The sequence below is a fragment of the Nuphar pumila genome, chromosome 15, assembly GCF_984573655.1.
Source record: "Nuphar pumila chromosome 15, dmNupPumi1.hap1.1, whole genome shotgun sequence".
NCBI classification, from domain to species: domain Eukaryota; kingdom Viridiplantae; phylum Streptophyta; class Magnoliopsida; order Nymphaeales; family Nymphaeaceae; genus Nuphar; species Nuphar pumila.
Window position 1 is genome coordinate 89,454,509 of NC_143263.1, and position 57,137 is coordinate 89,511,645.

The 57,137-nt window shown below is 36.0% G+C and overlaps 1 protein-coding gene across 2 annotated transcripts; it reads right to left on the bottom strand.

Annotated features, from left to right (window-relative positions):
- Positions 1–265: 265 nt before the first annotated feature.
- On the bottom strand, positions 266–25,232 carry LOC149815950 (autophagy-related protein 8C-like). Of its 2 annotated transcripts, none has more exons than XM_089989118.1 (6): positions 25,214–25,232; positions 24,492–24,560; positions 20,867–20,922; positions 20,728–20,780; positions 612–730; positions 266–537 (listed from the first exon to the last, which is right to left on the bottom strand). In XM_089989118.1, exons 2-6 carry the CDS (start codon positions 24,526–24,528, stop codon positions 443–445), a joined length of 360 nt encoding a protein of 119 aa, XP_089845244.1. In that variant the 5' UTR covers positions 24,529–24,560; positions 25,214–25,232; the 3' UTR covers positions 266–442. The 2 variants fall into 2 exon arrangements, with proteins under 2 accessions (XP_089845244.1, XP_089845243.1); XM_089989117.1 differs by having other exon boundaries at positions 25,109–25,230.
- Positions 25,233–57,137: the final 31,905 nt, after the last annotated feature.

The following is a 57,137-nucleotide window of genomic DNA, read 5'->3' on the forward strand; positions in this document are numbered from 1 at the left end:
TGGATATGATCGGATATCTGATCCCAGCCCATGTTATTTTCAGGTTTCATCATAGAATCCGAATGTGCATTTGGATCTGTTCGACTGGATTACTTTTGAATTCGGGTCCGATTAAGATCAGCACTGTAAGTCTGATCTAGAATTGATCTGAATAAAAATCTGACTCCATTGGGTTTTTTACATGTAAATAGCTTGTTTTTGTTATATTTTATCCTGGTCCAGTATTACCACTGGATGAAACATTTAATCCACGAAACATGCAGCATAAGGAAAAATAACTATATCCAATATCATTTCAGATCATTCAACTAAGAAAAGAAAATATATCCATGAACAGAAAGAGGTAATTAGTGGTTTGCTTCCTCTTTCAACTGCTCACATTGGAGACTAGAGGGAGAACTGAGCATATGTACAGTTTCATCTATACGTGACTTTGTCAGGTCTAAAACGTACCAAAAGTATTCTCTCCACTGTATGTCATGTAAAGAAAGCCGTCCTCGTCCTTGTGCTCCTCATAGACTGCGGACATCATGGCACCTGCAAGCAGAAACTTTCAATGTGGCTAAAACAATAGTTTAAAACAAAAAAGAAAAAGTAGCATATTTTGTTACCAGTGGGTGGCAGGACATTCTTGACAAAGACAAAGATAGCTTTCTCTGCACTCAGCTTTATCCTCTTCCTCACAACATAAACAAACTGCCCCACAGTTAAATCGGCAGGAACTAGGTATCTGTTTGCATCAAACAAGCAATGAGAAATTTGCACAACTCATTCGCTTCAATTTGAGCCCAAAAAAAATGGTGAAATAACTAAAGCAGAGGCATTGTTGATGCATAGTTATCAAAGGCATGAAAAAAGGCAAGGCCACAAAACCATGCGACAGTAGAAAGAAGAGTTAGCTTGACCATTTTCAACAGATTTATCAGCATGACACTACCACTGGAAAAGAGTCTAGAGATACGTGGTTCAAGGACCAAATGACCAAACATGATTCACAGCATTTTGAGACACTCATGCATGTCTTCCGGAGGTATCAATTTTCCTGCAGAAACATATAAAATATCCTGACACTTTGGTATCTTGATACCACCAGGAGCGAGAAAAAAATGGGTTAAGGGATCGAAGGGGAAATTTTGGTTCTATGTTCAGTGGATCACACCTATCAAGAAAATTTATTTTGTTTCAGTACAACCCGTAGTGACATAAAATGGCCGAAGGGATAAATCTAGTACTGCTTTTCCTCGAGGATATGTCACAGGAAAAGATAATTTGCAACTCCGAGTTGTCAATTATATCGTTGTGTCAATTCTTTTTATTATTCTTTCCATCTCTTAAGCATAAACAGCTCAATTAATTCACTAGTAAACAGATCACGTGCATCAAAAAGGGAGGAGACAACAAGAATATGCTATTGGCCAATTTGGAATTAGGATCTGACCAATGATGAAATAACTAACATAAGGGTTGAAACAGCCCAAAGACTTCATGGAGCAAAAACTTCATTTCTAGGGATGATTGAAGAGCAAAGAATATAATGTCTAACAACAGCAAGTTGGCAAACGGTGTCCATATGATGTTGGCTGCCATGGAACATAGCAGATTGATCCAGTGTTTAGTATAGAGGAAAACAAGGACTTATTTTACTAATATCCAGAAGCATAACATTAGAAAGGGTTACTCAGAGCCGTCCATACCCATGAAAGAATGGTAGAACGAGTGAACTAATCTATTATTCATTGTTTCCACATCTGCGTGAGGAGACAAGGCCAGTAAAAAAGCCCAAGAACTACATATTTCTATAGCCGCCTATATGCTTATTATTTGAAAATGTAGTAGGTACACATGACCATTTTGCAAATATCAGAGGCTAGAATGCTAGAGAAATGGATCACAAAAATGTTCTTCATTCATATGAAAACATTCCCACATTTCGAACATCCATGAACTCCAGAAACACTAGATCACTAAGCTGCCAGCATTTGCTAGGATCTTTTTCTCAGTGACAAAAGAGTTGAACAAATCCATCCAGAGCATTCTCAATAAAGTGAATATAAATAGGATAAGAAGACCACTGACAACAGAAAACATCCCTAAGAGGGTTTCTCTGGGTTCTCCCGGTGTTTTTTTCGGTTGAGGGCAAGGATATCTAACAAGATGTAAATGCATTACTTCTGCATATGCTCTTGATTCACTCTTCCAGGTCAAAACTATATCATAACATATTCAATTACCTTGACATAAGGGAGAAAAAGAGGAGAAAAATTAAAAGATTATAGCATAAAATGTAGCTACAAAAAATGAAGACACAAAGAAATGACGGAATATCCCACTTTCCATCATATGGTTTGGTAAAGACAGAAGATTAAAAAGTCCCATGATAGAACCACGTCAAATTATCCAAGCAAAAAAAGTTAAAAGTTAATGCTTATTCACATTCATACAAATAATGATGAATTAAAAATTAATCACATTCATACAAATAGGTAAATAATAAAAATTTCAAATTATATTTTGAGGTGCTTTTAGGCCCTGTTTGGAATATGGGAACTGGGATAGGAGTTAATGCATTTGGCAAAAAGTTGGTCAAACTATCATCTGGTGGCTGTTTGGAAACTGGTAGCTGGGATGGGAGTTAATGCATTTGGGATGGGAAGTGACTTTGTATTTACACTAAAGCATGGAATTGACAGCTACGTGGAAGCTGCAAAATCCAGGATTTGGCAGCTGCCACTTCTTGAAATGCCACTTCCCATCCCAGCTACTAGTTTCCAAACAGGGCCTTAATGTGGTGTCAGCAAGAACCAATACTGAAGAGAATCTCTAACTACTTGCTTCTTTCAAAACAATAATGTTTCTTCCTTTGTGGTCACCATAATTAACCAGATTCATGCATCATATAGGCGGTTTCCTAATCCAAAGCATTGATCAGTGATTTGAGGTCCCCATCAAGGTTGTAAGTATCGCATCGTTACCTATATTGGTCGGGCTCAAATTAAGACCGTATTGTATCATGTCGTAAAACATCATAAATATTTAATAAAAAAATCAAAAAATCAAGAAAAATCAGAAAAAAAATTAGAAAAAAATCTAAAAAGATCATATCAAATGAATCAATGATGAGTTGCACAAAATACAATCATAAAATCACATATGAAGCATTTATGTCTATATGAGCTGCATAAGATATCATCAAACATCAACTAATATAGAATCATAGATAATATTGCATGCATATCTCACAAGAACAATACAAAATTTTAAATATCTTGCAATTAAGAACATGCCACAGAACTCATACTTTCATATTACATAAACAAAAATATTATGGCAATAGTTGCACTCGGTTTCCACTCATTGTCATGTCGAATCATCAGTTATATACCATCTTGACAATGTGTACTTGTCAAGATTCTCAAATTTACAGGGAAATTCTACAAAAAAACTATAATTATCTATGGAAAAGTGAAAATAATGAGGAAATGCAATAAATAATTGGAAATAACTAGAAATTAACTTGAAACTTAAAATTGAAAACTAAATAACAAAATTCTCAATTCTTAAAACTCTGCCTAGCCCTATAGATCTTTTACCTATTTATAGATGGGGAGAGTCTAATCCTGTCAAGCTAAGTTTCCTATTTTGACGAACACAAATTAAAAAAACAATCTAATATAATAAATTACCAAATTCAGGTTTGGATCCATTACATAGACCCAATAGCCGTTAGAAGACCCAAACCAAAAAACTATATCCAAACAATAAAAATGGATCTCACTGGATCTTGTAGACCCAGATATGTAGAGCACCTGCTCCTGCATCATTCTCACCGAGTTGGAGAAGGCTCGCCCTGAAGTTGGGTCTCGCTTTCGCTTCTTCCAGTTACGCTCCCACTGCAGGAAATAATGAACCGCTGGAACTTCTCAAAGGCATAGATCCGCTAGCACTGGTGAGATCCAATCCAAAGAATATACAAGCAAGTGCAGAACGAAGAATCGGTCCTCTAATAGTCGGTGCAGTGGGGGAGACAAAAGGGTCTTCATATGAGTCATGAGTCATGAGCCAAGCCAAGCATATCCAACTTAAGATGCACTTCGATGAAATTAAAAACAATTGGATCTAAGTTAACCTTAACTGGATCCAAATGGATTAGCGTAGGCCCTAGGTCAGATGGATATGATATGCTACGAATATGGGTTGGGTTTGGGATGTTCATATTTAGGTTCAAAATCAGTGGGGACTGGTTCTGGATCCAAGAACCAGTCTGAAAAGACTGGGAATCGGTCGATATGGCCTCTGAACCAGTCTGATTTTGAGTCAGCAGAAACGGAAAAAGTGAAAGAGAGACCCAACTAGAGGGCGAGCCTTCTCCAACTTGAGAAGAATGATGCAAGAGTAGGAGCTATACTTATCCGGGTCTACAAGATCCAATCAGATACATTTGTCTTTTATTTTGGGTCTTATAACAGGTATTGGATATATGTAATGGATCTAAACCTGAATTTGATAACTTATTAGATTAGATTGCTTTCTTAATTTTGGTCTATCGAAATAGGAAACCTAGGCTTTTCGGGATTAGACTCTCCTCATCTATAAATAGATGGAAGATCAATAGGGTCGAGCAAAGTTTTGAGAATTGAGAAATTTATTATTTAGTTTTCACTTTAAAGTTCTAAGTTAATTTGCAGTTATTTTTCAACTATTTCTTGGATTTTCTCATTATTTTTCATTTTTCATAAATAATCATAGTTTTTGGTAGAATTTTCCTGTAAATCCAAGACCGGGTTTACATCAATTTGGTATCATAGTTCAGTTTCAATCCTGGATTTTCGTGATGACGTGTGGTTCACAAGGTGATCCTGAAGAGAACTTGAGCCTGATCAAGTTTTTCAACATGAAGTTTAATCAATTAGAAGAGTTGCTAATATGCACAGGGTGGGTAGTGTTAACGTAAACATATAGGTTTACACATGTATTTCTGTATATATACAGTTAGGGGTATTTTTGTCCTTTCAGATATAAATATGAATCTTATGTATTTTTTATTTTTCTTTATTTTTCTTTTTTATTCCTAATAATGTAATCATTCCCAAGCCATATGGGCTTTTTGGGAATTAGATAGTCATTGGGACCCTACCCAACAACTCCCTAAGAGTCCTCTTGTGTATATAAAGGGGTTTACCCATGGTTGCCAGTTGAGGAAGCGGGAGCGGGAAGCGATACGGGAAGCGGGAGCGGGAAGCGAGGCACTTTCAAAATTTTAGGAAGCGGGGGACCACTTAGGACCGATTCGGGAAGTGTCTCGGAAGCGACCTAGGAAGCGTCTCGGAAGCGTCTCGAAAGCGAGGGGGAAGCGAAAAAAATAAAAATAAAAAATAAAAAATACAAAAAAATTGAAAAAAACAGGGGAAGTGTGGGGGAAGCGAGGGGGAAGCGTGATGGGAAGCGCGCTTCCCATTAAAGGGAAGTGTGTCCCACATTAAAGGGAAATGCGTCCCCCATTAAAGGGAAGCGCGCTTCCCAAAAAAGGGAGACGCTTCCCCCCACGCTTCGGAAGCGCGACGTTTCGCGCTTCCCCTTTTAGCTAGGCGCTTCCGGTAACCCTGGGTTTACCCCCTCTCTGATTTTATGCTTTTCTCTAAAGGTTGTTCCTTAATAAGATTCATTATTTTTATGTGTTCTCAGCCGTTAAGTTGCTCATTTTTTTGTTTTCTTGTGTTAACCCATAAGAGGTCATATTCTCTAAGTGTTCTCTTGCTATGGGCACACTAAAGCATATACATCAGTTCGTGGCATGGTATCAGAGCAAGATCGACTCCTTGGTGATATTCAACTCTTTCTCAAGCCTATTTGAAGTGGCGTGAGGATCAACCTTGCCTCGAAAAGTGTGCCTAGCAATAATTTTTTTTAAGATTGGTCATTTTATGAATGCATAGAGACGTTGGTGCTTCAAAAGGAGTTGAAAGTTGTTTCAAGTATTTATTTATCTTCCTCTTTCTTCTCTCTTGCTTTATATTCTTTGGTTCCATGGCCGACAAAGAAGTGGTGAAGGTAGTGCCAATCAAATTTGATAGAAAGAACTACAATTTATGGGCTACAGTCGTTAAAAGAATTTTTATTGGCAAAAGATTGTAGGAATATGTTGATGGTTCCGCAATTGAACCACAACTCACTCTCACAAAATCCATTAAAGAAAATGATGGAACCATCAAGGAAGAAGTTATCAAAGGAGAAGAAAAGGAAAAAGGCTTTATGGGTTATAAGAAAGCTTTTAAAGAATGAGAAATTGCATATGCCAAGGTATTTTCCCTATTCATGGAAAGCATGAACAAAGATACATGCGAGACTATTTTGGAATTTGAAAAAACCAATGAAACATGACTCTTTATTAAACAAACATATAATCAATGTGATCCTGCGTTTAGATGGGAGCTTCAAGACAAGATATACATGTGTAAACAAGGTGACGAGAGTGTTAGAGAGTACTTTGACTCTTTAAATAAGTGTGATCAAATGGCTAAGTTATAGCCCATTTGGGAAACTCCCAATGATGGTTAACTTAGAAAGAAGCAAATAAATAATAAACAATTTTTTCAATTTATGAGAGGATTGAGACCCTAGTTTGAACAAATGAGAATAATATCGTTCATAGTAGACAAGATGAGCTTCCTCTTATCCAAGAGGGGTTTTAGCTCAAGTTGGAATGGAATAGACTAGATTAAGATCTCAAAATGAAACAAGAGAAGCTAAGAACAATGTGTTGGTCGTTTCAAAACAGGGATCCAATACCCATACATACAAACCCCCACACTTTTATAAGAACAATAACTATGGGAAGAAATGTGTGTATGAAAGAAAAAATGAGGTATTTTTTATCATAATTATGGGAAATCGAGACATATTAAGACATATTGTCCGGAATTCAAGAACAAAGATGAAAAAAAGGTTGCTTTGGTTGGTACTTAACAAGTTGATCAAGACTCTTCAAGCAAGTCAATTTCAAACATCTCTTTCTCAACTCGCGGATGCATTACAACCTCTTCTCAAAAATTTGTGATCGGTGTCGCCATTGTTAAAATATATATGTAATATATATTTATATATATATATATATATATAAAAATATATTCTGCCCGATAAGGGGTATTTCTGTAACTCGTCCAATAGGGGCATTTTAGTCTTTTTCTTTTTTTCTATTTTTTCCCTTTTTCCTTTTCCATTTTTTCCATTTCTTTTTGTCTTTTTTTATTTTTATTTTTGTGCATTTAATGCACAGCCATTGGGGGCCCCAACAAAGAGTCGTTGGGCCCCCAACGGTCACAATTGTGACCGTTGGGAGCCCAACGACTCCTTGTTGGGACTCCCAATGGTCCCTCTCTCTTGCTTTTCTCTAACTCTCCCTCACTTCTCTCTTGCCTATAAATAAGTGGGGTCTCCCCCTTTGTAATGTGTGGCTTCTACAAGCCCTTTAGTGCATTTATAAGATTTTATGTTTTCTAGCCATTTTTGGTTTTTGTGTATGTCCTATTTTGGACTTGTTCTTTGATTTCTATGTGTGAATGTCCATTGTAGGACATACATTTCTTTTCCGCATATTTCATTACATGGTATCAGAGCATTGGCTGTGCTCTTGTTTCATATAGCTAGTTGTCTAGTTTTCTCTCTCTCTTTGTTTGTCCTCCATTCTTGATTATATAATGGAAGGAGAACAAAAGATTGATCTCTCCTTCAAGCTTAACGGTACGAACTACATGATGTGGGCCGCCGCCATGGAAAACAACCTCAAAGGTAAAAAGCTTTGGGGATATGTGATGGGCACCATTAAGGAACCTCAACTTCAACTTACAAAAATAGATGGTGATCAAGAAAAGGCTCTAGAAGGAAGTGCTCGCATGAAGGCTATTGAAGATCACCAATCCAAGGTAGAAGATTGGGAAAGTAAGCATGCAAAAATTCTTGCATGGTTCATGAACAACGTGGAGCTAAAGATTTGCGCCAACATTGCCAAATTCCGCTTAGCAAATGAAGCATGGTTCTTTATGAAAGGTATGTATACCCAAAAAGACCTTGCTCGTCAATTCTTTATCCAAGAAAAAATTTGTACCATTAAGCAAGGTGAAATGAGTGTAAGAGATTACTATAGCACTCTTGGACCTTTATGGGATCAGCTATCCCTTCTTGAACCCAAATGGGTATCAAGTGAAGATGTTGAAATGAGAAGAGAACAAATGGAGAAAGAACACTTTTTCCAATTTTTACATGGGCTTAGGCCTGAATATGAACAAGTAAGGTCCTCCCTTCTTCATAGATCAAAACCGCTTCCATTGGAAGATGCCATAGCCGAAATATGCCAAGAAGAAACTCATCTTGGCATGATTAAGGGAGGAGATGAAGTTCTTGCCGTGTCTAGACCCGGCAATCATATGAAAGCATATAAGCCTCCACACTTTGGGAGGCAAAATAACTATAATGGCAATTATAGGAAAGCTATTTGCCATCATTGTCAAGAACCGGGTCATATAAGACCTAATTGTCCAAAGATAAATGAGCCTCCAAAAGGTAAAGTTGCTACTATTGAAGAAATTCCCCAAAAGAAGGAGGAGCCAATGAAAGGGAAAGAGCCATTCTCCCTTGCTCAACTATCCGAAGCACTTCAAATTCTACTCAAATCGCCGTCAACTTCGGGAGCCGCCATTGCCTCTTCTTCTTCTCCAGGTACACCTTCTTGGATTCTTGACTCTGGAGCATCTTTTCATATGACCCCTATTGAAAATGGACTATCCAATGTATATAGCAACTCCAAAAATTCTTTTGTCTCCACCGCCGATGGTACCTCTTTACAAGTTAAAAGCTTTGGAACCTTAGATTTTTCAAAAGATTTTTTTGTGCCAAATGTAAGAGTAGTACCTCAACTTAATTTAAATCTCTTATCTGTCTCTCAAATATGTGATCATGGATGTGAAATCTCCTTCTCAACCAAGGATTGCTTTATACAGGATCTCCAGTCCGGGAAGCGGATTGGGCAAGGCCATAGGAGGGGAGATCTCTACTACATAACCAATTTGAAACTTCCCACCAACTCTTTTTGTAATCATGTCCAAGATAAAAATATAGAAACTTGGCATCAAAGACTTGGACATCCAAGCTTCTCAAAAATGTACTCCTTTCCTTTTGGAAAGAAATTTTGTAATGAGAAACATTTTGTTTGCAAGAGTTGTATTTTTGGAAAAATGAAATCCACCCCCTTTCCAAAAAGAACATTTGTGTCAAAAAGACCCTTTGAATTAATTCATTCGGATGTTTGGGGTCCTTCTCCGGTCATATCAAAAGGAGGATACTCATATTATGTTACTTTCATTGATGATTTCACTCGATATGTGTGGATCTATTTTCTCAATTTAAAATCCAAAGTTTTTAACTTTTTTAAAAAATTTCATATGATTGTCAAAAATCAATTTTCAACTAATATCTCCATTCTTCGATCCGATTCCGGTGGAGAATATCTATCAAATGAATTTCAAGAATATTTGGAAACCAATGGAATTTGTCATCAAAGGTCATGTCCTAGGACTCCCCAACAAAACGGTCTAGCCGAAAGAAAGCATAGACACATTTTGGAAACCACTAGGACCCTTCTCATTTCCAAAGAAATTCCTAAATGCTATTGGGCCGAAGCCTCCTTAACCTCCACTTATTTGATAAATAGAATGATATCCTCATCCCTTCAAAATATATCTTCATATGAAAAACTTTTTGAAAGAACACCCGATTTTAATAGATTAAGAATTTTTGGGTGTAAGTGTTTTGTCCTTACACATAAAAGAGATAAACTATCTCCCAAAGCTATCGAATGTGTGTTCTTAGGATACGGAGAAAATCAAAAAGGTTTTAGGTGCTTCGATCCCAAAAGCAACAAACTATATGTATCCAAAGATGTTACTTTTTTAGAAAATGAGAACGGTTTTGAGAAAAATAAGGATATTGATGAAAGCGAATATGCTTTCTTATTTGATCTTCTCTCTCAAGAAGATGTGACTCCTCATGTAGAGGATGTTCTTAATGATTTAGAGGATACTCCTCTTAGTAATAATGAAAATGGAAGTAATGATGTTGAAAATAGGTCAATTCAAACCTATACTAGGCGTGGCCAAGAAATTCCCATAAGTGCTTTAGAAAAATATTCTCAAAGTTCCAACATAGAAGAAACCTCTTTAAGGAGATCTAGTCGAATCTCCAATCCTCCTAATAGATTTGTTTCCTATGAATCCCTAACACCTAAGTATAGGGCATGTCTAATTGCATTACACTCTTATCATGAACCATCACACTATAATGAAGCCAAAAACATTCCTCAATGGGTTGAAGCCATGAAACTAGAACTTAGTGCCCTTGAAAAGGCTAAAACTTGGGAAATAACTTCATTACCCACTGGAAAGAAGTCTATTGGATGTAGATGGGTCTTCAAAATTAAAACTAAAAGTGATGGGTCATTAGAATGGTATCAAAGCTAGGTTGGTAGCTAAAGGATATGCTCAAGAGTACGGAATAGACTATGAGGAAACCTTTGCTCCCGTAGCTAGAATGACTAGTGTTAGGACTCTTATTGCGGTTGCATCCATTAAAAAATGGCCTATCTATCAATTGGATGTTAAGAACGCATTTCTTAATGGCGAACTAAGTGAAGAGGTCTATATGGATCCTCCACCAGGAGTGTCTATTGGTGAAAACAAAGTTCTTAAACTAAAAAAGGCACTATATGGGTTAAAACAAGCTCCAAAAGCTTGGCATGACAGATTTAGCAATGTAATGACTAGCTTAAATTTTCATTCATGTTATACTGACACTGCGTTATTTGTAAAAAGTGCAGGGTCCTCTGTAGTTATTTTACTACTATATGTTGATGATATGATCATCACTGGAAATGATGAGCAAGGAATCCATGATATTAAGAAAATTTTAAAAGAAAATTTTGACATGTCTGACCTTGGTTTCTTAAGATATTTTCTAGGTATTGAAGTTGCATATTCACCCCGAGGGTATATTCTCTCTCAGATGAAACTTGCTGCTGACATTTGTGCTAAGTCTGGAATTTCGGATGATAAAAAGACAGAAACCCCTGAGGTTATCAATGCAAAGCTAAGGCTGAAAGATGGGACACTTCTCGAGAATCCTACTCCCTATCGTCAACTTGTTGGGTCTCTGACATACTTATCCATCACTCGGCCAGACATAGCTCATGCAGTTCATTCCGTCAATCAATTTCAACATGCACCTACAACTGTGCACATGAGTGCAGTCTTAAGGATTGTCAGATATATTAAAAACACCATAACTAAGGGAGTTTTTCTTTCCTCTTCATCATCACTTGATTTAATTGCTTATACAGATGCTGATTGGGGAGGAAATCCCAATGATAGAGTCTCAACCACTGGTTTTTGTGTTTTCCTAGGTCACTCTATGATTTCTTGGAGATGCAAGAAGCAGCATAAAGTATCATTGTCCTCAACTGAAGCGGAATATCGTGCAATGGCCACTACAACCATGGAGCTTGTGTGGCTTAGAAGTCTCCTCTATGATATGGGCATCGTCATCTCAATTCCTTCGAAGATGTGTTGTGATAACAAGAGTGCTATCTATGTTGCAAGCAACCACACCTTCCATGAGCGTACTAAACATATTGAGATGGATTGCCACTATGTTCGAGATGAATACCTAAAAGGAACCATTACACTGCCCTACGTCACATCCGAGTACCAGTTGGCGGACTTCTTCACCAAAGCTCTTGCTGCTCCTCGTTTCATGTTTCTTCTCAACAAGCTTTTCGTTGTATCCCCGTAAAGCTTGAGGGAGGGTGTTAAAATATATATGTAATATATATTTATATATATATATCTATATATATATAAATATATTCTGCCCGATAAGGGGTATTTTTGTAACTCGCCCAATAGGGGCATTTTAGTCTTTTTCTTTTTTTTCTTTTTTTCCCTTTTTCCTTTTCCATTTTTTCCATTTCTTTTTGTCTTTTTTTATTTTTATTTTTGTGCATTTAATGCACAGCCATTGGGGGGCCCAACAAAGAGTCGTTGGGCCCCCAACGGTCACAATTGTGACCGTTGGGAGCCCAACGACTCCTTGTTGGGACTCCCAATGGTCCCTCTTTCTTGCTTTTCTCTAACTCTCCCTCACTTCTCTCTTGCCTATAAATAAGTGGGGTCTCCCCCTTTGTAATGTGTGGCTTCTACAAGCCCTTTAGTGCATTTATAAGATTTTATGCTTTCTAGCCATTTTTGGTTTTTGTGTATGTCCTATTTTGGACTTGTTCTTTGATTTCTATGTGTGAATGTCCATTGTAGGACATACATTTCTTTTTCGCATATTTCATTACAGCCATCTCTTCTTCCTCTTCTCCTCCATGTATGGCTCCTTGGCTTTTAGACTCGGGTGTCTTATCTCATATGACGTATGATGAATTTATACTTTCCATAGTAATTCTACTAGTAAAAGAAATATTTTTACTATCGATGGAACCTCTTTTAATATTAGTGGAATTAAAAATTTTGAAAAATGTCCTAGTTTTAGTATTCTTCAAATAAGATTTGTTTCAAAACTAAATTTAAATTTGATTTTTGTTTCTCAAATCACTGATCATGGATGTAAAGTCTCTTTCACTTCTAACCAATAATTAATACAGGATCTCCAATCCAGGAAGCAAATTGGGGAAAGGCATAGAGAAGAAGACTTGTACTATATGGATCGATTGAAAATTCTTATCAAGACTTTTTGCCTTAATATTAAAAAATTAGATAAAGTTTTGTGGCATCAAAGGCTAGGGCACCCTAGTATGTATAAATTATTTAATATTCCTCGTTCGAGGAATTTTTGTAATGAACAAATCTCATGTACTGATTATATTATTACTAAAATGAAATCAATTTTATATCAAGAGAAGTCTTTCTCTGCTTCTAAACCTCTTGAATTAGTTTACTCTAATGTTTGGGGTCCTGCCACTGTTACCAACAAAGGAGGATATACTTATGTTATTTTTGTGGATGATTACTCTCGTTATACTTGGATATATTTTCTCAAACATAAATAAGGAGTATTTGAGAATTTTAAAAAATTTCATAAGTTAGTGACAAGCCTTTTGAAGACCAATATATCTATTTTCATTCTGATAGAAGGGGTGAATAAATGTCTAACGACATGCAATAATATCTAAGAGAAAATGGTACATCATAAGAGGTCATGTGCTAATACACCACAGCAAAATGGTTTAGCCGAAAGAAAGCATTGGCACATAATAGAAACCACTAAAACTCTTCTCATATCTAAGAGTGTTCCTAAATATTTTTTGGTTGAAGGAGCTCTTAACTGCAGTATACCTTATAAATAGGTTGCACACTTCAAAAATTCAAAATTTTTCACCATATGAAAAAAATTATAATGTCTCGCCTGATTATCCTAGACTAAGGGTCTTTGGGTGTAGATGCTTTGTACTCACCCATAAGAATGATAAATTATCTTCTAAAGTCATCCCATGTATTATGTATATTCTTAGGATACAGAGAAAGCCAAAAGGGGTTTAAGTGTTATGCTGCTAAAAATAATAAGTTATATATTTCTAAGAATGTCATATTTTGAGTAAGAAAATGGCTTTGAAATTACCACACCAAAAGATAAAAAGGATTCCCTTCAAAACAATGTCACACAAAATGAAGACATTAATGAGATAACTTGCAATGAATGAACCCCAAGATCATCCAAATGTCATTTAATATCAAAGAAGAAAAGATAATGAACAACTAAGGGATTTAGAAAAATATTCAAACATAGAAAAACAAGAAAACAAAAGAATTAGGCACTCAAAGAGACCACATAGAGTCTCAGATAGTCTTGTGTCATATGAATCACTTGAACCTCATTATAGAGCTTGTTTATCAAAAAGTTATTCATACTTTGAACCTTCTATATATAATCAAGCAAAGGACTATCCTAAATGCAAAATGCTATGAATGAAGAAATCATAACCTTAGAGAAATCTCAAACTTGAGAATTATCTAACATACCAACCAACAAGAAATCAATAGGATGTAGGTGGGTATTTAAATTCAAAACTAAAACTGATGGATCTCTAGAAAGACATAAAGCTAGGTTAGTCGCCAAAGGATATGCTCTAGAATATAAAATTGACTATGGTAAAACATTTGCTCTTGTAGCACGAATGACTACTATTAGAATTCTCATAGACATAGCTTTTGTTAAGAAGTGACTAAATTATCAAATAGATGTTAAAAATGCATTTTTAAATGGTGATTTAAAATAAGTATACATGGATCCACCCCCTAGATATAATGTTCCTAAGGGAAAAGTTATGCGTTTTAGAAAAGCTTTATATGGTCTTAAGCAAGCTCCAAGAGCTTGGTATGATCGCTTTAGTTCTGTTATTCTTAAGTTTGGATACTTCATGTTACACTGACACTGCTTTGTTTGTTAAGAATTCGCAAGTATTGTCATTTTATTACTTTATGTTGATGTTCATAATTGGGGCAGATAAACAGGGAGTAGATAAAGTTAAATTTATTCTTAAGCAACGTTTTGAAACGACTGACCTTGCTTTTCGCAGATTTTTCTTAGAGATTGAGGTTACATATTCTCCTAGAGGGTATTTGATGTCTCAATCCAAATTTAAAGTTGAAATTACTAACAACAAAAGAGTAGATAATCATGAAGTAATAAATGCAAAGATGAAAATTGATGATGAAAAACCTCTAGAAGATCCTACTCCATATCGGTAGATGATTCGAGCATTAGCATACTTGACTATTACTAGACCAGACATAGCGCATGCAGTTCACATGACCAATCAATTTCAACACTCTCCTACCACTGTGTACATGAGTATTGTGATGCGTATTATTAGATATTTGAAAAAATCTATTTCTAAAGGAATATTTTTATCTTAATTTTCTCCTCTTAATTTAATTGTTTATTTTGACTATAATTGGGGGAAGACCCAAATGACAAACGCTCAACTATTGGTTTATGTGTTTTTGTAGAAGATTCTTTGGTATCATGAAAATGTAAGAAGCAACAAAAAGTAGCTCTCTCCTCCACAGAAGCTGAATATCGAGTCATGACAACTAGCACGACTAAAATTGTATGGTTAAGGCGTCTTCTCAAGGATATGGGAGTAATTATGACAGAGTCATCAATACTATGTTGTGATAATAAGAGTGCCATCTATATTGTTGAAAATCACACTTTTCATGAGCACATTAAACATATTGAGATGGACAATCATTATATTTGAGAAGAGTTTTTGAAAAAAACCATTTCACTACCATATATGACATCAGAATATCAGCTTGCAGACTTCTTAACAAAAGCTTTGCCTTCCTCGAATTTTCACTTCTTATTGGACAAACTTTTGGTGATCCCGCCATAAGTTAGGGGAGTGTTAACTTAAACATATAGGTTTACACATGTATTTCTGTACATATATAGTTAGAGGTATTTTTCCCTTTCACATGTAAATATGAATCTTATGTATTTTTTATTTTTCTTTATTTTTATTTCTTATTCCTAATAATGTAATGATTACCAAGCCGTATGGGCTTTTTGGGAATTAGATAGTCATTGGGACCCTACCCAACGGCTCCCTAAGAGCCCTCTTGTGTATATAAAGGGGTTTACCCCCTCTCTCATTTAATGCTTTTCTCCCAGGGTTGTTCCCTAATAAGATTCATTATTTTCATGTGTGTTCTCAACTCTTAAGTGGCTCATTCTTGTGTTTTCTTGTGTTGACCCATAAGAGGTCATATTCTCAAAGTGTTCTCTTGCCCATAAGTGGCACACTAAAGCATATACATCAGTTCGTGACAGGTAGACCCCGTGAAGTTGAGCAAATTCGGCACAAGAGGAAGTTATGGTAAGTGTAACCCAAGGAGCAACACCAAGACATGTGGACAACACAAGTTTGTCTCAAAACCAACTATTTTCGGCCAACCGATGATTTATCATTCCCCACTTTCATTTGACAAATCCAGCAAACACTCGTTGACAAAACTAAACCAACAACCTGTCTAAGGATCTCTACCGGCAAGAGGGGCGTCTTGTCACAGTGGAAGCGTGGTGCAAACCCGATCTAGAATTTACAGGGAAATTCTACCAAAAACTATGATTATCTATGGAAAAATGAGAAATCATTGGAAATAACTAGAAATTAACTTGAAAATGAAAACTGAAAACTAAATAACAAATTTCTCAATTCTCAAAACTCTCCCCTAACCCTATAGATCTTCCACCTATTTATAGATGAGGAGAGTTTATAACAAGCCTAGGTTTCCTATTTTGATATATACAAATTAAGAAAGCAACCTAATCTAATAAATTACCAAATTCAGGTTTGGATCTGATACATAGATCCAATATCCATTACAAGACCCAAAACAAAAGACAATATCCAAACAACAAAAATGGATCCCATTAGACCTTATAGACCCAGATAAGTATAGCTCTTGCTCCTGCATCATTCTCCCCAGGTTGGATAACACTCACCCTCGAGACCAGTCTTGCTTTTGCTTCTTCCAGATACGCTCCTACTGCACAACATAATGAACCGCTGAAACTTCTCGAAGGCATAGATCTGGTAGCATTTGGTGAGAAACAATCCAATGAATATCCAAGCAAGTAGAGAATGAAGAAATGATCCTCTAATAGTTGGTGCAGTAGACAGACAAAAGGGTCTTTGTATTATCCATGAGCCAAACCAAGCATATCCAATTTAAGTTGTACTTGGATCCAATTAAAAACAATTGGATCTAAAGTTAACCTTAACTGGAACCAAATGGATTAGAGTAGGTCCTGGGTCAAATGGACGTAATATGAAAAGAATTTGGGATGTTCATATTCAGGTTCAAAATCAATGGGGACCAGTTCTGGATCCAAGAACCAGCCTGAAATTTGCCGGTGTGGCCTCTGAACCAGTCTGATTTTGAGTCAGACCAGTGGCAGCCACAACAACAGGACCATACCGGTTCACCAGACCGATTTGACATGTGCTAGCAGCGAGTGGCCTCCCACCTGAGTTAGGGAACCCAGTGGGGAAGGCCTCTGATGCCTATGCTCCCTCCACACTGCCGATGATTCCGACCAGCAATTAGGGGGTTGCGGGCGCCGGCTGGGATCCCACTGGCGGCGACCCCCCCCTACTGGCCAGAACAAGCCTGGCATGGCCATGTGCCATGGTGGGTTGGGAAAACCCCACACTGGTAACTAGTGCATCCCTGGCCACCGGCTGGGTATTTTTCCGGCCTGTCACCAGCGGTGGTTGTCTCACTGTTGTCCTTATTGCTCTTGCCTTCACTCGGTTGCGAGCCGATGGTGGTGGTGGCACTCAACTTACGAGCGACAGAGCTAACTCCCTTCATAAACGCTAATTTTTAAACCAGTGAAGACAAATATCGATCCACCAAATGCAAGAAACCATTGGCAAGAAAAAGAATATGACTGATCTTTCTGACAATGATCACTGATTCCACTAGATAATTCCCGACCCTAACACACTTGGGCAACAAGTCATTAGGCGACGAATCGCCTAGATCTCGATCGCCATCAGTCCTCATCAGTTGCTGTTGTGAGGGATTGAACGCAAACGAGAGGAGGATTCCAAAATTGCATACCGCATAGACCAACGTTTCGGAGGAGGTTGTCCATATCACCATTGAACGGATGGAGTGGGAAAGAGGAAGATGAGAAGCCTGATATCTGGGAGAGCTCGACCTTCGCGAGAGCTTCCAGAATCGTCCGATCACCGGACTCGACGACCCTCACCATAGCGAGAGAGAGAGAGAGTGTGTGTGTGTGTGTTAGGGTTCACAAACACCCATCGTTCAGAAGAGGAAGAGGACAGCCCGGCGACGAGGCTCTCAATAGGGAGGTCGGTGGAGTGTGTGTGTTAAATCAAATTTTTCTTTTGGTAGGAAAGATTCCTCCACCCCCCCAGGTGGAGGAATTTTTCCTATCAAAATTGTACTTTTTAGAAAAACTCTCTTTGAAAATTCTCTCTTGTTTGGAACGGTCGAAAAAACTGTACTTTTTTCTTTCCTACCTTTTTCTCACTTCCAAACGTGCCCTAAAAGAGTTCAGCCAACCATGGAGAGATGCATGGAGGCTCGGCCATTGATGTTCCGACCAGTGGCAGACCCGCTAGTGTGTTCAACACCCTTTGGCGGTCCTTTGTGGGTACATGGCCGGCTGCAATAGACACTCCTGTCACCAATAGAGATCCTTGGACAGGCGGCTGATCTAGTTCTGTTAACGGGTGTTCACCGGCCTCGTCGGATGAAGTTGGGGACTCATAAAGCATCGACTGGCCGAAAAAAGTTGGTTTTAAGACGAACCTACTGACCTCTTGGGGTTGTCCACCTGTCTCGGTGTTGATCCCCGGGTGGCACTCACACAACTTCCCCTTGCACCAAATTTGCTCCAACTTCACGAGGTCTACCCATCAAGCTCAAGTTCTCACCCTGTGAACCACGCATCATCACGAAGACCGAGGGTTCAAACTAAGATCTAATACCAAATTGATGTAAACCCAATCTCAAATTTACAGGGAAATTCTACCAAAAACTATGATTATCTATAGGAAAGTGGGAAACAATGAGAAAAATGCAAGAAATAATTAGAAATAGCTGGAAATTAATTTGAAACTTAAAATTGGAAACTAAATAACAAATTTCTCGATTTTCAAAACTCTGGCTAACCCTATAGATTTTCTACTTATTTATGGATGAGGAGAGAAATCCTGACAAACCTAAGTTTCCTATTTAGATAGACACAAATTAAGAAAGCAATCTAATATAATAAATTACTACATTCAAGTTTGTATTTGTTACAAGACCCAAAACAAAAGACAATATCCAAACAATAAAAATGGATCCCATTGGATCTTGTAGACATGGATAAGTATAGCTCCCGATCATGCATCAATAAATAGCATCAAGAAACTACAACAACTACGCCTTCATCCCAAAACAATTGGGGTTGGCGATATGAACCAAAAAAGAAAATCATTCTGGGTCTTCCACATGAATCCTTCTCCTCTAATCATTTCTATCAAATGCCATGTCCTCGGTGAGGTTCAAAGCATTCATATCCTTTCCTATCATCTCCATCCAAGTCTTATTAGGCCTACCCCGACCTCTTTTAACTAATATATTTTTCCATTTCTCCATCCTTCTAACTGGAGCATCATTAGGCCTTCGCCGAATATGTCCAAACCACCGTAAACGATTCTCTCTCATCTTATTTTCAATGGATGCAACACCTACCTTCTTACGTATCTCCTCGTTTCGAATCTTATCTTTTATTGTATTTCCACACATCCATCTAAGCATACGCATCTCAGCTACACTCATTCTTTGAATATGATGTCTCTTGGCAGCCCAACATTCCAGAACATATAGTAAAGCGGGCTTAATTATCATCCTATAAAACTTTCCCTTCAACCGCAATGGCATTCTACGATCACACAACACTCCAGTTGCACTTTTCCATTTCATCCACCAAACCTTTATCCTATGATTTACATCTCCATCAATTTCTTCATACTTTTGAATGATAGACCCCAAATATTGTATTTCTTGCTCACCAAGCTTCACTACACTCCCATCACTACTTCGTTGCTTACTAAACCGACATTTCATATATTCTGTCTTACTCTTACTCAACTTAAAACCTCTTGCTTCAAATGTCTGTCTCCATAATTCTAACTTAGCATTAACCCCAGCTCTAGACTCATCAATCAAAACAATATCATCAGCAAACAACATATACCACGGCACATTTTCTTGAATTGATCTCGTAAGCTCATCCATCACTATAGCAAATAGGAAAGGGCTTAATGCAGATCCTTGATGTAACCCAACCGTTATAGGAAAATTGGTTGTCACCCCTCCACAAGTGCGGAAATAGCATCAAGAAACTGATGTTGTGATTACATAAAAAACTGATTTTAAAATAGCTTTTCATCCCTTTTGTGATTAGTTAGTCCATGAGTTCTTTAAGCGTGTCATATCCTCATAAAAGGGTGAAAGGTGATCAAGCAGTTTGTAAACTTATGTGGATTGCTTACATAAAAAAAAGATTATGAGTCATGCATCCAATTGAAGATAACAGGTGATGAGAGAAGACTTCTAAGATTGAACATACCATAGCTGATGTAGCTAAACATGTGAAAGGATACAATAGCCTCTATCTATCTATATATTTATATATCGTTGTGAGTGTGTGGACAAGTGTTTGTGTTGCTTCCCCAGTCCTGCTCACATCCCTAAAGACAAATTTGATATCCTTCAAGTACAATGTCTGCCATGGGAACCAAGTATACACAATGGCTTTTGAGTCAAACTCTAGGACAACTCATTGTCCATGACGTTTAGCCCCCTCCATAAAGTCTACATATGCCCATCCACAAAATGCACCTCTTTATCTATGTAACAGAATGGGATTTTGCGTTCCAGTGTGATATCCTAGTCTATGCCATTTATTGGGACCGGTGGCTGCATCCAGATACACGCTTAGGAACTGGAGATTGGAAAAGAAAACAATAAATGAATGCTAGGATTCAGATACAATAAACAGGAACAAAGTAGAAAACAAATTTTAGCAGTAATCTTGGCGATAAACAGCAACAAAGTAGAAAATAAATTTTAGCAGTAAACTGACTTTTTCTTGTCAATGTCTGGTATGTCACTCCTGTCTGCCTTTTCAACAATGACCTAACATGAAACAACGCACAAGACATGGCAAAGTCAGATATAGTACCAACAAAATATAGATCATTACATAAAAAAACAAATTTTACTGGAATCCTGTCAGGGTACTTCTCCCGAATGCGAACAGCTTCTGCCTGCCTTCTTTCTAGCATTTCAAAATAACAGAGACTCAGTTCAGTAAACAACAATCTGAACTAGAAACTCATACACAATAATCACAATGAGCTATTATAGCACCTTAAAAGCAACACCAAAAAGGAGACATGGGCATGTGCATACAAGTACACGATGCATGAGAGAGAGAGAGAGAGACGGCATGCATGGTGTACAAGACATAGGTGTGACATAACAAAAAACAGGATTTATGAAGGAAAAACCTTATGTCAATATGTCCAATAAATGCAAGTGCACCAAATCGAATACACAAGGACAAAGAAGCATTGAGTTGGAAAAGTATGTTGTCAAGAGTTTAATGGAGTGAAGAAGAATTGTAGTTTGAGGAGAGATAAAGGTTGACCACACCAATAACTGTAATGGTGAGAAGCTTCATGACTTCACCCATCAGTGAACTACCTCTGCATTGATTTGCAATGCACACTATTCAAAAAAGAATGCATGCATTCAACACAAATGTTCTTACATATGTGGCCAAAATAGCTCAGGAAACCAAGCCCACTCTTTACTACAATGTTGTAATTCCGATGGGACAAGTGATCAAATCAATTTGGGCTTTCCAGTACTCAAACATTATTGAGTACAACAGGAACATTCTAATATATGTGGTAGAATAACCTGGAAACCTGTGGAGAATAACCAGGGAAAACAAGCCTCCTTGTTATTGCAATGTTGTAAAACTTGGATTGGCGAAGGTATCGGTCAAAATCTCCCCTTTTATGATAGACAAGCTGGGGGTTAACCCCTATGGGATTCAAACCCAAGACACCCCGGACAGCGATTATAACAAATGTGAAACTCAATAACAAGCTCAACTGAATCAGATCAGCGATGTACGTTCCAAAGTAAATTAGGAAAAAATAAAATTTAAACTGAGCCAAATACTGTCATACAGACAAATACATGGTTTATAGGAACCAACACAGACACAGTTGGTATAACACAAGAGTTTTGCAAGACTAGGACATAGGGACATGATCATACAAATAAGTAAATATATATGTAATTATTTACACACACAGATATATATATATATATATATATATATATATAATGGATCTAAGTTGAAAATTGATACGCAACCTAATCAATGACAAATTCTAAAAGAAGAAGCACATAAGTAAATATCAAAAGAAGTAATCAAGATCATAAAAAGCAATAGATAAAAGTTAAGGATATGGTGTTGACTGTGTCTAACACATGATGTGTCCATGAAGTGTCATGGTGTGTCCTATGTCAGTGTGCCGTCGACAAGGGGCATGCACGCTAAGTAAAGTGACTATGTGACATAGGCCAAATATGAATCAGTTCAAACCAGATTCAATTTTGAAAATCTATTAGCCTCTCCTATATGAAATAGTTAAGGACCCTGTAACTGAATAGCTTACAAGAAAAGAACAATAGTGGATCCAAGATATCATAGCTCCTAAACACCAAATCAATGAGATCACTTTCTCTGGCTCGCATCCTAAGCTAGCTTCCGAAATGGAAACAAAAGAAACAGCCTATTGTCTCAAGCAGCTTCTTGAAGTATGGATGACATATTCCGAGAACTTTGGTGTTAATCCTTGGGGCTCAAATCTGGCTAATAATCTTGTTAGGAAACTGCAATCTGAATCAAAGTTTCTGATGTGACTTTACAAAGAACCATTGTAATGGGGCACAGAGTGCATGGAAGAGTCATAAGAAGTTGAGCTCAGTGACAAAAAAAATAACGTAGCTTTGGATGCCACTACAGGAAGCAGGAGAAACTCTCATTTTGAACAAGTCCTGTTGTACGCTTCATCTTGGATGAGTAAAATGACACAAGAACCATGTGCCTTGAAGGTATCCATGGTTAAATACTGAAAATAAAATGGAGACCTTGTCTCTAGGTGCTAAAACTTGCCCATGCTTCAGTAACTGAATCATAGATACTTTCAACAGTATATTTCTACAAACTTGTAAAAACAGATATATAATAATAGAAAATGCAAAAAACCTAGTGCTCAAACTCACTGCACTGGAAATTATAATCAACATGGACCTAGGCTCTTTGCAGGGCCAAAAAAATATAAATTTCTATTATATTGCAAAGATGAAGGCAGAACATTCAACATGGTGCTGTATTAGGAATACAGCCCTCTTACAGTTAAGGAACTATCAAATTATCAAGTAATTTACAGGGACTTGTTCCGCTCCTCATACGCTCGCTAATCTCCTTCCTTACACTCAAGAAAGTTGTACGTCCTTTCAGTGATCGATGAAAAAACGTGTCTCGTCCTCCTACGGCTTGTCTTATGTAATCGCGCGCATTTGTATTTTCTAGATATTAGCTATGCTTTTCTCTATTAATAAGCTAAGCAAGCGAAGCATAGTAGCCGACAGAAGTGGCGCTATTGCTTGCTGTTGGTTGGTTCGGTGTCTCGGAGTTTTAATCTTCCTATTAATGATTGTGACAGCTTCTACAGGATACGTACCACCTTGGGGTCAGATGAGCTTTTGGGGAGTGCCAGCATTTCGCTCCCCTTCCTCTTTCCTTTCGAAAGATATATACCTAGCCAGTTTACCCAATTGTTGTAGTAGAAGAAGCAGAAAAATATGGAAAGCGTTTTCAACAAATGGGCACACTGAAATAGAATGCCGTATCTTCGAAGAAAGTGAATATTGAGCGAATGGAACTCGTAAGATAGGAAGCCAGAGAAGGCTGGCTGGGAGCTGTATGAGCAGTAACATCCACGTACTGCTCCGTGAGAGCTGCAAGTGACTTTCTCACTGCCAGTGTAGCCTACCCTTGCTCCACTGCGAGTGCAGCCTACCTGGAGCCAGCTTTTAGGCTTTCTAATTTTATTTCTGCTTGAAAAATACATGCAAATAATAACAGAGGAAAATAACCTTTTTTATCAAAAACAAAGTATGAATATGACAACCACCAAGAGACAGACGTTAAGAGCACAACTACTGGTGAATGATTAAGGGATTTGACTTTAATCCCTATTAGTATAGAAAAATTTTGGTGCTGGTGATGGTACTCAAAACATAGTTTCCTTCACCTACCAAAACCAACTACAAGTTCCAAATGGAATTACTATCTCCAATATCACAACCTAAGTCATTAAAATCATTAATTTCCAGTTTCTTGATTAAGTCACGACCAAGAGAGACGCAGAGCGTTAGTTGTGCATGCAAAAACCCAAGTTTCAGATTAGGTAGAGTACTTCATCAAAGGAAAAAATAATAATTATAATAAAAGAGAATAAAAACAATAGAAACCAAACGCATGCAAAACTACCAACATCAAGTGTAGCCAAAAGCGAAAACAAAAGGCATTCCTTTAGTCCAAAACAAAACTTATCAAAAAACTCTATAAATCAATACCACATATTACTATTCAAGCAACACGAATGAAACCAAAAACTAACCAAGCATACAGAATGATCAGCCGATGAAAGGCAACTAAACCGTTACAAGAAAAGGAATTGGCAATCATAGAAGAAGTAAGAAACTGAAAAAGAAGAAATCTTTGTAGTGAAGGAAGATAATAGAAAAAGAAGCAATAACCAAGATGATGTTCCAGCTTGAACGAAGTATTCGTCATGGTGAAATCCCCCTCTTCCTTTCTCTCTCTTCCTACATTACAAAAAACAACAAACCAAACAGAAAAATCACTAGAAGGGTGAAAAAAAAACTCCATTATGCCAATAATAATGATGGTATAGAGATAGAAGTAGAAGGAATCATCCCCATCCCACCAAAAGAGGAAACAAGCAATAAAAAAGAGAGAAAAGGCTGTCTGGACCAGCGTCTCTTGCAATTAACAAGGGGAAAACGAAAAGTAATCACATGGGCATCCTATAAAATATCTGAAAAAACACGGAAACGCGAACTTTCGAAAAACCGATCAAAATTCTTCCCAACCACAAACTAAAATTTGTGAAAATAAGAGGAACCAAGAAAGAAGAAGAAGAAGGTCTCATCTACCACTTAGTGCAGTTACAAACAATAAAAAAACAACGAAGGAAATCATGAGGATCCTTGTAAGGACTAGAAAACCAAGGAAAACAAGAATTTTCAGACACCAATAAAATTGTTTCCCCAAAAAACAAGAACCCTTGAAGGTATGAGATCAACCATCGTCAAAAAACTATCAAAAAAGTGTTCTTTGGAGACGAGAATACCTCGCAAAAACCGCAACCGATATCGAGAGAATTAAGTTTCAAAGGAAAAGAAGAGAAAAGGAATAAAAAGAAGGGAGAAAGAACCGAAGAGTGAAGGAGACGAACCCTTCCGATTATATGCCGAAGAAAAAGAATACTTGGGGAGCAAGAAGACGCGACAGAAACGCAATCTGGTGAAGGGTGAATTTGTCAATCTAGGCATTTGATATAGACGTCAGATATAGAAACGTTAGTCAGCCTTGTAGAGCAAGCTCCAAATAACGTCCTGACAGGTGTAAATTCCTTTTTTTTTGTACTTTTCCCGTAGAATACCTAGGGGTGTCAAGGTCTAGGGGTGTCAAGGTTTGGTTCGGACCCATGTATATCCGTATCCGAACTCGACTAAAGAGTTCTGGATTTGGCTTGAAGCCCAATTACCCGGATTAAAAACAAAACAGGGTAACCAAACCCAAATCACTTTAAAATATCAACGACCAAACCCACTTAATTAAGACAAAGATAGATCGGGCTTTAATCGTTCCGGTTTACAAGACCTAAATCCACAAACTGAGAAAGGGATAAGATGATTGGGAGCCAGGAGAGGGTATGTTGTGGTCATGGGCTTGTGAGATGTCGCCCGGTAATGACATCCAACCCACCTGATGATGAGTGCAGGAGCCAGAGTGAGGTCCTGGCACCCACCCAACCGTGGTTGAAACGAGAGAGAGAGAGAGAGCAACCGGCAAGGGCTTCTATAAGGTCCTATGCCCATAAGGTGGCTGTTGAGGGCTTTCAACTGTCACAATATTAAAATGAAAGAGACGTGTCTCTTGAGGAATGAAAGTATTTTTCCAACGATGATATCTCAAGACTTGAATTCCTCACCGTTTATAAAAAGCAAGTATTAGCACTATTTGTAAAAAAATAAGTAGTAAGTGGTTTTCAGAAACATATAATCACTTTTTTGCAATTTCAAAAAGTAGTGTAAGAGGTTCTTTATAAAAAAAAAATATAAAAACCTATTTCTACAACTTTTTGAGTTTATTAGAAAAGATAAACCTCTTTTCTACAATTTTTAGAAAGGCAGAAGCTTTTTTAAGCAATAGATGGAAACAAAAAACTCAAAAAGATTTTTTTTGAGATAAACAGAAAGATTTAACCCTCTTTTTATAATTTTAGAAAAAATCAGTGCCTTCCCGTAATTATGAAATTTCTTGATTTTAACAAAAGAAATAAACTAATTTTTTGTAATTTCAGAAAAGTCAGATACTATTTTCTGTTTTCCAAGAAAAAGTAACCCCTTTTTCCGAATTTGCAATAAATTTTAAGATTAATCTGAAATATATATATATATATATATATATATATATATATTTAAGCTTTATATGTTAAACGAAGGAACCCAATTGGGGTTCATTTTCGTTAAAAAAAACTTTATTCTGAGAAAGGGGGGGAGCTCGCCGCTACCCACCGGAGTGGTGCTGATTTTTCGGTAGGGGTCCTTCCGGCGACCTCCTTCGGTTTGTCCGACGACGCCTAGGTAAGCAAAACCCTTTCCCCCTTCTCCTTCTTTTTTGTTTTGTTCTGAAAAAAGAGGAGAAATGGCAATTGGTGAGGCGCTAGAGTGGCATCGAATTTTTTGGCGATCGATACTACGGCTTGTCCGACGATGTCCAGGCAAGGTATCATTTCCTTCACCTCCTTTTTTTTGTTTTTATTTATCGCTACAGATGAAACACGACAACCGGTGCGGCGCCAGCATGTCGCACTCTACAACACCCGGTGACCAACCCCGGCGGCCTTCCTCCACCGCACTTGACAGGATGATTGGCAGTCACCGCACGTCCTCAGAGAGTGGGGCCTTCGTGTTTCGTCTTTAGCTTTTGAGGGCTTGGAGAAAATCCAGCCTCGCTGTAGGCGGCCGATCTACAGATCCGACACTGTTTTGTGCCTTTGTTTTTATTTAAATCTTTTTAGCCGACGCCCCTTTAGGCTTTTCCCTTTCGGTTCAAACCCCTCATAAAAGATAGAGAGGAAAGAGGAAGCCAAACGCTCTTTCTCTCAAATTTGAGGAAGCCAAACGCTCTTTCTCTCAAATTTTGTTTTTCTTTTTCAGCACTGTGACCACCGACAACTCGGGTGGTTTGGTGCACAGTGAGCAGTTCAAAAAGATTGGGCCACCACCGGTGGTGGTTTCCCTTTTTCTTTTCAGAAAACAAAACTCGAAGAGGGCCGAACCCTCTTCTTGGTTTTTTTTTCGAGCAAATTTTTTTCAGTAAAGAGTGGACTGCTATCTCTAGGCACCCTCCAATTTCAAGCACTCCAATGACAGTTACTATGGTGCTTTTTCACTGTAAAATCGAGTAGGTTCCTCTAGAACGACCCTTTTTTGGCTTACAAATAAGGTTTTTGTAATATCACTATTTGTCGAGCGAAAACATATAATCTACTAACCTTTTTTCACAAAAATTCCTTTGAATTTCTATTTTTATGAGAATGTTTGTTTTTGTTCTTGAGCCGATGTTCGCACGTTGATTGTGTTTACAAGTACCAACAATGAGAGATAGAGTGACACACACGTTTACCAATAGGGTTCTGTCGAACCTTGCTTTGATACCAATATTGGGAAGTGGCCTTGCACAGGACCGGTTTTGCAGTGGGACAAAAGCTTCACAGTTTCGCTCGAAATCGCCAGGGAGTTCGAACTCTCAACTCATTCACAAATCAAAATGCTTTCTCACTGAACTGTGAATGCTTGTATGGATTCTTGTATATTTATTGTATATTCATACACAGTTTTAACCATATTTTAACCTTCTAAACTAGTTCTAACCATATATTTTTTTAAGGCATTTTTTGTAAAATAGTTGCAAAATTTGATTTTTTTTTTTTCAAGGGTTATGTCCCAAGGGTTATGTCCCAAGGGTGAATTTCTTGTATACTTAAAGACCATATTGCATGCTAAACTAGTTTAGAAGGATCAAAACTACTTGCATTTACAAATATTAGTTGAAAAAACTTTATTAATTTTAATATTTGTTTTTTAATTAGGTATATGGCAAATCAAATTATTATGGTTGAGTTATCAAAAATCGAAAAACTCAATAGGACAAATTTTGGAATGTGGAAAAGAAAATTGGAGTATCTATTGACACATGACAAGACCATATACATATTAAACAAAGTAGAATCTTCACTAACGAATAAATCGACTGAAGAAGAAAAGAAAGCTCATAACAAGTTTATTGAAGACGATCAACTTGCTTGAGCAACTCTTCTAACGTTTATACAAGATGACCTTATCCGAGTGTTTGAAAATTTTGACACTGCAATGAGAATGATGAAAGAAATATGATATGACTTTAGAAACCCACATTCAACTTATTCTGGAGCACTACAACTCTTGCAGGATGAAAGAGTTGGATAACGTGGTCGATCATGTGAATTGAATGTTGGTAATAGCTAAAGAATTAACCATAGCAGGAAATGATATTCTCAAGCGCATGCAAATATTCACCATATTAAACAACTTTCCTCCAACATGGAAAATGGTGTTGACTGCCATGAGATTAAACCAGAAAAGCCTTACTCTAACTGCGCTCCCTCTGCAATTAGTTCTCGAACAAGAGCACATGTCAAAAGACAAAAAGGAAGAAGTTATAAATACTTAAGAATCCTTCCCGGCAACCTCTCATAAGTTTAAGCCTGAAGGCACATTCTTAAAATAATTTAAGAAGAATAAATTCAACAAGAAGCATCTAGTACAAATGAAGAACTCAAAGACTGCAATCAGGGGAGTATGTTTCTCTTGTGGAAAAGTTGGACATTTCAAGAATAATTGCCCAAATAGAATCAAGAAAAATAAACTAGAAAAGCAAGTTAATGGAGAACGAGAATTAGTATGCATTGTGTCTAAATCATTGATCGCAGATAGTGATCTCCCAGGGTGTGGATTGATTCAGAGGCGATGCAACATATATCTAAGACAAAGGAAAGACTTGTGAAAATGAAAGAGTTGAAGTTTAGAGATCATAGGGCGTATATGAAAAATAACACCTATAGTGATGTGGTCGGGATAGGGACCTATAAGCTTCAGGTAGAAGGGATTAGTCTCCTACTAACAAATGTACTTTATACACCTTCCATGAGAAGGAATCTTTTAGTAATGAGAGATTTTGCTAAAAATGGCTTCGAAATACGCTTACGGGGTGACAACATCACTATTGGAAAAGATGAAAAAGTGAAGCTTAGGAGTCGCTATGATGTTGACTATGATCTTTTTCGTCTTAATGTAACTCCTTCTACAAGTAATACAATGGATATTTTTTGTTATATTGATTGTGCATTTAATATTGATGCATATTTATGGTATTTAAGGTTAGGGCATGTAAATGTCAATAAAATGAAAAGAATAATTCACATGGGATTATTGCATTCTCTTAAAAATGTAGAGTTTAAAAAATATGAACCATGCATATCAGAAAAAAATGACAAGAAAATATTTTTCTAAGGAAAGTAGGTCATTTGACTTGTTAGTTCTGCTACATATAAATATTTATAGACCTTTAATCGTAGAAACACATGAAATGAAATCATATTTTATCACATTTATAGATGATTATTCTAGGTACGAATACATATACATAATTTTTAAGAAATCTGAAGCTCTAGAAAAGTCTAAGGCATATAAATATGAAGTTGAAGGATTACTAGGAAAAAAAATCCAGGTTATCAAATCTAATAGAGGAGATGAATATAACTCTGATGAATTTAAAAACTTTTGCATTGATAGTAATATAACTTCTCATACAATTATGCCTTATATACCACAATATAATGGTGTAGCATAATGAATGAATAGAACTTTAATGGATATGACAAGATCTATGTTGGCACATGCAAATCTTCTTAAGAAGTTATAGGAAAAAGCAGTTTGCACTGCCATGTATATTCTGAATAAGGTTCCTTCTAAGGTTGTAGAGCTTACTCCCCATTAATTACAGATTGGTAGAAAGCCAGACTTGAGTCATTTGCGAAAGTAGGGGTCACCTGCTCATGTGTTGATTTTTAGTCAAATGACAGATAAGTTAGATAACAAGACTATCAAATGCATATTCATGTGATACCTAAAGGGATATTGACTATATAATCCTGAAAAATGATTTATAGAAAGTAGATAGATAGAATTCTTGAAAACTCATGAAGGCAATTTTGATCCTAAAGATGATAATGTCTTTCTAGATATCATAAATGATCCTGGGGTATCAAGTTAAGAGCTAGAGTATAACATAACGGTCTAGTTGTAAATAATGAGCAAAATTTACAACCAGTAATTGGACAGAAAAGAACAAGAACTCTTCCATCCTATTTGAATGATTATTACACATTCTTGAGTGAGAAATTATACTATTCCATGGATTTGGATGAAACTCTTGACAACTTAAGTTTTGAAGATGCAATTGTTGTTAATGAGTCTGAACTCTGGAAGGAAGAAATGAAAGATGAGTTAGACTCCATAAAAAAAATAAAGTTTGGGAACTAGCTATTTTGCCTAATAGATATAGGGCAATTGGTAACAAGTGGGTTCTCAAAAAAAAAAACTCAAGGCAGATGGATCTATTGATAGATTCGAGGCAAGGTTAGTAGCAAAAGGCAATACTCAACGAGAAGGAATTGATTATGAAGAAACTTACTCTCTTGTAGACAAACCGACATCTATTCGTATTATTTTGGCATTGGTAGCTTATTTTGATCTTGACATATATCAAATGGATGTGAAAATGACCTTCTTAAATGGTAAACTAAATAAATTAATTTTCATGCAGCAACAAGAAGATTTTGAAATTGAAGGTCAAGAGGATAAAGTATACAAGTTAAATAAATCCTTGTACAGACTTAAGCAGTCACAAAGACAGTGGTATTTGACTTTTCATAATGCTATAACCAAATTGGGATATGAGGTAAATAGTCTAGACCACTGCGTATATGCCAAGAATAGTGAGAGTAAGTTTACTATATTATCCCTCTATATTGATGATATACTAGTTGTAAAAAATGACATAAACATGATAAATATGACTAAATCATGGTTAAGTTTTTTATTTGAAATGAAGGATATGGGTGAAGCTTTATATATCTTTAAAATTAAGATCTAGAGAGATAGAAAATTGAGATTGCTATGTCTGAGTCAAGAAAATTATATTAACCACATTCTAAAAAAATTAGAATGAAAAGTACCAAGGCAAAAGATACTCTTGTAGTAAAAGGCCAAAAGCTAAGTAAGAATGATTGTCCAAAAGATGGACAAGAAAGGTTGAATGCTCCATATGCTCAGGCAATTGAAAACCTAATATATGCAATGATTTGCACAAGACCTGATTTGAGTTTTACTATAAGTCTAGTGAGTAGATATCAAGGTAATCCTGGGCTCTCTCACTGGAAAGTAGTGAAGATAATTTTTTGATATCTAAAGGGAACTAAGAAACTTAAGCTATGCTATCAGTCAGATAGTTTAAAGCTTGTAGGCTACTCAGATAATGACTTTGCTGGTGATAGAGATGAAGCAAAGTCCACCTCTGGTTATGTATTTATGTTAGGAGGTGAGGCAATTACATGGTCATGCAAGAAGCAAAGGTGTGTGGCACAGCATATCTAGAAAACTGAGTATATTGCTTTTAACATAGCAGCCACATTTGGAGTGTGGATAAATCATTTCTTAAATGAGTTAAAATTGGGCATTCCAAAAGATTTGGTTCAACTATATTGTGACAATAAAATTGCTATAAGACTAATACAAACAAGAGCATATAGCTCTAAAAGTAAGCATATTGAAGCTAAATATCAATATATTCATGATATGCTTATGAAAAATGAAATAGCAGTGGACTATATTCCTTCAAGTGACATGATAGCAGATCTGCTAACCAAGGCAGTTACTAAGAATGTTTTCACTAGGCATGTAAGTCAAATGGGACTCAGATACGTCTAAGTAATGATCGAGTAAAGATTACTCGAAAAATGTGTATGCAAGGTTCTGGTTGAGAACAAGCATATAAACACAGGGTGAGTAAAGATTACTCGAAAAGTGTGTATGCAAAGTTCTGGTTGAGAACAAGCATATTAACACAGGGAATCCCTTATGGCCAAGTGGAAGATGTAAGGTTGTATGGCTATAAGGTGATTGTTGGGGGCTTTCCAACAGTCATAATATTAAAATACAAGAGACGTGTCTCTTGAGGGAAGAAGGGATTTCTTCCAGGGGTTATGTCCCAAGACTTGAACTCTTCACAGTTTATAAAATGCAAGTAAAATAGTGTATGGATATACAAGACTTCATATAAGCATTCACGGTTCAGTGAGAAAGCATTTTGATTTGTAAATGAGTTGAGATTTTGAACTCTCTGGCAATTTCGAGTGTAACTACGAAGCCTTCGTCCCACTGCAAAATTGGTCTCGTGCAAGGCCACTTCCCAACAACTTCTTCCTGTATGGTTGAAACGAGAGAGAGGGGGGGGGGGGAGGAGAAACCAGCAAGGGCTTCTCCCTACGTGGTTGAAATGAGAGAGAGAGAGAGGGTCTGACTCCCCTATTGGCTGAAACGAGAGAGAGGGGGGGGGGGGTCATCTTGAATAGGCTGGTGGTAGCCGGTAGGTATCATAATGCTTGCACTGCAGGCTCACCTCTTAAATTAGCTCGGTCGAATTCAACAGGTGTCGAAGCGTCTTGGATAAAGTTTCCAACGTTAAAAAAAGTATTTTTTTAAAATAAACAATTTTATGTTTTTATTTTAATAAAATATAAAAACTAATTTAAAAATAAAATTAATTTTCACAAAATAGGTTTCTAAAAATTAACATTTAATTTTTTAACTTGTCAACAATTTTATATTTTTATTGTCTAAATAATCTTTTTGTAGTTTTTTATGATTTTATAAAAAATCAGCAATATGTCACTCTGCGTTCAACTTATTGCACTCTGTGTATAAAATAAGTTAATATAATTAAAAAGTATATATATATATATATATATATATATATATATATATATATATATATTCAAAAACATATTTTAGCCACAATCAATCCCATTGCTAAAAACTGCGTTTGTGCAAAAAAAAATGTGCATAGTTGATAACGCGCTATCAGCGGCCCAAATTTGTTTGATTTTACGTCAGACAATTTTGGGCATTTGATGATACACCCTATATATATGACTTATATTTGCTACAATCAAGCTTGGATCTATATCATTTTTAACTTCTATCCACCTCTCATTATTATCTATGTCATTTTTGGCTTTTAACCACCATTCTTTATTATTTCATAAAACAATCATGTCCTTTCATGATTAGAGGCGTCACAGGCCTGACAAAAATAATGGACGATTTTATGTTTTTGAATAATGCATCAATCATTTTTATCAAATGATCATATTCAACCAATTAGGATGTTCATTCGTCGACTAACAAACTCTTGATAGAAAATGAGGAGGCTAAAAGAGAACCCACATGTGCTAAAATGTCTTCATTAGCAGTAGGGAAAAAGAAAAAAAAGAAGAGTGAGTATTGAAAAATTCTTTTCAAAGGGTATCCCTAACACTAATCATTAACGTCACTAATCCAAAATCCCTCTAATGCATTTGAACAAACAATTGATTGGCATCTAAACCAACCGTTTGAACAAACATTCTTGCTAAAGCATTTGACAGACTTATCAGTAACAAGTAAGATGAGGAACAAGGAGGGAGGATGAGAGAGGAAGGTTAGACCTTGAAAGAGACGCAAACAACATTAATGCAGGTATCGTCTAGGACCTCCTACCCTTTTCATAAATATGCTTGTCATCTTCAACAGAGGAAGCCCTCTATGTACCTGCTGGGGCCATCTCCAATCGCCACCCCCTGACAGATTGTTCACTCACTTGAAACTCAAGGGACATCAATAATGTCCAACAATATCCCCACTGAAAAAAAAACAGAGTGGTAAGAGAGGGACGATGAGAGAGAGAGAGAGGTGTGCCAGGAAAAAGGAAGAACAAACCTGTCACAGTTGGGTAGAGAACGAACGGGAAGACGATACAGGAGGATCGAATCCGATGGAGGTCTGTGAAGATCGTAAATTTTAAAATTATGATGTGTTCTGGGGTATCAATCGAAGCCCATTGTGAATATATATATATAGAGAGAGAGTTCTTGGGTCCGTCGTAGTCGAAGCCCCTTGCAAATTAAGAGAGAAAAAGAGGCATAGCGGGCTCCTTTTTTCATTCAAAGAAAAAAATTGACTGTTGGATTTGGTTTATCGAACGATCACTTTGAGACCTATTTGGGCGGAATGAATATTATATATGGGGAGTAATGCGCTCCTGCAGCCTATATGTATTATATTATATATATATATATATATATATATATATATATATATATATATATATATAGAGAGAGAGAGAGAGAGAGAGAGAGGTGGTGCTCGAAGGGACTCCCTTGCCTCCCTATTTTGCCTGTGCCCATGCAGTTAAATATCTTTTTTTTTTAAGGCAAGCAAGGTTAGGTGGGAAGGTGTTGTGTGTTCTCCCCTTAAGACGCACGGTTTTCTACAATGCATGTTCGGGGGTCTGAATGAGTGTTATGTATATAAGCATGTGGGGTTCGTATCTCCGTGTGTGTCGACATCACTTAGCATTGTAATCTGGTGCGGTTGTAAAGACTTAAATACCCTTTTCCTGCCATTCTCGTCATGAAATGGCGATTCGAGAAAAGGACAAAAATGTCCTCCATACAGAAAAGGGAGTTCTGATCTTAACTCTTCAAAAAGTCCAAATGTTCCATTTTCTCCCTAAAGAGTAAACTCCTATGCTGCCAGTGGATCACCCTTTGACGATGTATCATCTGCTGTAACAGGAGCTCACTTTGACGATACACCCTTTATTGTCGTTTGTTGTCGTCGGAGTACCCTTTGTCATCGTCTGCTACCGTCGGAGCATCCTTTGTCGTCGTCTTGAATCCAAGTTATCGCCTTGGTTTTTATCTTGTGTTAGAACACATTGTTGCCTTCTTGTTCATGTCTTGTGTTATAAAATATTATCGAGTTTGTTCCTACCTCATGGAGATAACTATAAATTGATCGACTGATTCGATCATTGGTGGTCGTCATAGGGGCATTTGTCAGCCATCTCTTTTTACAACCTTTTCTTCTTCTTCATTTTCATTAGGCAGTATGGAAAAAAGCAATGACACACAAACATTTCAAGAAGTGCCATTAAGGCATTGTGAGTATCTTTCCATGTCATCATGCTATTGTTGAAGAATGTATAGTGTCGTGAGTGCCATTAAGGTATTGTTTTGTTATTGCAGGTGGATGTATTTTTGACGGTTGGAAAATTAAAGATATTTGTAGGGTTGCGGGACCTGTTGACAAGAATGCTTGTTTACAAAAGCGATGAAGGGCTTATACCCCATCCGGTATCATCCATTCACTCAGTATATGCAATGTAACACAAATCACGGTTGTAGTAATATAATACCGATTTGTGAGATATTGTATTGTTTGTTAGTATCGATTTGTAAGCTATTATGTTGAATTTCTGTATCGATTTGTAATATATTATGCGATATGTATATCAATTTGTAAGATATTATGTGATTAATAGTTTCGATTTGTAAGCCATTATGCCGAATTGCTTTATCGATTTGTAATATATTATACGATATATATATCAATTTGTAAGATATTATGTGTTTTCTAGTAGCGATTTGTAAGATATTTATAGTATGATTTAAAAATATGTGCGTGCAGAAATACATTATTGTGCACCTGCGGTGGCGATTTGCGTATTCAAATCAATGCTAATTTTAGTGATTTCTATTGAAATCGCTCCACAACTTCGTACATATAATTAAATTGCTCTCACGTGAATCGCTATCGTCAATACATATACGTTAAATTGTTTCTTTTATTGGCATGGTAAATAACAACTCAATGCACAATATAAGCAAATAATATGATTTATTCAATCGTTTCTTTGACTTGCTTAACTAATTTGTATCCATTGTTATGTGCATCTTGAGTAAATCGTAGTAAACGTATGTATTGGATAACGCAAATTGGTATCTTGCTTATGACAGTGGTGAGCTTATCATCTGGTTGCAGTGAAGATGATGTATCTCAATCAGTTGAAAGTTATGGAGAAGTGAATATTTGTACTAATGACGCACCTAAAGAAGTGAGCATATGCACTAATAGTACACATGATAAGAAGGGTACATGCATTGTATTCACTCTTGACTTAAATCTTCCAGCAGAAGAAATGCAATACGATAATAAGGTAGACGATCATGACAGTACACTTGATAAAGGTGCAGGCACTAGGAATGTGCATGATAATACACTTGACTTTGTTCTCGTAGTAGGAATGCAGTTTAATAATGAGGAAGCTACATATAAATTATACAATGATTATGCCTTAAAACTTGACTTCAGTGTTAGAAGATATTCTTGATCAAAAAATACACAGGATGTCATGGTGAGAAAGACATATGTTTGTTCTAAGGAACACTACAAGAAAATAGGCGATTGGTGATGGAATTATTCGGTCGCTAGTTAGCAACGAATTAACGAGAGAAACACATCTGTCGCTATAATCAATGAAATTTACGAAAATAGCGACGAAATATATCTCGTCACAAAATCCGTCGCTAATTAGCGACGGATTTTGTGAGGGAATATTTTGTCGTAATGGACGCACCATTTAGCGACGTCTTTTGCGATGAAAAATATTCTGTCACGATTTAGCGATGAAATATATTTTGTTGCCATTTTGTGTTTTGATTTACGACGGCTTAGCGACGGAATTAATTCGTCGCTAAATTTCACATAACCCCTAATCCCAACCCTCTTTTTCTTTTCTTCTTTCGCTGCTCCCGCCCGCTGCCCTCTCCCTCCCTGCGCCCTTTCCCTCCTGCTGCCCTATCCGTCCCGTCAGCTTCTCTCCGGCCCCCACCGTCCATCGTTGTCGGCTGCCGATCTCCGTCAGCCTTCCGCCCGGAGACACGCAGGTAAAATATAAAACTCCAGCAGGGGGTCGACCCCCTGCGTTTCTGGCAGGGGGTCGACCCCCTGCGTTTCTCTGTTGTTCCGACAAGGGGTCAACCCCCTACGTTCCGGCAAGGGGTCGACCCCCTGCGGTTTTCGGCAGGGGGTCAACCCCCTGCAGGAACGTAGGGGGTTGACCCCCTGTTGTTCTGGCAGGGGGTCAAGCCCCTGCTGTTCCGACAGGGGGTCGACCCCCCACTGTTCCGACAGGGGGTTGACCCATGCGTTTTGGTAGGTCATTGGGTGATGGGCTTTTCAAGGCCTATGCAAGATGTTTTCATTTGCCTCGGGTTTTTTTTTTCGGCAGGTAGTGACTTAATTTTAAAACGGTGTTTTTTGCAGATTTTTCATCGGAACCCGCTTGTGTTCAGCCACCCGTGGTAAGTAAGTGACAAAAACAATGCAAATCGGGTAAATACCCGTGGCGAGTAAGTGATGCAAGCGCATCACATGTTATTTAATTTATTAGATGTAACACTTTATTGTTCACACACTCACTTAGTTGTTGATATCTAGGGTTGCTGGAGTTCGGAGATCATGCTGAGCATGAATTTAATGTATGATAATATAAGTGTTCTTATTTTTAGAGTACAGATTTCATGCTAGTCTTGGTAGTACTTAGTGAAATATTGAAGTGTGTTTGTTGCATGTACATGTTTGACATTTGTTTGATATGAATGATTTCGATGTATTGCAATGTTTGATGTAATTGTATTCATGCTTGCATGTAGTTACTTTTAATTTGATTATGGCTTCCATGTGAAATTGTATAATGAAAGCATGCTTTAAATGAATGTATCGTTTCATTAATAGTTTGCATATTAAAATATTAAGTTATCAATGCATGCATCATAATTTTTTTTATTGTATGACATCATATATTGCATGATAAATTTGATATTTTCTTTGTCATAGCATTCTGATGGTTCTCTTTTAACTGGTTAGGTTATTATTCGTAACATCATACGAAAATAACTGCAAACCGTGAATGGATGTACCATAGGATAGTGGACAATGAGTTATCGCATGAATATATGGATGATGTTGAAAGTTTTATTGAATTTGCATTGGCAAGTGTCAGTACAGTGGATCCCACAGGTCGAATTAGGTGTTCCTGCAAGATTTGTAAGAATAATCGATTTGTAGAACCTTATGGCGTTAGACATCACCTATACAGGAAGGGTTTTGTGAGTGATTATCAGAATTGAACGTTTCATTGAGAAGAATTTAGAAACAATTTTGATGCATGAGTGAATGTGGTGCATGATAATCCATATATGGATTTGATATTTGATGCCGCAGGAACATAACTGGGTTCTGCTATAAGTCCTAGTGATGTAAGAACTGTCGTAGATGAAGAATCACCAAACGATGCAGCTAGTAGATTTTATGATTTACTTAGAGATGTTGATGAGCCACTTTGGAACGGTTGCGAGAGTCGCACTATCTTGTCTGCAGTTTTTCAACTAATGAATTTGAAGTCCGAGTATAATTTAAGTCAATCATGTTTTGATCGTTTGTGCATGATTGTGAAGAGTATGTTGCCCAAAGATGAGAAATTGCCACAAAATTTCTATCGTGCAAAAGTTATGGTCAACGCTCTAGGTATGGGGTATAATAAGATTAATGCTTGTCCAAATTACTGCATATTGTATTTCAAGAATCATGAAAACAACATATCATGCCCGTCATGTGGGTATCTTCGGTTCAAGCCAAAGACAAGAGACAATGGTAACATAAGATCAAATGAAGTTTCATACAAGTCGCTCCACTACTTTCCTATCACTCTTAGATTGCAACGATTGTATACGTCTTCAAGAACAGCTAAACACATGAGATGACATGCAAATAAAGTTCGACACGATAAAAACAAGATCACGCATCATGTTGACGCTGGAGCTTGGAAGCACTTTGATCGTACTTATCAGAACTTCGTAATGGAAGTGCGAAATGTTAGTCTTGGTCTATGTACAAATGAATTTAATTCAGTTGGGGGTAGATCAACTCCATACTCATGTTGACCAGTATTTGTAACTCCATACAACCTTCCACCAAGCTTGTGTATGAAACGTCCAAATTTTTTCTTGTCGTTGTTGATCACTGGTCTGACCTCACCTGGCCAAAATCTTGATGTATATTTAAGGTCATTGATTGATGAACTAAAAGTACCGTGGGATGACGGTGTTACCACGTATGATGCCCACAAAAAACAAATTTCAATATGAAGGTCGTTGTTCTATGGACAATCAGTGACTTTTCTGCATATGGTATGCTATCTGGTTGGAGCACACATTGGAGGTTGGCATGTCCGTACTGCATGGAGGATTCCAAAGCTTTTAGATTGACGCATGGGAGGAATCCTTGCTGGTTTGAGTGCCATCGTCGATTTCTACCCAATGACCATCCGTTTCGACGATAAATGAATGCGTTTAGAGCAAGCACAACTGAAATGAAAGGTCCATCCACAAGATTGTCTGGCATAGATATTCTAAGAAGATTGCGATACTTTCCAAATGTATTAACAGATGCCCGCAATCCAACACCCTTCCATGGATTTGGGAAGGATCACAATTGGACAAAGAAATCTATTTTTTGGGAACTACCATATTGGTCGACCCTATTGATACGACATAATTTGGATGTGATGCATGTGGAGAAAAATATGTTTGATAATGTGTTCAATACAGTAATGAATGTTAAAGGGAAAACAAAGGATAATCCAGAGATCCGTATGGATTTAAAAGTAATATGTAAAAGACCAGAATTGGAACTCAAAGAGTATAATGGCAAAGTACTGAAACCTAAGGTAAAGTACGTGCTTGAACCTGATTAAATAAAGCATGTATGTCAATGGTTGAGACAATTGAGATTTCTGGATGGATATGTCTCTAACATTGCTTGGGCTGTGAAGATTGACGATGAACAGTTATATGGGTTGAAGAGCCATAATTGTCATGTCATTATGCAATGATTGATTCACCTAGCATTCAATTATATGTTAGACAAACCTATATGGGGGGTATTACCTAAGTTGAGTGGATTTTTTAGAACATTGTGCGCATCGGAAGTCATAGTATCTGATGTAAATAATCTCGAGGATTTTGTCATCGCCACTATTTGTCTGCTAGAAAAGATTTTTCTGCCATCATTTTTCGATGTTATGGAACATTTGATTATACATTTGCCATATGAACTAAGGGTTGGTGGCCCTGTGCAATATCGATGGATGTACCCATTTGAAAGGTATATGTTTTTTTATATTTGTCTCTTTAATGACAGATATTTCAAATTTGAAATGTATATTTTTGACAGATACATGTTTGACCTCAAAAAAAATGTTCGTAATAAAGCAAGAGTAGAAGGCTCTATTTATGAGGCGTACACTTTAGAAGAGATTTCAAATTTCTCATCTATGTACTTTGAACCTCACATTCCAACACTTTACACATGCCTGCCTCGTAACGATGATGGAGAACAAGTAACTGTAGCTGACAAGTTGTCGACATTTCATCCACTTGGGTATGCATTTGGTAGTTGTCGATCAAGGCTCTTGACAGATCGAGAACAAGACACAACACACATCTATATTCTTTTTAATTGCTCAGCGATCGACCCATACATCAAATAAGTATATGTAGACGCAACATAATTATAAATCCTTTTATGTTCTATACGTGCATACATGGTTCGGTAATATAAGTATTTGTGGTTTGCAGACGATTTGATCTAGAGTTGCGAAGAGAAGTTTCACATGTCACTGATGCAGAAGTACAAAAAGAACGTGAAACTAAGTTTGTGGAGTGGTTGAAACAGTTGGTAAGGACGTTAACATAAATTTTGTACGTGCATACAACACTAAGTTACTTAATTGGTCGTGATCACAATCATTGTTTATGTATGTGCGTAGGTCTGTCATGGTGATGTTAAAGATCAAAGAATTTGTGATTTACAAAATGGTCTGACCAAAGTTGTGCAATATTACAACAGGTACATCGTAAATGGTTATCGATTCCATACAAAAGATTACAGTATAAACAAATCAACGATAAATAGTGGTGTGTGTGTCAAGGGTAGCAGCTACGATGAAAATAAACATGATTACTATGGTGTTATAGATGAAATAATGGAGTTGACTTCCTTAGGCATAAATAGTAGGGTAACTTTATTCAAGTGCCATTGGTTTGATCCAACTGCAACAAGAGTCGACAAAGCTTCAGGCATTGTGGAGGTGAATCATAAATCAAGGTTTGGAACATATGGATCATTCATATTAGCCTCGCAAGCTCAAAAAGTTTATTATACTTTATATCCGAGTACAAAAAAGTCAGATAGAAATGAATGGTGAGCAGTTTGCAAGGTGAAGTCCAAACTATACCTTGAGTATGATCAGTTACATGAAGACAAGTTAACTGAAGATAGTGATTACTATCAATCAAATGATATCTATGACTTCTCTTATGGTCACGATGTTGCGCATGATATGCATATTATATCTCAATTGGCCGATGAAACATTCATAGAAGAATGTGATCCAAATGATATACCAAGTGGATGGGTAAACAATGAAGAAGAAGAAGAAGAAAGTCAAACAAGTGACGAGGAATAATTCTCAAGCTAGTGAGCAAAATCTTGTAATACAAACCTCTATTTGAATGCATTGCAATACTTGATGTGAATGATTTGAATTATTTTTATGTATTATAATACTTGATGTGAATGAATGAGTTATATTGCAATACTTGATGTAAATGATTTGAATTATTTGAATGTATTGTAATACTTGATACGAATGATTTGAATGCATTGTAATACTTAATATGAATGATTTGAATTATTTTTATGTATTGTAATACTTGATGCGAATGAATGAGTTGTATTGCAATACTTGATGTGAATGATTTGAATTATTTGAATGTATTGTAATACTTGATGCGAATGATTTGAATGCATTGCAATACCAGATGTGAATGATTTGAATGCATTGCAATACTTGATATGAATGACTTGAATGTATTGTAATACTTAATGTGAATGACTTGAATGTATTGTAATACTTGATGTGAATGACTTGAATGTATTGTAATACTTGATGTGAATGATTTGAATTATTTGAATGTATTGTAATACTTAATGCAAATGATTTAAATGCATTGCAATACTTGATGTGAATGACTTGAATGTATTATAATACTTGATGTGAATGACTTGAATGTATTGTAAAACTTGATGTGAATGACTTAAATGTATTGTAATACTTGATGTGAATGATTTGAATTATTTGAATGTATTGTATTACTTAATGTGAATGATTTGAATGCATTGCAATACTTGATGTGAATGACTTGAATGTATTATAATACTTGATGTGAATTACTTGAATGTATTGTAATACTTGATGTGAATAAATGGGTTATATTATACTTGATGTGAATGATCTGAATTATTTGAATGTATTGTAATACTTGTTGTGAATCATTTGAATGTATTGCAATACTTGATGCAAATGATTTGAATGTATTATAATACTTGATGCGAATTATTTGAATATATTGTATGACATTTGTTATTTGTTAGAATATGGTACGTGGAGGTTACAGTGGTCGTTCATCCAGTAGTAGCCAGGCCCAACATTCATCTTCACGGGCTCCTGTGATAGGTATATCATTTAACTAATTAGATGCTTGATTAGTTGAAATGCGCATTTTGAGAATTTCTAACATATTTTTTTATAAATGATGTTTCGCCTGTACACGACCCACCTACACCAGTTGATCACACAAGTCAGGAGCCAACACAGGATACAGGGTCTTCTCAGTCTGGCACAAGAAGACTCATTCGAATAGTGTATATCGATAATCGACCGTAAGTATTTCGTTTTCAATTATTGCATATCTTATAAATATTTTATATTGATATTTACTGTGTACCAATTCATATATAGCACGAGGTTTGAGCCACAAGAAGTAGTACGCGAGATTAGGAATTCACTTCTTCAACATCTATCAGGACCAGTCGCTCAATGGAAAGAGTATCCAAAAGAGGTGATAGATAGATTGTGGTCCTCATTCACAGTATATAGTTGTTTCTCATAGCTAATGTGTTTCATATTTAAATTTTTTTAGTCATGTCTACTAACTTTCTGAAAATATTTGTAGGCTTCGAATCGCAACTACGGTGAACGAAAATGATGCAAGAAAGGTGTGGCAGAAGGTGGCTGCCAATCGATTTGCAGACATGCTGCACAATATGAAGACTGCACCAAAAAAAATCATCTGGCGAAATAGATGATCCACTACAGTGGAAGGGCCATGGCCCTATTACTATCAGGAGAGATTGTTGGGATGGAATGTGCGACAAGTGGGCGGGGGATGCATTTCAAAATCGCTCTACGAAGGCTGCACAAAATCGAGCAAAAATGCCTGAAGTCCATCTACACATAGGTGAATCTAAGACATTTGGGAGCCACCTGAAGAAAATTGTAACTCATTAATATATAATATTATTTTTATAAGTATTTTTGCAAACTTGTTAACTAAATATTTTATCATTTAACTTCGCAGGAAGCAGAAAAAGGAGGCATTATACCATATAAGAATGTGTTTGTTGAAACACATAAACGGAAGACCACAGAAGACTTCGTATCAGAGAAGGCGAGAATGACAACGGTATGTAATTATTCTAATAATAATCATTGCAATATGCAAGTTATCATAATGTTATCATTAATTATTAATGCATACTTTAAATATTATTTTGTAGGAGGCATATGAGTAACAGATGGTAAAGTGATATGGCAATGACGCTACTCAGCATCCATCATTTGATCCTGCAGCATGGGTGACTGCAGCAGGTGAACCCAAAAAGGGTTGTGTGTTCGGGTTTGGGAGTAATATGAACACTTCACCTGTTATTGCTTCTTTCAGTTATAACTCACAGACTTCTTCCATCGACATAAGCTGCAAGCAGCAGCCTATTCTTTCCGGTGATGATGTACGCAGATTGTTAAGGACACAATGCATGACTGCTTTCATGAAACCGTCGCTGACGTTCTTCGAGCTGAGTTCAACAGTTTTTTGCTGAACAGGGGAACTTCGATTGCAGGTCCCTCTCAGGTATGAAAGTTTCATGCAATATATTGCATGTCATTAGATTTCATGTAACTTTGATTGCCTTAACATACTCAGTTTTTTTTACTGCCTTAGAATACATATGAGCATGCTATAATCACATATTCAGTTTTTTGATTGACGTAGAACACATATGAGCATGCTAGAATCACATATACAACTTTTTGCCTGCCTTAGAGCACATATGAGCATGGTAGAATCACATATAGAGTTTTTCTGACTGTCTTAGAACACATATGAGCATGCTATAATCACATATTCAGTTTTTTTACTGTCTTAGAACACATATGAGCATGATCGAATCACATATATAGCTTTTTGCCTGCCTTAGAGCATATATGAGCATAGTAGAATCACATATGGAGTTTTGTGCCTGCCTTAGAGCACATATGAGCATGCTATAATCACATATACAGTTTTTTTTACTGCCTTAGAACACATATGAGCTTGCTATAATCACATATTCAGTTTTTTGACTGCCTTAAAACACATGTGAACATGCTAGAATCACATATAGAGTTTTTTTACTGCCTTAGAACACATATCATTCATGATAAAATCACATATAAAGTTTTTTGTTTTGTCTTAGAGCACATATGAGCATGATAGAATCACATATAGAGTTTTTCTGACTGCCTTAGAACACATATGAGCATGCTATAATCACATATTCAGTTTTTTGACTGTTTTAGAACACCTATGAGCATGATCAAATCACATATATAGCTTTTTTGTCTGCCTTAGAGCACATATGAGCATGGTAGAATCACATATAGAGTTTTTCTGGCTGCCTTAGAACACATATGAGAATGATATAATCACATATAGAGTTTTTTTACTGCCTTAGAACACATATCATTCATGATGGAATCACATATAGAGTTTTTTGCCTGCCTTAGAGCACATATGAGCATGATAGAATCACATCTAAAGTTTTTTTACTGCCTTAGAACATATATGAGCATATGATAGAATCACATATAGTGTATAATTTATTTCAATATATTTTGTTTATCAATACTGACTATTCTTTTCTTGTGTAGGTTGCTAGTGATAATCAGCGTAGCGGAGCTGAAGGGACAGATCAAGGCAATGAAAAAGAAGACGCACAAAATCTTGGCGATGATTAGATTAATGTGTTGAATTTGTTGTATTTTTTTCGAAAATATAATTATTGAATTGTAAATAATTAAACTTGTTAATTTTAAAGTGGAACGATTAATTGTTTTAGTTTCTTTTTATATGAAATTTTATGTGTACTTTGTTTTTTTATTTACAAGAAATATAAATTGTACAGGAAATATAAATTATAGCGTTCTCAATATTTAATTTTCAAATAATTTTTTTTATTTTTTTCATGTTTGCGACGGATTAGCGACGGATATATCTGTCGCTATACATATAATTTAGCGACGGTTGTAAATCCGTCGCTAAGCCGAGGTCGTTGTTTAGTACCGACGGTTTTGCGATGGAATCCGTCGTTCGTTATTCTGTCGTAATTAACGACGGAACTAGCAACAGGTTTATTCCATCGCCATTTAGCATCGAAAAATTCGCGACGTAAGCTATCTGTCGCTACTTCGTCGCTAAGCCTATTAGCGACGGAATGAGGTCGGCGCTAATCCACTGCTTTGTTGTAATGGAAGGTTGAAAGAAGTTAAGTGAAAATAAAAAAAGGAGCAAGTCAGATTCAAGATGTGGTTGTCCAACAAGAATGGTGCTAAGAAGACTTCTGAATGAGAAGTATGTAGTTCATACTTTAATCAGTGATCATAACCATGAATTAGCAGCTTCGCATATGAGGCCTATGTTAAGATCACATCATAAAGTAACTGATGCACATGTTGCAATTGTTGAAATAGCTGATAGCACTGACATTGCACCAAGAAAGGCATATAATTTATGCACGCACATAGATGGTGGTCGCGAGAATGTTTCATTCACACCTATGGATTTAAGAAATCACTTGAGAAGAAAGATGACAGATATCATGAAAAAAGGAGAAATATGTTCTTTGGTTGATTACTTACAAAAGAAATCAAGCAATGACCTTGGTTTCTTTAGTGCAATGCAACTCGATGAAGATGGATATGTTGTGAATATGTTTTGGGCATATTCAAAGTCAAGAGTAGATTATGAATGCTTTAATGATGTGCTTGTTTTTTATACAACAGTGAAGATTAATACTGAATAGTGGTCATTTATGCAGTTTGTCGGAGTGAACCATCAGTCACAGAGTTGCATATTAGGCAGCACTTTTTTGTATGACCAGACCAAGGAAAACTTTGAGTGGTTGTTCAAAGTATTTACACAAGCAATGCATGAGAAACACTTTGAAGTTGTACTTACAAATGGTGATAACGCAATTGCGACTGCAGTGTCTTATGTATGGCCAGATGCACATCATCGCCTCTGTTTGCGGCATATCTTTCAAAATACATCAAAGAATATAAAACACATATTTAATCAGAAGACAAGGTTTAATAAAAAGTTTACAAGGTGTGTACTTGAGAGCGTAGACGAGGTCACCTTTATGTCTAATTGGGAGGAAATGATTCAAATGTACGACCTTGAAGACTTTGTGTGGTTACAAAATTTATATGCAGACAAAGAGAAGTGAGCATTGACATATGAAAGACAATACTTTTGTGCAGGTATAATAAACACATAAAGAGTTGAATCTATGCATGCTACACTGAATAAAACCTTGTATTCATGTTTAACAATGTTTCGCTTCATGAAACAATATGAATTATTAGTAGACGGTCTTAGACAATGAGCTTGAATAAGATGTGAAATGCTTCAATACATGCCCTGTAACTTTGGGCATGAAAATATTGATGTGACATGCAAATCTGTATACACTAACTATATTTGAATCGATTAGGAATAAGGTTATACAGGTCATGAACTGCAACATAGAAGGACGTATGCAAACCAAGAATATGCACAAATATCATTTTGTATGAGAGAGCGAAGAGCAACCGAAAAGGCAAGAAGCACATGTTACATACAATGTTGACAACGAAACAATTGAATGTACGTGCAAAATATATGAATTCAAAGGTATTTTATGTTGTCATGCATTAAAGGCACTTAATCAAGAGAATATACAAGAAATATCTGAGTCATATTTAATGTGAAGATGGACGAGACAAGCAAAGATTGAATTACTGGATAGAGATAATGTCAGTCTATCTGGTGTTGATGAGAAGTGTCATATAGCCTCCCATTACCAGTAACTATGTAGGGCACTTATGCATGTTGCAGATTTGACATCAAAAAGTAAAAAAACCTACGTATGCATGAGAAAAGTGTCAAGGGACTTACTTGAAAATATGCAGTTAATTTACCATCAGTCTGTTGCAGCTCATGAATAGCATTCTAAGAAAATGGGACAATGAAGGTGAAAATCATGCTTCCTCTAACCCGCATGAGAAGTTGCGCCAAATGGTAAACATCATCTTCAATAAATCAGAAGTCTATGTTGTAGATTATGATAAAAATATTCACCTAGCGAAGGGCATTAAAATGAAGCTTGACTCTGATCGCAGTCGAAGGAGGACAAAGAGTGCACTAGAATTGGTTGGCAAAAAAAGGGTCTAAAAAACAACCAACCCTTAAGTAAAAGCAATCGAGCACTTTGCATGAAAAAGTATGTAATACATTATTATATTGCTTCCCAAGTATTTTGTATTACGTGCAACTTATCAATATCTAACTTGCATAATTTTCAACATGCAGCAATGCCCTACAGGCGTGCACTCCAACATTGTGTCCTTCAATCCTCCCAACCAATTTCAATGGAACAAAGGCATCAGTTTTACAAGTCTTTTGGTATGTAATCAATGTTGGGATGATGTTTGCATTTCTTATTAAACTCAATATAGTGTCTTATATTGTTCTTTTTCATGACAGGCTGAGTTCAATTCAAATGCGAGCAATGCAACACAGAAATCGCGTGTGAATTCTTTAGCTACATAATTGTATTTGATTATCTTTTCTGCATGTTCGATTGTTGTAATATGTATCAGTCACATGTATAAATCATAAAAGCAAATTGCGATAGAACAAAAGTTCTTATTCTATGAAACTTAAAGAATTTTGGTTATAAGTCAATTTTTATTTATCAAGTTACCTAGATTTGTAGTTTATCAATAAACATCATGTCGATTTGTTTTTTCTTCCTCTTTTTTGTCTTTTACCAGTCATTATGTAAATCGTGATATAAATCTTTTTCGCTTTATGTATGCGGTTGTACAAATCATTACAATGAAATTGATTTGCAACTGTTACTTAAACCAGTATCAAGTTATAAATTGATTTGTTATTTGCCAATAAACATCGCGTCAATTTGTTTTTCCTTTATCTTTTTTGTCTTTTATCAGTCATTGTGTAAATTTCTATATAACATATCGTTGACATAGATAAAGCCCATAAAAGCAAATCTCGATAGGACAAATCTTTTATGCTTTATGTTCGTGGTTGTATAAATCATTACAGTGAAATCGATTTGCAAATCTTAAACCGATATCAAGTTGTAAATCGATTTGTAGTTTACCAATAAATATCATGTTGATTTATTTTTCCTTTCACTTTTCTTCTTTTATCAGTCATTGTGTAAATTGTTGTATAACATATCGTTGACATAGACAAAGCCCGTAAAAGCAAATCGCGATCGAACAAATCTTTTCTGCTTTATGTCCATGGTTGTATAAATTGTTATAGTGAAATCGATTTTGCAACTGTTATTAAACCAATATCAAGTTGTAAATTGATTTGTAGTTTACCAATAAACATCGTGTCAATTCATTTTTTCTTTCACTTTTTCGTCTTTTATCAGTCATTGTGTAAATCGCTATATATCATATCGTTGACATAGACAAAGCCCATAAAAGCAACTCGCGATAGAACAAATCTTTTCTGCTTTATGTCCATGGTTGTACAAATTGTTACAGTGAAATCGATTTGCAGCTATTATTAAACCAATATCAAGTTGTAAATCGATTTGTAGTTCACCAATAAACATCCTGTCGATTCATTTTTCCTTCATCTTTTTTGTCTTTTATGAGTCATTGTGTAAATCATGATACAAATCTTTCCTGATTTGTGTATACGTGTGTAAAACCCTACAAAATGTAAAACCTTAATATAGATCTATATATAAAACCCTACCCGACCCAAATTGTTGTCCAGGTCTAAAACTCTAATATATTTAGCCTCTCTTCCTCTTTCTTTTTTGCGGCAGCGCAACTTCTTCTTCTTCTTTTTCTTCTTCTTCTTTCTCCTTCGTCTTTGTCTTCTTCTTCATTGTATTTTTCTTTATTTTTTGTTCTTTTGTGTTCCTTCTACCTGTGCTTGATAGATGGGGTTTGATGTTGATAACGTAGTTGTTTCACGCCGTGAGGAAAGATTTATATAATCTTCGATGATGATTATGGTGGTTATTTGCACGATAGATAGGGGGTGATACTGATGTCCATCTATTTGATCTATTCCTATTGCCATACTCTACATTGTTCACAAACTATACTTCACATTTAAAAAAAATATCTGCCTAATCTTCGATATACTTCATGACAAATATGTAAAAGCAATTTATCATGTAGCCCCTCGACTCCTTCAAGGGGACAATGACTGGGCTTAAGTTGTGAAGCATATTGTCAAGAGTGCACCAATGCTATAGTCTCTAAGAATCAACCTCAGTCCAAAAAAAATGGTACAGTGGGCTGCCATTACTAATGAGCTCATTTTCTTGGAGAGAACGTATCCTAAGATGCACATGGAATCGCTTTGCAGTAGGAAATAGACTCGACGATGAACAATATGAATGTTTTGATGATCTCTTCTCTAAAAATGGATGTCTCTAAAAGATAGATATGCGTTTATCAGAAATGTCCTCTCTTAAATATTGTAACTAAATACTAATATTTTTTATATATGAATATGATTGTAAATCATGTGAATTTGTTGTTACGAAGTTATGACGAGAACGATATGTCTTTGTTTGTCTTTATGAACAAAATTGATTTGTATTTAAGAAGTTAACTCACTTTGTATCATTGAAGTAAAACTCAAAATCCTTAAACCCTCAACCCCAATCGCCCGTAAAAGTGATTACAAAATATCGTTGACATAGACATAGTCCGTAAAAGCAAATCGTGATAGCACGTTGCTTTCATGCATCATTGTGTAAATCACGATGGTACGTATCGTTCACTTAGACAAAGTTCATTGTCTAAAAGATAAGCAACATTGTCTAAATTGTGAGGGTATAATGATTTACACAATGACATCTATGTCAGCCACAACTGGATGAAAACTGCACTATGCATGAGTACAAATCATGGTAAAAGTGCATGGTCAATGTTTGTGCAAATCGTTTCAGCCATTTATCAATGTTTGTGCAAATCCTTTCAGCCTTATATAAACGCTTGTTCGATTTTAATTTACAAAGGCCGATCATTACAATGATTTGTTTAGTGATATTTGTATGCTACTAATAAACATCGTGTTGATTCATTTTTTCTTCCTCCTTTTCTTCTTTTATCAATCATTGTGTAAATCGCTATATAACATATCGTTGACATAGACAAATCCTGTAAAAGCAAATCGCGATAAGACAAAAGTGTTTCAGCCTTTTATCAGTATTGTATAAATCACAATGGTACAAATCGTTTCAGACATAAGAAGAAGAATAAAGAAGTAGGAGAAGAAAAAAGAATGACATAAGAAAAGAAGAAGAGGTACACGTGCGTAAAACTCTAATCTATGTAAAACCCTAATATAGATCTGTGTAAAATCATGTTCTATGTAAAGCCCTACCCGACCCTACCCAACCCTACCCAACCCGTTCTCTATGTCTAAAACCCTAAACTATTTAACTTCTCTTGCGCTTTTCTGTGGCATAACAACTTCTTCTTCTTCAATCTCTTTTTTCTCCTCCACCTTTGTCTTTTTCTTCTTCTTCTCTTTCTTCGCTTTTGTATTTTTCTTTCTTCTTTGTTCTTCTGTGTTCCTTTTACCTGTGTTAATATCCTAGTTATTTCACGCCATGAGGATGATTATGGTGGTTATCGTCTTTGTATATATCTTTCGCAGTTAAAAAATTATTTGCCTAATCGTCGATATACTTCATGATAAATATGCTACAGTCGTGCAGATTCATCTTCTTTGCCTGTTGGCATCCATACCTTATGTAGTTTTGCCAGCTCTGCCTCCATACTTCTATATAAACTAGTGCTCAAGAGTGGTGAGGAAAATGGTGCAATCGGTTGCAACTACTAATGATCCTGTTTGCTTGCACAAAATGTATCCTCAGTAGCACATATAATCGCTTTGTAGCAGGAAATGAACTCGACGATGAATGTGGGTTTCATGCTGGTGATAAACATAGACTACAATGTTAATATTTTTTGTAAATAAATATGGTTGCAAATCATGTGGATTTGTAGTTATGAAGTTACCGCGACAACAATATGACTTTGTTTGTGTTTGTGAACGAAAATGATTTGTATTTAAGAAGTTAACTCGATTTGTATCGTTGAACTTATCTCGTTGAAAACGATTTGCCTTTGCTACAAATAAGAATCAATTTATTTGCATGTTTAGTAAAATTAAATTTTTATTCCAACCTAGAGAGATTTACATAATTTGTATACAGTCTTGTAAAATTTGCATACAAAATTTGTATACACAGTTTACAAAATTTGTTAGAGACCTCTGTACATCATATTACTCCTGGGGGTTCGCGTCGTTCTTTGCCTTCTAAGTATTCTTGCCGGTTGAGTTTTTTTTCTCTTTCACAATTAGAAACTCCATCAATTTTTTCATAGTTCTTTGCGGAATTCAGGTATATCATCTTGCAACAAAAAGGTAATGTCACACCAATATATAAATTGAGTCCCCAATAATATAGGATAATAAAAATATTTAAGTGTAGAGCATACAACGACGAAATTAGGTTCTTGTCTATTGTATATTGCTTCGATATACTTTATTACAAAAATACCACAATTGCTGCCATTATTTTGTAAAGGAGCAACGTGTGCACAAAGCAAGCTTCACTCGCCAATGTTGACACCCAAAATGTCTTTGCGGAATCCCTCCTGTGGTTAATGCATAATCAAGTAAATTATGGCCCACTGTATATGATATGATACACTTATAGATAGAAACTTACCAAATACACAATGTCACATTGTACACCAGTGTCAAAGTCCAATGATTTGTAGCACCATAGTTTTTTTTTTTTGTAAATCCATCAAGTATAAGACCCAATGCTCAGAAGTTTGCCAGAGTGTAGGAATCAATATCTGCAAATCGATACAATTTCTTACAAATTGATAGTATAAATCATGTTAGGATTGTTAAGCCTAAACCTTGGACAAGATATTTCTTCACTTACCTTTTCACTTGACCAAAAGTCTCTGTAGTGATCATTGTTATCCCAGCATTGTAGTGCATTTTGAAATCCAATGGAGTATGGCATTTGGCAGGCGTAAGTCTGTTGAACGAAACAGTGATAATAGTAAGATTAAAACACAAAGCAACAAGAGTAAATAAAAAAAGAAAATAAATAAATAAGAGAATCGATAAACCATAGAATAAGGGGTGGTGATGCGTCTAGTATTGCTTATTGCCTTGCTTTTAGTATACATGACGAAATCGGATATAGTCTATTTGCAACAAATATGAACTTGTTAACATACATACCCATGGCATACATAAATACATAACTGATAGTGGTTTTGTACGTACAAAATTATTGTATGTGTTTCTTTCTACAAATTCATCTTGCAGCCACTTGATATTGTCTTGGAGCTCTTTACAGAGTTTTTGGGCACCTTTTTTTGTGAATGTTTCACTCACATTAGCAGAATATTTAATAAACATCATTGAAATTCCTTTCTATAGTACGCAACAAAAATTGAATATATGCCATAAAAGAGGCAAATGTTGAAGAAACTTATCACGAGGTTTAAGCAATATATGCTTAAATTGTCATCGTTGGTCATGTAGCTGTCGTCATCTCCTTCATCGCCATCTCTGACCATGTAGCTGTCATCGTCTCCTTCATCACCATCATTGTTTGTGTAGTTGTCGTTGTCTCCTTCGTCATCATCGTTGGTCGTGTAGTTGTCATCGTCTCCTTCCTCGACATTGATACCCCCTTTTACGATGAAGCAAGTTATAGAAATTCATAAACACGTCATTTATAAAGGAAATGTTGGTTCACATGTTCCTTAATCACAAAGCAAAGTGAAGCGACACCCTTCTGAACTTGTGTGATGTGTCATTCATATATAAAGGGAATAGTGTTTTCCCTACCGCCCATTTTCAAAAATCGCATGCAAATTAATTGTAGTGCGCATTAATTAAATGAAAAAACATCATTTCATCTGCCTTTTATAAAACTAGTTCACGCGATAGAACGTATCAAGCAAATCACGATAGTACTTATCGTTCTCAATTTGTAAAATGATTTGTATTTATGAAGTTACCTCGATTTTACTTTATCTAGTCTGAACATCGTCTGAATTTGTATTTATTTACCTAGAATTGTAGTTTACCAATAAACATCGTGGCCATTTGTAAATTGATTTGTATTTATGAAGTTACTTCAATTTTTACTTTATCTAGTATGAACAACGTCTTAATTTGTGTGATGGATCTAGGTGGGGGAGTGATTGGATTGGGTTGTTTGTGAGACCCATTTAGCTGTCACAAAATCTAAACCCAATCCACATCCTAAACCCTAAACCCTAAACTCCGAAACCTACATCCTAAACCCTAAACACAAAAACCTATAACCCTAAACCCTAAACATAAAAACCTATAACCCTAAACCTTAAACCCTAAATCTTAAACCCTAAACCCTAAACTCTAAAACCCTAAACCTTACAACCCTACAACATAAAACCCTATAACATAAAACCCTAAAACCCTAGAGCCTAAAACACTAAATCCTAAAACCCTATAACCCTAAACCCTAAAATCCAAAACCTACAACCCAAAACCCTACAACATAAAACCCTATAACATAAAACCCTAAACCCTATAATCCTACAACCCTAAACCCTAAAATCCAAAACCTACAACCCTAAACCCTATAACTTAAAACACTAAACCCTAAACCCTACAACATAAAACCCTAAACCCTAAAATCATAAACCATAAAACCCTACAACCCTAAACCCTAAACCCTAAACTCCAAAACCTACAACCCTAAACCCTAAACTCCAAAACCTACAACCCTAAACCCTAAACCCTACAACTTAAAACCCTAAACTCCAAAACCTACAACCCTAAACCCTAAAACCTACAACTTAAAACCCTAAACTCCAAAACCCTAAACATAAAACCCTACAACCCTAAACACTAAACTCCAAAACCTAAACCCTAAATCCTAAACCCTAAAACCCTAAACATCAAGCAAATCATGTTAGTACATAGTCTTTATACATATAAATCATTTTAGGCTTTTATCAATGTTTATGTAAATCGCGATAGGAAAATCGTTAAAGCAAATATCGTGATTTATGCAATAACGTCTATGTCTGCCATAACAATTTGCCTTTGTTACTATAAACTTGTTAAATCAATGTTGTTGTAAGCTGATTTATATTTATCAACCCTAATATTGCTCATGATGTATTCTAAACTAATACTCATTTTTTTTTAAATGAATGTTGTTGTAAATCATGTCAATTTGTAGTTTTGAACTTACTGCGACAATGCTATATCTTTGTGAACGAAATCAATATTTTATGTATAAAGTTTATTCCATTGTATGGTTGAGGTTACCTTGATTTGTACGTTATTGAGTCTAAACATTGTGTCGATATGTTTATTGTTTTTCTTTTCCGCCTTTTATGAATCAGACTTCTTATAACATTGTGTAAATCGATTTATATTGCGATTTTTATTAATGAGTGTTAAACGTGAGATGACGATTTATAATAATGGGTTCTTACTAATATAGCATAGTGTAAATCGCGGTTGGACATCATTCACATAGACAAAGCTCATAAACGCAAATTGCAATAGGACAAATCATTTTCCATTTTATGGTTGTTGTTGTTCAGATCGTGATAGAACACCTTCTATAAAACAGTGATAGTGATTTGCAACTGTTACTTAAATAGTTATATCAAGTTGTAAATCAATTTTTACTTTACTAAGTCTAAACGTTGTATCGATTTGTGTACACGTGGGTAAAAACTCTATTCTATGTAAAACCTTATTATAGATTTATGTAAAAACCTATTCTATGTAAAACCCTACCCGACCTGTTGTCCACGTCTAAAACCCTAATATATTTAACCTCTCTTCCTCTTTTTTTTAGCAACACAACTTCGTCTTCTTTTTTGTCCTTCGCCTTCTTCTTCTTCTTCTTGTATTTTTCTTTCTTTTTTGTTCTTCTGTGTTCCTTCTACTTGTGCTTGATAGATGGGGTTTGATGATGATAACGTAGTTGTTTCACGTCGTGAGGAAAGATCTGTATAATCTTCGATGATGATGATGATTATGATTGTTATCTTTTGTGTATACATCAATATACTCATGACACATACGACTCTGACATATTTGTCGTAAAGCATATCGAAGCTTACACAGAATATAATGATCATAATCATTTTCAATCATTGCCGCAATACCAGAGCAAGCCCATGTATTCTGCATGATAGACAAGAGGTGATGCTGATGTTCATCTATTTGATTTATTCCTACTACCGGCCTCTCCATTATTCGTAAACCATACTTCATAGTTAAAGAAACTTGCAAAGAGATAAGGACCTCCATTGGTAGATAGATTTATTTTCTATCATTCCCAGTGACTAGCGAAGGGCACTCAATAAACTGAAGGTACTAGTCATGCGGGCTGCATCTTCTTTGCCTGTTGCAATCCATACCTTTGATATACTTTAGTTATGCCTGAAAGCAAGTTGGATTTTATGTGCACCTGAATTGCACTAAAAGCATATAACTATTTGGATGTGGGGATGATGTTGATGATGATATATGTTTTCTTTGATGATGATGGTCATGCGCACCTGGATTGCACTCGAAGCACATAACTAAATACTCATATATTTTGTAAATGAATGTGGCTATAATGTACCATTGAAGTTAACTCGATTTATAGTCTAAATATTGTGTCATTGTGTAAATCACGATAAGACAAATCGTTGTACATATAATGTATCTAAATCATTATACCAGATATTGTCTCAGAGTGATTTACACAATGATGTCTGTATCTTTGAAGTTAACTCGATTTGTTCTTTACTAAGAAAAAATATTGTATTGATTTGTTTAGTTTTCTTTTCAGTCATATATGAATGTCATTGTGTAAATCACGATGGAACGTATCATTCGCTTTGACAAAGCTCATAAAGGCAAATCATAATAGGATATTCAAACAAATTTGATTTGATTATTTAATGGGGTTTGGTGGCATGGTTGTATAGATCGTGATAGAACACCTTCTATAAAAAAACAAATCGCGATCTCTTATAAAAGACAAATCGCAATCACTTTTATTTATGAAGGCCGAACATTACAACGATCTATTCAGTGACACTTTTGTGATACACTTATTTAAAAAATAATCAAAGAATTAAAGAATATCATGTTACAAAAAAGAATTATAGAATTACAATAAATAATTATCGGGATAAAAAGAATCACTATCATTTATTCAGTGGTACTTGACGACTCAGATTAACTATGACATACAAATTGTATGTATCATTAATGTTAACTTGATTTGTACTTTACTAAGTCTAAACATCGTGTCAATTTGTTTATTTTTCTTTTCTGTCATTTTTTTAAT

Excerpts from the sequence above, each read along its gene's own strand:
- LOC149815950 (XM_089989118.1), bottom strand. The coding sequence starts at position 24,528 with ATGACGAATACTTCGTTCAAGCTGGAACATCATCTTG. Across the intron at positions 20,923-24,491 it reads CAAGCTGGAACATCATCTTG|AAAGAAGGCAGGCAGAAGCT; the intron begins GTTATTGCTTCT and ends TTGAAATGCTAG. Across the intron at positions 731-20,727 it reads CCAGACATTGACAAGAAAAA|ATACCTAGTTCCTGCCGATT; the intron begins GTCAGTTTACTG and ends TGATGCAAACAG.